A 72,089-nucleotide genomic window follows, 5' to 3' on the forward strand; every position below is an offset into this window, starting at 1 on the left:
CTAAGACAAATTAACAAAATATACAATAGGTAGACCATAGGTACTGAAAATTAAAAGTGACAGATTATTAAGGATGAAGGTCAGAAATATTTAATTTGTTTTTGTTCTACCAAAGCTCAGCTCCTTCTTGCTGAGATATACTTGTTTCCTTAGACTTATTACAGAATCTTTTCACTCTCAAATTGTACTCTTTCAGCATGCTCACGGGTCATTTATTGTCTATTCTAACTAGTCATCACAGACATGAAAGCCATATACATCAAATTTTTATGCCATAATTCTATTAAAAATATTTGACACCACAGAACAAAATTGATTTTTGCATGACCAAATTGACATCAATACCACAATAGTTCACATTTTCAATGTTATTGCAATTCCTCAAAACAAAATTGTTGCAGATTTCTAAATACATGAAATAGCTTTCAGGTCTCTTCTGACCCGACATGGCAGCCTATTTTCAAATCCTGCACAGCCAAATAAACAACCACTAAAGATCAGATCATATACATTGTGTATAATGGTTCAAATTAGACGTTTTATCAGCTTTTTTTAATTTTTTTTTTTTTTTACAAATTTGCCATATAGATTTGACAAGAGAGGATCTGGATAATAATATGAATTCTGTACCATATGACTCTACAGTATTTGTATTTTTATAAGTATATATATACATGAATATATATAAGCAAGTTAATGTTTACGTACCATTGCAAACTCATACCATGTCAACTTGTACCACTAAACATGCTAAAAGTAAGCTTGTACCACTGTAAACTCGAGCCATTAATAATATATTCAAAATATGTATGTTTTATGATTTTTTTCTACAAGATAGACCCTTGGACATCAATCAGCATAATAAGTTCCCCAGAATGGGTGTCACAGACCATATGCTGACACAGGCCATATAGGTATTTATGCAAATCAAGAAGTTTTTTAAATGTACCATACTGCTTTGGATTTGTTTCTGACATCAAAAGAAGTGTGTCGTTGATCCATCTATCAATATACCAACATTGTAAATAGCGGGTAAAGACATAATGAAAGAGGAGCTGACTAAGACGTGACTGATGATGAATGTTCAGCACAAAAAACGTTGCTCACAGCATAAAATTGTATATAAATAAAATTCTTACTTTTTTCCATAAATGTTGGTCATAAACAATTTTAAACCTTTTTTACAATATAAATAAATTTTCTCACTAAAAAAAAATCCTTTTATTAACAATTATAAATACCAAAATCTATTCAATGTTTAGTTACTAATTTGTAATGGTTTAAAATTAAATCAAATAGTTGTCAGTAAAAGTTTAATAAAGGAACTGTCCAAGGGAGACAACAAAGATAATCTGCCACGGTTTCCTTTATCCAATACACCTCATCGCTATTTAGTCCACAGCATAAAATTGCAATCCGGGAAAAACAGTAGTTTATACAACTTCCTGTTTGGGTCAGGCCGCCGAATATATATAGAGGTCATCAGTAGTGAGCTGAGGGAGGAAAAACTTTAGAAAGCGATCATCAAGAAACTTTGATAGAGTATGATCCACTTTTCGAAATTAAAATTAAAGTAAAAAAATATTTTGTTTGAAGTATTTAGTATAATTTACGGTAGTTTAAACAGGTCTCATTAAAAAGTATCATGCATGGTGAGTTGTTTAAGCAGGTTCCCAGCTAGCTTCAACTGGATGAAAAAGTTGTGTAATTTTAGAACTTATCCTGAATGGAATAAATAGCGATTAGGTGTATTTACTAAGGGAAAATAAGAAGTTAGCAGTGGTACCAGTTTGCATTGGTACCAGTTTGCTTTTAGTAGTACAAACAGACATTGGTACGAGTTTGCAATGGTATGATCATGAGATAACTATAAATTCTATCTTAAAGATGTTTCATTTTTTGAAGTTTGAACAGAAGGAAATTTATATAGTCTTTCTTTTGGTAGAGGAAGCCAGAGTACCCATTGAGAACCACAACCTTTTACAGGAAAACTGCCAACTTAAGAATTAAAAGAAATCTGGTTTGTTATTGTTTAAAACAGACAAATAATGTGAATAAAGTTCAGAAATTATAGTTGAAAAGGTACTGGCATGGTGAAGCAAATTATTTTGTCATGATCACTCATCAGAAATACTTTCATTTTGTTCTAGACTATGCTCTTCAACAAAATTACCTTAAGAACTTTGACTGAATTTGTCTTAGTTGGTTCCGTATTCATAAGTATAGCGTCGATCAGCCAAGGTTTGAGATGCGCTGGTTTTTTTCTTGGCATTTTGGATTTCGTGGAGTGTTTTGGAGAAAGGAGATTATAAGATTCGGACAATGTCGGAAATAGCATGAAATATCCGGCTTTAGAAATAACTCCGTCTCTCTCTTTTTTTACAACTCAAGTCTCTTGGTTAAAAATACGCTCAAAATACACAAAGAAGACGCTCCCGACGATGACTAGGAATTAGAGACGGCTGTGTAATGGTAGTCTCATGTTTTGCTAACTGTGAATGATCTCTTTAAAAATAAAGTCTTTGTTTACAGCTTTTTGACTACCTGTTGAAGATCTCTGAAGATACGAACATGGTTTACTTTTCACAAATTTGACTTGGTGGAGACAGAGACATATTACGTAACGGTACCCAAATTGCACAGAGTACCCAAATTGCAATTATTTAGCAAAAGTAGCAGCGGACATCTTACAAGATTTCCTAGAGACTAAACACTTTGTATTTTTATGATTTGACACTATGCACATCTTTCAATATAGGTGAAAATATTTAGATTTTTACAAAACGTTCACAGTATTTATCAATAAATGAAGTGTTTACTGAAAAAGCAAAATGTACTGAAACGTTGCCATGCAACGTCATCAAAACGTCATCTTTTTAAAATGACCAAATACAATATGTTACAAGTATCCATTTAAATTTTTTTGTTTAGAGTAAGCATGGACTAATATCCAATTGTTCAAAATATTTGAAGAATTTAATCAAAAGCTCTGTTATTAGACTTTTGACAATGCAAATTTAAGCATGGATGCAATTTGGGTACTACTTATTTCAGAATCATTGATGATTTGGAGGTCAGTTTAGACCAATTTTTCTAAGATTCCATATGGATTAAAAATCAAATTGGTGTACCTCCATAATAAAGAAGGATACAGCTACAAAATAAACACAAAATGGACATTTTTTTCTTTATAATAAAAAAACGTAGATGAAAAAACTGTCAAAATAGGTGCAATTTGGGTACTGTCATGTTATACACATAGTGTACATATGTCTCTGGTGGAGAGTTGTCTCATTGGCACTCATACCACATCTTCAGGCTTATATCTATATAAAATTATTCATTTAGATTACTGAGAGTTGCCTAAAATAATTGCATAGCTGTGTATAATTTTGCTAGCTTATAAATGCTTAATTTGTTTACACACCTCAGTGGGGATATGGAGATGAATATTTTATATAATCAACATTGTAAATGGAGACTATTTTAAGTCTCAAGAATTGTAAAGAAACGGCAGATATTGAACTTAGACTGGAGTACATTCTGTCTTTTTAACTAACTGAAATAAATGAATGAACACTATCAAACGGTAATTTGCAAACCATTAGAAGATCAGCTATCTTGTCTTGATTGACGTACTTAAAGTCTTTGTCTTCTGTAATCTGTACATGTGCCCCTATCTGTTCTGTGTTTTTTCAGTATTGTTATTTTTATAACCGTGACGTATTCTGCGTTACTATAACAGTTTATCCCATTGCTGTTAAGTTTCTGTCGCTATCTTCTCCTCTCACATATAGAAAAATAGTATTGAACTTTTATTTTTCAAATAATCATGGCATTATCAAAATTGTTTTTTGCTGTTGTGAAATTTCTCGCGATATGGTTTACGCGTACGTCAATGAGATGGCAACCAAACGAAACGGAAAAAAAGCAAAGACATCTAGAGGTCAATAGACATGTTTTTGAATTTGGGTTTTGATGCTCCCAAGCGTTTTTGTTTTTTTATTATTTATTGTGTATAGCCTAATTTGGGCTTTCTAACCTTTTGATCTAGAGCATTCGACCGTATATCCGTTGTAGGTCATTCTCGAAAAAAAATTGTACAATGGATTCATTGTTATATTTCTCCATTATTCCAACTATTAGGAACTTTCACTGAATATTTAGAATCTAATAGTTTGTGCATCTTCTGTTTTACTGTGAAGTCTTTGTAATTTAGTGCATGCATTTATTTGTTGTCAGTTGTATAAGAAGTTCTCTGCCAAAACTTTTACAAATGAGGAATTTCCATTTCTATCTCTAGAATCTCTGGTATCATTTTGTATTGTGCCATGATCTTCTGTCTTCTTAGCACGGAATCGTCTTGTCTGATTTTCCTGTAACGATTCGTCCATTACTTTTACAACTTAAATAAAGGTCATTTATCAAATTTATTGAAATATGAACATCACGTAAAAGTCATTAAAAGTGCGAGTTTATAAGGATAATTATTACTGAATGCCTAGACTGATCTCCTGGGTAACCACTGTATGTCTCTACTTTACATTTGTATTTTAAATTCATACTATGTATGTTAATTTATTTGTATATGTCTCTATACCATTGTACTTTGGTTTACGAGAATAAAGATTTACGCATATTAAACGATTTTCTTTCAGTTAAAATTACTATGCTATTGAAATTATTGAACCAATGCATGAGTATACGTTTTTTTTTACATTTATTACTGACGAATCTATATCTCAACAAATGATTATGTTAAACAGTAATTGTTGATAGCAAGCTTAATAACTTTCGAGTTTGATACCAAAACGTGACATTGATAAACAATCAACACGGCAGAGCACGCGGAACACATGTAAAACGGCTGTAAGATAATTTGGTGTATTCAAGTTGTTCTTTAAATAAAAATCCTTTTTTTTTTTTTTTACTAATTACCTTCCAGTACAAAAGCCAAACAATGAATCTTGATGACTTTGACAGGTTTTATACTAACTTAATATATATATTAAAAGTAATTTACAATCAAAGTCTAGACCATGTTAGTATTCCTCCAATAGCATAATTTAAACATTTACATTTTTAAAAAGAAACTATTTAATACATTATTTAAAATCTAAGGAAGTTCTGTTTTCATATCTATAATAATTCATTATTTAAAATTACTAAATATAACTTACTTTTTACATACTGGGCATGCGGTATCAAAATGTCATAGAACTAAAACCGCTATATAGTGTATAATATTTTACTAGAGTTTAATTTTTGATCGATTTCGACTATGCCTCGGCCTACAAAGGAACTTTTTAAAAGTGTTGTGTTCACTTTTTGTAAGATATTATTGAGTCATGACCAATGTTTCCTTATTATTTTACACAATTACAGTGCATGCATGAGCTGGAATTGTCTTGGATGGTAATTGCAGCGGCCTACTTTGACTGAACATTGCCACGTGAAAAATCCCAACTTTTGCAAATTTTCGGTTTGAACAGAACAAAGTATCTACCCAATTTTGTCCAAATGTGGGGATATTTTTTTAACGATTATATTAAAACGACATAAACATTACTTTCTAACTTTTCTAGTCATATCTGTATCTGTATCTGTCGTGGATATGTCGTATAGTTACCAAATCTGGCTTTTAAAATACAACGGGAGGGAAGGCGCCGTCCAATTTTATTAAGATCATATTGATCTCTGATTTCGTTATATATGCAGTATAACGAAATCAGAGATCAATATTTTAATTAGATTGGGTATATGTACATGATGTAGTCATGATACCGAAATCAGAGATCAATATTTTAATTAGTTTGGGCGCCGTCGATTTACTGACGTTTCGCGAAGGCAGCTTTAAAGCTCTCTACACTTGTTGCGCGCACAATAGTGTCTTCTAGGTGGTTCCAATTTATTGTTGTGGACACACTGAAGGATGAATTTGAATGTTGCGGTGTTTTACTGGTAGGAATGTCAAAACACCTAGTATTGTTTCTCACTTGTTTTTCAACTAAGTTATTTGCTTGATAATTGTTAAACTTTTTAGCTGCATGTGATGGTTCTTCTTGGTCTTCCTAATTTGAGGAAGTCGTCTGGATCAATAGCAGGAACCAGCACCTCAACCACCTTGTACAAAAATATAAGTGTTTGGCTTGTGCGTTTCAGTTGTAATTCCTGTAGCTCTAATTTTGTAAGCATGTTTGTTATCCAGCCATCTTCTCTAGTTCTGTAATCGTCTGCCATAAATATAGAATGTCAGATCAACTGTATCAAAATATTTTTGTGATCTTGTATTATCATAGCTTCATCGATGACTTTGTTTTATTATTTTAATATGGAAAGTCAATGAATAAATTTCATTTAGAATCGGCACATATGTACAGTCAGAGACATATATACACATGTGTATATATGTCTCTGGTACAGTCAACAATAAATATGAGCTTGAAATAGCTCTTACTACCGACCTAAAAATGAACAGATGATCAAGCATTGTAAATAAGCCTGACAAAACTTCACAAGAGACAAAATGAAAAACTGAAAATAACAACTATGTCAACTATATATGTCATCTTACGACTTTCAACAATAAATAAAGCCCATACCCACAGGCACTTGTTTTCTATCCATGGCAAGATCTACGATGCCTATATACTTGCTCTCTATCCATGGCAAGATCTACTATCCCTTTTCTATCCATGGCAAGATTTACTATCCCTTTTCTATCCATGGCAAGATTTACTATCCCTTTTCTATCCATGGCAAGATCTACTATCCCTATATATCGATAGTAGTCTAGATCTTGCCATGGATAGAAAACAAGTGCCTGTGTCCGATTGTCAGTTTTCTCTACATTTTAAAACAGAGATATTATAAAATTGTATTTATACTAGTAATATGTCTCATTTTTATATCATTTTATCATTCTTATATATACTGCATGACAGGTCTGTCTCTAATTATTTCAACGGCCGATTCAAGTTGTACATAGTTAATTAACTCATCATAGATACCAGGACTAAATTTTGTAAATACATGCGCAAGACGCGCGTTTCGTCTACAAAAGACTCATAACTTATTATATGAATCTTTTATTATTTCAAAGGTTCCCGCCTTGGTGTACTTCAGAAATGCTTGTACATGTTGTATTGTGATTAAACATACTTGAATATTTCTATAAATAAGTCAAACAAACAATGAAAAATACATAGACTTTGCAGTTTGCAGAAAAAAACCCACTGCATATTGTTAATGTAAAAGCTACTGTCTAAAACACGCACCTGTCGTTTTGTTTCGAGATTATACTACACAATTTGTGACGTCAGAGGTAAATGTTCATTCATAAACAACATAACACCAACGGTGTGGAAATAGAAAATAAAAAGTATTAAAAAGCCCTTTGGGCTGTATTTTCATCATGTCACGTTCATCGAAGACTTTTTTGCATCAAGGATACAGTTTGTTAGAAGTCAAATCCAAGGTAACTTTTAGTTTTGGGTATTTCGTTATGACCTGGGTCACACCTGTTCAACAGCTTCATCCAGGTAACAATTTTATTACTTCGACCAAAAAAGCGTTATGACGATTTCGGGTTATTTCTTGCCGAACATTTGCAGTTCTATTTTACATTTATAGGGAATGGAGAATAGGAAAATTTTAACACTAAAATTTTCTAAAAATACACCCTTTTATGACAGGTCATTTGCGAAATTTGCATGCTTGAATACACATGTCACACAATGAGTCATTATTTACATATTTTCTTATCCTGACAAATTTTATGTATTAACAACTATTTCATCAAAATAAAAGATAATGGTAGGGGTGGGGGGATTGCACATAGCATAGAAAAAATGGGACTTAGTGTTGAAAGATCTCATTGATACTGTTTATAATAGTAAAGAAGCATTATATTAATTTTCAGTATTTTTTTTTTTTTAGAGTAAATAAAATTTAGCAAAGTGCTAATTTTTGCATTTTTTTTATGACTATTTTGAGCAAGTTGCAGGGCGCTGCACAAGTATCTGTATAGAAGCATTATATTTATTTTTAGTATTTTTTTTTTTAGAGTAAATAAAATTTAGCAAACAAGTGCTAATTTTTGCATTTTTTTATGACTATTTTGAGCAAGTTGTAGGGCGCTGCATATGTATCTGTATGGTATTTTCAGTCTAGAAACTTTTTAATAGTTTTAAAACAATGCTTCAAGATCTTGTTTTGATTTAATTATCTTCTTTAAAAAAAAAAAGAGGGCCATAATGGGGGTAAGTTCAAGATGAAAGATGGTAGAAAATCTTGCAAAATGATGTTAACATGGTTATGGGTAATTTTTGGTGCATGTATTTGACTATACATAAAATTTACACTGATTATGCGGTATGGGCTTGGCTCATTGTTGAAGGATGTATGGTGATCTATAGCTGTTAATTGTGTCATTTGGTCTCTTGTGAATAGTGAATCATCGGCAATCATACCACATCTTCTTTTTTATACTTTCTTCAAGATTATAAACAAATTTTAGCTGATTTTGACAAATCACCTTATTTTTTTGTTTTCTTTCCAAATTAAAGGTAACAATAATTAGTTGACACCTGGAACAAATCACAATGAAAATATTTTAATGAAACAAGCTAAAAATTACTGTTTGATGCCTGAAGGGACAGGACATTCCTACCCTCTTTAAACTTTTCTTATTGGAGCATCATTGATAAGTCTTCTTTAAACTCAATATGATAATGTTGCACTGTATACTTACTACCTAAACTTTACAGATTTTTTGGGTTCCTCTAGATCTGTGCATATGACGTGTATGATGTACATGAATATTTTCTTTGTTGGGATGAATATGTAAACAAACAACACTGATATTTTGTAAACAAATTTCATATTACATATACACATACCAATATACCATAGATTTCCTATGTATTTTACTATAATTTTATCAATTGTAAAATATTGTCATAGACTGGAACGTTTGACAGAAGGATTATTATTTGATGCAATTATATGTTGTAAACAGTTACATAGTTCTAATGTAAATACATGGTATTCTAGTATACATGTAGATTATATTCAGAGAGAGATTGAAATACCAAATTTTGACCAATCAATTGGTTCTTTATGTCAGTATGTTAAAAATAAACTATGTAAAAGTTTAAATCATTTTGGAATAAACTGAAGTATCAAACAATTAACTCTGAAAAAGGGAAGCTTGGTACTTGTTTTTCTATAAAAAATTGTTTTAAAAAAGAAAAATATTTAGAATTAAAAACCAATTGTTCAAAGAACAATTGAAGGTCTTTCCACAAGTTAAGATCTATTTTATTATCAAAATATTAAAAATCAATCTAAAATGTCAGTTCCTATGGCTTTATAATGTATAAATATGAATTTAAAGCAAAGGCCAAATCTAGAATGTGCAAATTACCTATGACCTTGATCTCAATTTCAAGGTCATAAACCAAGGATCTCAAATCAAAAGACCCTAGGTCTTTATTATATATGGTTAATGAGTTATATCACTTTACTCATAATTCTAAATATAAGATGGGCGAAAACTCCTATTTATTGTTTACGCACTCTGTCAACCAAAATTTATAAGTAACGGCATGTCGTAACTAACAATTTAGTGAAAATAAGATGTTGATATGTTGTAAGGTTTTGAAAATAAGTAAAAATAAGCCAAAATAAAAATTTAGAATATGACCTTGACCTTTGACCTTGACCTTATTTTATTTTTTTGGACCAAGGATCTCAAATCAAAAGACCCTAGGTCTCTATTACTTATGGTTTACCAGTTAGAAATGCATTTCACTTATATCAAATACATGAGGGGGAATAACTGTCATATGGAGTCTCCGGATAGCTTCGGTCGAAACTAAACTACTAATCCTGAAGATGTAACGAGCAATTTGGTAAAATAAATTTGTCGTAATCTTTTACGGTTGCGAAGGAGTAGTGGCCACAAGAAAAACAGTGTTTGGGGAGATAACTCTTACAACGTAAAGTATTTTGTTACGCGGTTGAAAATTTTTAAAGCGTATAAACTATACGATATCATATTCCAAATATCTAAGCGACATCTTTTGAAACATCAACAATACGCAAGAAAAAATTTAGGCGGAAGAAAAAAAAAAAAATAATAATCTGACAGAACAAAATCAATAGGCTAGGTCTTTCCACGGAAAGGTGGAAAGACCTAATTAAAAACTAAGAATTTATCCATGTTTATGTCTTGTAAGATGTTTTATTTCTTTCCTGTTTTTCAACATTTACATTTGGAAAGTTGAAATGTTTTAACTGAATGGGTAAATTTAAATTAATTATGAAAATTGTTAAAATTAGACCAATAACGGAAATTACTGCCCAGTTACAAACAGTACCAGGGGATAATTCATGATGATTTCTTTTTGAGTTATATGTTTCAGCACATGGATATTTGACTGGAACTTTAGCCTGGTAAACGTGTTGTAAATTGTGAAATATAAAACATATTAAAAATGACTCTCTTCTAAAGTCTTTTATTGATATAAAACCTTCTTACTTCTCACTAGACAACACTCCTGTCAGGTTTAATTATTATATATACAACTGTATGTGGATGAAAAATAAAAGTTCCCAAAACATTAACATGGCAGCAATTGCTTTTACAACCTTTAAGGCTTTGATTCAGTTGCAGCTGCTTGTTAACATTAATGTCTAATCTAACACTTTTTGTAATGGAAATGTAAATGTTTTGGATAATATATAGTTTGTTGGACTGTTGAGTTGTTTTTGAAAGAGGCTGTCCAAGTAAATATCAGGCAAATCTTATGATGTGGGTGGCACAACATAATTTTTTTCCCACTGAATTTTTGGTTCCAATGCAATGTTTATGTCATACAAAGGATATATATGTCAAAGATATTTTTGAATCAACAGTGGATGGCTCAGAAAATGATTTTAAAGTTCACTAACAATGCAACAAAATTTGGTACAAAATGAAGAGTTATCTCCCCTTTTCAATGAATTTTCAGTACTTTCTATGTATTTTTTCTTTCTTCCAGTAAATAAAAAACAAAATTTAACTTGGAGAAAAAATTAATTTGTGATATGAAATAGATGAAAACATTTTGAAAACAAAATATGTCATGTGCCATCCACTGCCTGGTTTTTCCATGGACACCCTCTTAAAGTTAATCAGAGATATCCTAGTTAACAAAATGACATAACTTATAAGCTGTATGTCAGTTGCTGATCAGGAATATGTTTATAAAACTATCTGCTGCTACACATTTAAATTCAACATGCTACATTTTGTACATGGTGTTTGGGTTGGGTTTTTTTTCTTCATCAAAAGCTCCTTAGAGCTATACTATTTCATGTATAAAAGGAATATGTAGTGTTTATCAATGAGACAGCAACTAAATTACACAGAGCAAAAATGACATCTAGAGGTTAACATGTGGTTTAGTGTCTATATAATATATGATAACCTCTATATTTACATGCATAAGTTCAGAAATTTGTGGAGAAATTTAGCAGAGACATTCAAACATGGCCAATTTTTTTAAAACAAATAACAATGAAAAGTGAAAACAATAACATTTTCTTACTTCTGAGTCCTGACATCAGACACATATATATATTTAATATGTTTAGTGACAAAAGTCCAAATTTAAATGACATGATTTGGGCTTTAATTTTATGTACACCTCTTGCAGTCTTGTCTAACAAAACATTACCAGATGCAAATCCACAATTTTGAACAAGGGTTTTATAAGGGGGTGGGGCACCCTGATCCCTTAAATCCACCCCTGATCACCATTGTTGTTTGAACCATTTTCTGTCAGACTAATCTTTAATGCTGAAATGTATACATTTACTACTTTTATTTTCAGCTTGATGCAGAATTCAGAAGATTTTCAGTTGACAAGTCAAAACAGCGCAAATTTGAAGATTTATATACAAAAGTAGAAAAGCTGCACCGTTTGAAGAATGACCCATTTGTAATAACATATTCGGACAAAGATGGTGATCTGCTTCCCATTAACAATGATGACAATTATAACCTTGCCCTTCAAACAGCCAAACACCTTCTACGTATTATGGTGCAACGTAAAGGTTAGTATGCTACAAAAAAAATCTCAAATATTAACCTCAAACTACTTTTCTGAAGTTATGTATTGTGTAAATATTTTGATTAGAGATCAATTGATTTTATTCAGTGGGAAGGATGTGTTTTTAAGGCATCAGAACTTTATTCAAGAAAATTAGCTTGTTTTGAGAGATAAAAACTACACATGGATTTAACAAGTTAATCATCGCTCAGACTAATATAGATATCACACATGTACATGTACAAACCTAACTAACATAGATTTAAATAGGTATTTTCTGTCCCATGTTATATAATTATACATACATGATGTACAACATACACTTCCTTAGGTTTTTTTTAATGTTTTTTTTTTCTATTTTCTTAAATTTACATTTGTAACGGTTATATTTAGCAATGATTTAAGAAAGTGACATTTTGAACCTTTGTCTAGTATTATCCAGGAAGTACAGAATTCCTTGTTACTGATAAAATATTTGCCTTAATTTTTTTAACTTATTTTTAGCTAGATTTATAGTTCATACAACTTTTTTCATTGGAGTGGATTTAAATATATATATCTTCCTGTATATTGTTAATAATAATGTGTTATCAGTAAGATATCAAGATTTCAAGGTTAAACAAAATTATTTACAAAAAAAAAAATATAACAAAAACAAATTATAATAAAGACTAACTCATCAGGGTTCTAAAGATGCAGGGGCCTCAGTGGCCAAGTGGTCAAATTAGTTACTATTGTAATCAGTAGCCAGTCAACCCGCTCATTCAGGTACACTTGACTCCAATCTTAATTAACTAGATTTGTCAGTTTTTCTATAATAATCGAAGGTCAGCGGTTTTCTCTGGACACTCTGGCTTCTTCCACCAATAAAAACTGGCCGCCACGAAACAGCCCAAAAGGGGGGCTTAAAAGTGGCATAAAACACCAAAAATAAAAAAAATGAATTTCAAGGTGCATGATGTGAAATATTGTATCAGCTGAACAAATATACCATTTTAGAGCAAAAACTTTAAAATAATCCAAATTTGATTTTGATGTCACATTCTTGCTCTATTTTGTCATGTTATTCAGGGAGACTAAAATGATGAATTATAAAGCAATAACATTAGTTTTTAACTAGCTGTTAGGTTTGCCATGGCAACAAATGGCAAGTCTCTGGACTCACCTTAAAAAATTCTTAATGAAAAACCTGACTTCTTGGTAAACAGGTTATGCTAGTGGAAGTATAGTCATTGTTCTTGAAAGAAAATGGCAGTCCTAGACAATTTAGATCATCACAGTTGAACCAATTTAAAGAGTTGAAGTAGAAAGCTAATTGTTGACTGGCTAGTGATTGATGTGGATGAAAGACAATTTGCTACTACAGGTCCTTTGATATACATGTGTTAAGATTTTGAACTATTGACATTGATGTTAATACCAGATACATTGTAGCTTATAAGTTCATTGTTATGTTGTTTTTAACTCATTGTTGAAGACTGCACAATAGCATATCAAAGTGTGCATATCTTTCATACCACTTCTTTTATGCATTGCACCTCTAAAAATAAACAGAAAATGTCACTTTGTTAAAATTTATGAGCATTTGAGATTTTTGCTTATCAGTTCGTGTGACAACATTCATAAATAGTATTACCATTTTTCACACCAATTTTACTTATATATTTGTAGAAGAATGTGCGTTTGAAGTGAATGGATATGGCACGCTACAAAAGAAGAAAAGTGCAATAAGCAAAATGTTGAGCAATGAAACACCACCCAAGCCTCGTATCAAAATAAGTATGCCTGAAGATTTTAGACGTGTATCGGCCATAATAGATGTGGACATAGTACCAGAAACACATCGTCGTGTCAAACTGATGAAAAATGGTTCTGATAAACCATTAGGATTTTATATTCGTGATGGAACAAGTGTTCGAGTAACTCCACAAGGTTTAGAGAAAGTGCCAGCTATATTTATTTCACGTTTAGTCCCAGGAGGTTTAGCTGAGAGCACTGGATTGTTAGCGGTTAATGATGAAGTCTTAGAAGTAAACGGCATAGATGTAGCCGGAAAAACTTTGGACCAAGTTACGGACATGATGGTGGCAAATAGTTCTAACCTAATAATAACTGTGAAACCGGTAAATCAGAGACTGACTCTTGCCCCAAATCAACGAGGTGGTGTTGGGCGACATTCCCAAATGTCCAATATATCCCAGAGTTCCGCACATTCTTCCCAGAAATCTTATGATAGTGACATTATAAATGAACATGAAGAAGATGACGATGAGGTTCAAGATCTGCTGCCAAAGAGTGACGATAAGTCAGAGAAGGATAAAGATAGTGCTGTAGTAACGTTATAGTTTGGCATCCATTTTGATGTATTGTCATGAAAAAGTGCATTTACTGTATATTTGTTATTCTAATATTTCACATTGAATATTTTCCTAACAATTTGTTTATGTAGATTATGAAAATGTACATTTTAATACTTGTTCACTAACACCTATATGCTATATATCACTTGCTTAATCATGATTAGTCATTTCCTTTATTTTGGTTAAGAAGAAAAAAACCTTTATTTTAATAACTTCCTGTGTCAGAAAATAAACTGCCCATGGTATCAATCTTTTAGACATGATGGGGGGTCTCATTGGGGGGTTCCAATCCCGGATCCCGCTTACCGTTTTGTCAGATTCCCGTATCCCGCTTACACTATGTACGTAAGCAATTCTGATTTTTTTGTCATTTCCCGGGTCCCGCTAGACCTCATTTCCCGTTTTCACGACACAATAATTTGACTTTCCCGTGTCACGCTTACCAAAAATCGGCAATCCCGCGTCATGCTTAGACCCCAATGAGACCCACATGATGTATCTCCAGTTTCCTCCTGCAAAACATTCAATTACATGCATTTGTAATAAAAGAAATAGAAATAAAACATGCAATGATAGAATGTAGGATATTTTTAATTATAATAATGCGTAATAAAAGTGATACTCAGCTAGATCCCTCCACATCTTTTCTTTATTTACCTCCCTTTACAGAATTATCTGTAATTTATTATAACTTTCATCCGCCAATTATCATGTTTGCAAAACTCATTATAGATTCTAAAATGGTTCCATTTAGACATGTAAGAAGGAAATAAGGTTTGTAAGTTTGTAGAATTAAAAAAAAATAATCAAAAACTGTAGGAGCCTTCTGTGTTAATACATGTAAATTTCATTATCAACCCTATTTAATTTACACAAAAAATTGATTTTCAGTACTTACAGTAATCTTGTTTACAGTGGCCATTGTGGTGTTTCAGAAAATCAAGTGCGACTGTAACTGAGTTGTTCACAGGTTAACTTTTTATGTAACATTTTAAGTGCCTAGGAAGTAAGGCCAAATATGATAGTTTTAGATTGAATATGTATTCACATCTGCTGTTGAAAATGAATGTGTTTGTGTAACCACTGAAAGTGCAATGGTTTTTTCTAATTGGATCTGTAACACATTGTGTTACACATGTACAAGTTCATTGAGATTGATGGGTATGCAATAAAAGGGACTTCCAGAGTTATAGACTCTTATAGTTGAATAAATTTTGTTACATAATTTGAAGTTATAATTAACATTGTAGAATGTTTAGGTACAAGTTTTGGTAATCTTTTACACATGGTTACAGTGCATACATGCAGGGCTACTTATTCACACTTTCACATTAGAAATTTTCTACAAAAATAAGATTGTATCAACTTTAGCCTTCCATTTTTTGGCACTTAAAACATAATGGTAGGGAAAGTATTTTTAGATCTTGGGAAACCGATTTGTAGGAATATGTTGGGGGGATGTGTTTTGGAGAAAAATAATATGAAGCTCTGTGCAAGATATGCTTTAAGGTCAGTGATTTTGCTATATATATACAACTTGTTCAAGTTATACTTGAATGGACATTTTTGCCCTGTACAATAAATTATGTACACTTTTAATTGTGTAAATATATTTATAGAATTAGAACTATAGCTCAGACAACTTTTATCATAGATTACACATTTTAAACAACTAATGTAATAATACAGGCAAACAGTGTGTGAAGATTTATATATATTTTTTTTACATTTCTGTATTCTGTAGTTTTCAAGAGGTGAGAAAATTATTTTAACTGCTGAAAGGTTGTGATTTTTTACTATACAATGTATATGGACCATTTTGTTATTATAATTTTTTTTAAAAGAAAAGCACTTGCCTTAATAATTGATTTTAATGTATTACAATGAGTTGTGAATAATTTACATATTTTTTTGTTGTCTTTTTTGCTTTTTCTCATCTTTGTGGAGATTTTTCTCCAAGATGAACAGTCCTTTTTGTTGTCGTTTATTTACACAAAGTTACAATATATGTGTTTCTGTTCGTTTTGTTGTGCAATGGAATGTGAGTTTCACTTCAACTATTTATGCAAATTAAATAGACTTATAGATTACATGTATAAAATTTCGAAATTTGAAGGTAAATTGAGTGTGAACTCTCTGAATTATGACCTGGACAAATATACATATATGTTCATGGTCACATATTTGATTAAAAACATATTATTTAGCAGTCAGGACTCTACTTCATCAAAATTATCTCCCCATTACGCCAGTTCATTTTCACAATCGTATAAATGGAAGCCATTGTAGGGATGACGCGCTGCCAATTTTGCTCTCGGCAACCGATAAATTTATCCACATTGCACCATTACGATCCTTATATGTCAGTTGTATTTTAAAAGACAAATGTATCAACTAGCTAATTTGCATTAGTTAATGATCTTGTCTGCATTGATTTAACTTAAAACTATTGTCTGATCGGTTGTCAGGTGGAATTTTCGAAAATTCATAAACATTTAAAAAAATTCTAATTAAATATTTCCTGGAAGGGCAGACTAGATTTTTTTAGTGGTTGAAGACTATAAACCCTAGTTTTCACACACAAAAAATTATAATTTTTCGAAGATATGCATTTTCATCATCCAACTTGAAAGACTGTCGTCAAGTAATTTCAGTAAAAAAATAGCTATTCGAACACACCTACTCTGTTTTTGTGATTCATTAGATAGGTATTTCACTTGACCCATATATTTCATCTTTTAGTACTGTGATTTTTTTATGTTATAAAGTCAACCTGTAGCTTTGATATATAAAAATGATAGAATCTGAAGCGAGACGATGTATGAAATATTCTTGCTTTGTAAGATATCAAGACAAAATATTCAACTCAAACACACCCGAACATAAAAAGGTGCACTCGATTTTCTCTTTTCGATACAATTGTTACCCAATTTTTGGAATTTTTTCTTGAGTCACATAATGGAAGGGCAGACACGAAAATTACTGAACTAATAGATTTATATGTTTTCCGTCCGTGGTAAAAAAAAAATTTAAAATCGGAGGTTATGCATTTTCTACATCCAACTTGAAAGATACCCATGTCGTCGACTTGATATCTAATTGTTCTGCTTAACTATGTACTAAATAAATTGAAAACTTATGCAAATGGTGTTTTCAAAATAAAACACTTCATAATTGAGAAGAAAATTGTAATTTTGTTTGTTTCTATTAACTTTTAAAATTTTTGTCACTATAGTAAACATTACAGTAAGCATTTATCGCCTTCTCTAACAAAGAGCTTCGATTCTTTTGTTCTATTTCAACCTGGTTTCCGACTGTAAGGATATGTTTCAGGATGACATAATTTTAAATTGAGTTATTTCCCTTTCCTCTCATACTGTGATAAGAGATCAATACAAGAATAGGTGGTAGTGATGAATCAAGCAAGGCTGAAAGAAGTTAAAATTGGTCAACTTTTATTCAAATCCAGAAATCAGTATAGCAAGTTGAATTTGGCTGATTTATGATGGAACAGTACATATACAATAGTCCTCCAACATGGCACCAAAAGGGAAGTAACTCAAATTGTGTAAGATGAAACCTACATGTATAATGTATCTATGAAGTGATACATTGCTCTGTTTGTATGAATCAGAAACATTGCTACAATATTTGGTTGGATTTAATTAAAAATATCTTTGGCATTCCAGTGATTGCAATTTTTATTTCAATATATATAAATGTACATGCATGTTTATGTTTTGTTTTTCTCTCCATTTAAATACGGACATTTTGGTGCATGATCAAGAAAAAAATGTTTGGGCTTGGAATGATTTTCTGTAAAAGTTGCCATAATTCCGTTTTGCTTAAGATTTTGCTTGTGTGTGTGTGTGTGTTTCTGCTACTCCTGTTTACCTCTTCACATAAATCCATGAATGAAATAATTCTCAGAGTTGTCTTTCTTAATTTATGTTGCATATAAAATGTACCTAGGGCAGAAAAGATGAACTCCTCTGAAATTCTTAAGGACCAATTGAAACAACTGACGTACTTCAAGGAAGAGGCTTCAATGCAATATAAAGGATATTTAACAAATATTTTATTCACCTTGTGTACAAATTGAAATTTCATCAAATTTTAGCCCCTTTGTGAATCTAATAATTAAAGTTGTATCTAAAAATCATTCCAGGTTAAAATGATTTTGTTTTTATTTTGTGTACAATACATTGTTTATGTGTGAAAACAAATGTAACATATATTCAACATATATTCTTATGCATGTTTTACCATTTTAAGTCTTTTTATACTTGTATTTAAATCATTTTATATGAACAACTAGCCATATATGTTATTATTTATTGTCTAAAATTAATATGCTCTAAAAATTATCCCTATTTTGAGTGGACAGCTATAAAGCTAATGATATATTCTAATCAATAGCAACATTTTGTATCACTTTGTCAATTTAAGATATATTTACACAACCTTGTAAAGTCATGATTTGTTGTTATTTGTGAAAAAGAAAAAAAGCCTCAATTTCTCTCTAACTGATTAATTGATTTATTTGTTTAAAAACTAAAGTCTTTTATAAAAATTGCATACATTATTCTCACACAAAATTTAAAACTTTCTATAAGGATTTTCTTTCAATTTTTTTCACCATTTTTCTACAATAAGTTTATAAATAAATATATACATGTATATGGTTTATGATACTGTTTAATTGGAAAAATAAGAAAACCTCAAGGTAAAAAAATTGTTTATGGTCGAAATCGAATAATATGCTAAAAAATGTAAGCTCAAATTACCTCAATTATTTAAATCTGGCATTTCTTTGAGGTCCAAACTGTATACATTGATCAACCTATACTACATCACTGGTTTCGTTTATTTTGATCTTTTTGAAAAGTCATAATGTTTATAGATAAAACAGCAATACAAAAAGAACTTTATCTAGTCATTGTAAAAATTAGTTTAGATTTATTTTTTAGACAGCTAGATTTAGAAAGGCTTTTTTAGAAATTATTTCTCTTTCATTCTTTTCGTTTGAATGATTTTGCAAACATATTATTGATGCTTTCTAGGTGCTGTATATACTTAAAATTTATCAGTAAGTTTTTATGCCCCACCTACGATAGTAGAGGGGCATTATGTTTTCTGGTCTGTGCGTCCGTTCGTCTGTTCGTTCGTCCGTTCGTCCGTCTGTCCCGCTTCAGGTTAAAGTTTTTGGTCAAGGTAGTTTTTGATGAAGTTGAAGTCCAATCAACTTGAAACTTAGTACACATGTTCCTTATGATATGATCTTTCTAATTTTATAGCCAAATTAAACTTTTGACCCCAATTTCATGGTTCACTGAACATAGAAAATGAAAGTGCGAGTTTCAGGTTAAAGTTTTTGGTCAAGGTAGTTTTTGATGAAGTTGAAGCCCAATCAACTTGAAACTTAGTACACATGTTCCCTATGATATTATCTTTCTACTTTTGATGCCTAATTATATTTTTTACCCAATTTCACGGTCCATTGAACATGGAAAATGATAGTGCGAGTGGGGCATCCGTGTACTTTGGACACATTCTTGTTATCATTATTTCTTACATTCCATATTTTTTTGCCAAATTTTCCAGTTCAAACATTCTTTCTCCCTGAAAACAAGCGATATCTTATCAAATTGTACATGTAGTACTCATCGATGTTATGGAAAACTTTATACTACTGGTTAGAACCAGTTTTAATACATGAAGAATAAGGGAAAACTTAGATTATTTTCCTATTTCTTTGATTCAATGTATTGTGTTTCTGAAGAACCTTTTAAGGACACATTTCAATATAATTCTGTCTTCTATATTCTCTGCAATATCTGTTGGGCTTTTTTCAACCGAGAAAAAAATCTGTTAATTAATTTTATTAACCAAATAAAACATAAAATCTATTACCTAGTTGAAATAAACCATATTTTGTGTAAGGCATTTATACATATTTTTAAAGCACAAATCTACAGCAATAGATGTTATAATATTATTATATGAATTTTAAATACAAAAATATATATACATACATATATATAAATAAATAAATGTAAAATTGTTGTCTTTTGATAAGGCTAAAACGTACCTGGGTTTACGTTTTTACAAAAAAAGAAGGTAGTTTTTTTTGTTATGCTATTTTTCTTTATCTTAAGTATAAGGAGGGGGGCTGCAATTTTGTCATAATACTTGTTGAAAATTGACAGTTAAACTGTATGGTAAGCATTTGAGACAACAAAGGGTAATAGGGAAACCCTTGGCCTAATAAACAAGAACATATTTCACATAATCTGATCATATTTCTTTACCACAAGTGTTTAGAAAATATTAAGAAATACATTGGAGTATTTCAACAATAAATTATGATCTTCGAATATGATTCGACTGTAACATAAAAGTATTTCATTTAAGAGTCCCAGGAGTTTTCACTTGTAACCATCCACCTAAAACTAATGACAATTGCTCAACAGAGGGTAATTTTACAATTGTTAAATGTATGTGTGTATCTAAAATTGTAATTGTTTTCTTGGTAGACCCAGTAAAAAGTATTGAACATATCAAAAATTAAAGTACAAAAAGGTTTGATAATATGCTATGGCACAAATTCCTGCATGCATTTAATTACTTTTCATTCAAATGCTCTAAACATTAATAATTGACAGAGAAACAATTCATACAAAATGCAATTATAGTTAGAATTGTAGATCAATATTGTTTAACTTTCATTCATTCCTGCCAATTTATAAAGTACTGTCAACTAATATTTCACTGATTTTCACTGTATTAAGCATTTTAATGTATTTGACTTAAGTTGTTTTACATGTAAGCAGCCAGCCTGTTGGTTTTAATCCATTGTTTTACTATATACTGTTGTTACTTGGATCAGAATTTGTAAAGTATATTTTAATAATAATATTCTTGTAATATTAAACCATAAATCATGAAATTCTGTGTATTTTTTGTGGCAATATATGAACATTTCGAGAAGAGAACTATGTTATTGGACTGACAGTCTTGGAATAGAATTAGTATCCAGATATAAGTATTTTTGTCCCAACTTAAAACTTGTTACACCCTTATCATTTATAATACCTCGGTCAGCTTTCTGATGTTGGCAATATGAGATGATGGGCAACTCTATTCATTTGTATGACACTGCCTGAGCAGAGTGAGCATTGAGTTTTTACCCTTGTCAGTCTGTACATATGTTTGTACATCACAAATTGTTTTTCTGTTCTTTAACTTTAGTTTAATTCAACCAAATGTTATGAAACTTATACAATGCTTATTACCACAAAACAAAGATCAAGTTTGAATTTTGGTGGTGTCACTTATACTGTTTAAAAGGTATGTCCCTTTATATATGGAAAAATTGCTGAACTATCTGTTTCGGTTCTCTAACTTTAGTTTGCATTAACCAATTGTTATGAAATTTATACACAATGCTTATTACCACAAAACACAGATCAAGTTGAATTTTGGTGGTGTTTTACCTTCTAGAGTTGTGCCCCTTTACAAATAAAAATATTGCAGAAATATTTGCAACGTTATATATATACAAGTGGGGGCATCTTCTGTGTCCCATGGACACATTGCAAATTTATATGTCCTTCTTTCCAACTTTTGTATCTGCAACTGCTCCTGAATATTGTACCTACATTTTATAAAACTTTCTCAGAATCCTTTTCACATGGTGTTAGTTTGTAAATTTCATTTCATTCCTTGATCCTAATAATTTCTTAGGTTATTTTTGTTATCACATGTACTTAGTTATATCAACACAGTAAAGTATATGTCCACTTTTCCTCCTAACCCCAAATAAAAAAATATAATGAATATTAAGGTATACTCCAGACCATATCACACTCACAGGTGTATTTGGGTATTTTCAAGGCCTGATCTATATCTCACTCACAGCTATATTTAGGTATTTTCAATGCCTGATCTCTATCTTACTCACAGTTATATTTAGATATTTCCAGTCCTCATTTCCATCTCACTCACAGCTATATTTAGGTATATTCCAGGCCTCATCTCTATCTCACTCGCAGCTATATTTAGGTATATTCCAGGCCACACCTCTATCTCACTCACAGCTATATTTAGGTATATTCCAGGCCTCATTTCTATCTCACTCACAGCTATATTAAGGTTTATTCCAGGCCGAACCTCTATCTCACTCACAGCTATATATTAAGGTATATTCCAGGCCACACCTCTATATCACTCAAATAGCACAGTGAGGTGAACATTATTTAGATCTATCCCTGCCCATGTCAAGCAAATATTTAGTCATTCAATCTACAAAATGATGTGGGCATGCATTTTTCCATACTTGACTAAACTATTTTCTTTAAGTTAGCTTGAGTAGTAGAAAAAAATACATCGTGTATAAATATATAATGTTCTAGTTAAAAATATGAGCAAATAATATATTGCCTAAAACTTGTTTCATTTCTCAATACAATATAATTTGGTATTTTTCTAATCATTTTTCTTTTGTTCATATTACTAATAATCTAATGACAACACTTGCACAATAAGTATGAATCTTGGAGGTTGATAGCTATGATTTATGTAAATGTAAAAAGTAAAATAATACAAATATCCAACTCTTGGGGAAATTCAAAATGGAAAGTCCCATATCAAATTTTAAGACCAGAAGCTCAAACACATCAATGGAAAACAACTGTCATATTCATAACTTGGTACAGACATTTTCTTGTGTAGAAAATGGTGCATTAAACCTGGTTTTTACAGCTAGCTAAACCACTCATTTGTATGACAAACGCATAAAATGAATGCATGTCAATGAAAATATTCTTTGGAATAAGCCCAATATTAGGACGTTGCTATAGCTTGCTATAGCAATATAATTTCCTATGGCATCGGCTTCAAACCGGAAGAGGAATGTCACAGAATGAGAAATAAGAAGATGCTGACAGCAGCAATGAATGCCTATGTACAGTATTTGTATGAAGCTTTTATTATTGAAAGAGCTTTATAGGCCATATTGGGCCGTATACTGAGACCTTGATTTGAAGATATCACTATTATTTAACATTACAGTAGGCAACATTAAGTGTTACCTTTGACCGTCCGTCCTTCTGTTCGTCCTATTTTCCCTGCAAAGCTTGAGCATGGACATTCTGTTCTCAGACAGTATTCTCTTACTTCAGTTAATATGAGTAATATTTGGTTAATAGAATCTTTGCAAGGTAAACATGTCTGCCTTCCATGATTCTCCTGACCTTTTTGTTCTTTTTCTGGTATACAGTTGAAACTTCATGACATTGAAGCTCATATATTTAATGCATGCTGTTTAAAATACAGGTTATGGCTATATGCTTGATCGAGAAAATACCTGACTAAAGACTAATTACAATGATAATCATACAGTTAGATTGTGTCAAAGTTCTCTGACAGAAACAGTTGGACTTTTGTGGTTGTTTGTTCCATTACACTATTGTATGTGGGAAGAAAAACATTTGTAACTTTCTTTTATAGTAGAGATCAATTGAAATCTAGATTAACTGTATACCGCCATCTTCGATTGTAGAATAGCTGTGTGCATACTCAGTCTTTTACTTTATTTAAATTTGCAAGAAATGCTACTTCATTCATTATATAAAAACAAATCATTAAAAACTTAGCATCAAATCTAGATAGACCAAATTCGAAATACACAACCCTAAAACATTCAAGAAAAATGACCCAATTACTTATATTGAACAACATCTGTACCTATAAAACAGTTGCTTTTCAAGCATGTTTGTGATGTTCAACTATCATATATCGTCTTTAAATTTGGGGGGACGGTTACATGTATTACGTCATTCATTTAATTAAAAATGATACGGTTTTAGTGTAAAACTGACAATAATCGACATGTAAGAATAATTGAAAATCAAGGTAAACTTTTATAGAAAATAAACCTAAGGGAATCCAATGAAATCTAAGAGAGCGCGATTGGGTTTGTCACAGTGGATGAAAACGGGATTTCGTACTGAGTGTGTGAAGCTGGGATCGTATGAAATTAACATATAGTTAAAACCGGTGACGCGTAGTTGTTTACCTTCTATGTCATGTTGGGATTTGTCTCGTTTGCAATCATACCAGATCTTCTTATTTTTGTATACATCCTCATTGTGACATTTTGTAAGTGTGAAGTCAATATTTGAAGCGCCTTATTAAATATCGGTTGAAAGTAATAGCAACTCCTTGTTGCAATGCATTACTTCCTTAGGATTAAGAAAACTAGATGCTACAACAGTTGATAACTTTTTGCATATTTTATTATCTATTTGTGATAAACTCAGGCAGCCCTATATTTTGTCTGCTTCACTGTTGCACACGACAATAAATTCTAATGTGTGTCTTCTTCGACGAGTTTCACTTGTCCGTATGTTGAGGGTAGTATGCCATGTACCTCCTGGTTACTATTCAATTGCTTCATTGATTTTTGGAAGGGGATACTCATCTTTTAAAGTGATGTCGTTAAGTCTCCTATAGTCTATACATAAACGCTGAATAAAACACAGCTACAAACAAACAACACTAAACACTCTCGTATCGAAAAATGCTCGTAGTTCATGGAATATAAGCTTCTGATATACACGAAGATATGGTCTTTTACACATAACAAAAAACAAATCGGTATGGAATTTTCATAGATACTTTTTTTGCTTTTTTGTTAAATATTTGTTTGTGACATAATGATGACTACTATACCCATCTTGTGACTATTTTACCTATTTTGTCTGTTTTGTTCACACATCGTTGTAAATATAATGTAATGTGATGCGACTTTTATACAAGTGAGAGGTTTAGCGCTATGAAACCAGGTTCAATCCACCATTTTCTACATTTGAAAATGCCTGTACCAAGGAATATGACTGTTGTTGTCCATTCGTTTGATGTGTTTTATCATTTGATTTTGCCATTTGATAAGAACCATTCCGTTTAGAATTTTCCTCGGAGTTCAGTATTTTTGTGATTTTGTTTTTCAGCTGAGAAGAGAAACAAAAAAGATGAAAGAACAGTTCATAAGCTTGTTAATTTTTCAAATGGTATTGTCGTAAAATGTTGGATGTGAAATGCCACTTTTTATCAATTTCCTTACTACAATTATGGCTGACCCGGAGGTTCGATTTAGGCTAAGTGGGCTAAATAAAGGCAGAAAATACAGGTTACAAACATCAACTATAAGAGGAAAACAACAGAAACACAGACCTACAGCAAAATCAACCATACATAGACTAGACGGAACTTTAAAAACTGCAATATTCCTGGCTTAGTACTGGACATTTAAAGAAAAAAAATGTTGCTTAAACCTGGTTTAACGTTTAATCAAATCTCCAGCTTGGCAATCTTAAAAATATCACTACAATAATAACACTACGCGTGCCGAAGGCATATAGTACAAACAAACGCAAGGACACTTAACAGTGAAATACATTAAAATATTAATTCAGTGCTTAACAACATGTAAACCGTAAACAAGTGACACCTCCAATGAATTTAGAACAGCACACCAGGACATCACAAACGAATGATATAATGAGCGTCACGTGAAGGGATCAGCGTCACTAAACTAAGAGTAATCTGTGTTTACCAATAATATTGTATAATTTATTTTACGTACCTACAGCTATACCTTAATATCAAACTAAAAGACGGTACCGAGCCTCTCAGAATAAGCCACGGCAAAGGAAACCATGTCTTGTGATTTTGAAATAATACATTTACTGATCTTTACTGTTGCTTTTATATAACAGAAACTCGTATTTCAAAATGCACCAAACTTATTTTAACGTGTCAACAAGGTGATAACTCGGTAAACAATGATAAATCTAATCTTCATATTACTAAGTTGTTAACCCACATGAAATTGAATAATATAGTGACACACATACTACAGTATCACATGACAATATTTCTTAATTAACAAAACAATCACATGCTTTATTAGCGGAAATCATTTATATAAAAGTGAACAAAAGTAAGGAGAAAATAAACTTTTCTATGATGCCTGAAAAAATTAAGTCCGTCACTGTTTGTCTCGAGGGACAAAAACAGGTCTACCGCCCCGGGGATGAGGTGAGAGGGTATTGGACCCTGACATCAGAAAAAGAGTTCACTACTAAAGGAGTACTTTCAACTTTTCAAGGAGTAGCTTTCGTTAAATGGACGGAATATAACTGGAATAAAAGATTTGAAGACGACGAATATATTTCCTACGAGGTTTATTGTAAAAATACCGTTCAATTACATGGAAGAGGTGGTGAGTTGTCTTACATATAAGGAAGTGTTATTATCTTTAATTGACAAGATGGAAATGGGGTTTTGATATTTTGATATCATTGATATGATACTATAAATAACTCTATTTTAAAATTTAAAATGTTTTTTATGAAATTAGGTAATATGCTACAATATAGTTTACAACTAGAAGCTAGACTTTAGTAACAGTATATCTACTATAAGAGTATTGTATTTATTAATTGCTTATAAAGATAGTCTTTTTATAGTATCTATAAGAAAGATAGTACTGTATGTTGTTTATGATTGAATTATAAAAGAGTGCATTTTATATTAAAACCTAATTGATAAACATGACTGCCAATTAGAGAAGTCTGAGTAAAAATACATTTATAGAAGACAAATGCACCATAAAAGGTAAAAACTTTAGAAATGTTAAAATATTTAAAGCGTAAACCTATTTATTATATTATTATACTTTATGCAGATACGAACGAAAACATACAACCAGGAGTCTACAAGTATCCTTTTAAATATAGAATACCGTTAAGACTACCATCATCATTTGAGGGATCCAAAGGGGCCATTCGATACATAATACAAATCCGTATTCGAAGGCCGATACCCTTCCCAGATGTAACTCGATATAAATGCATCACTGTATTGGAGGATATTGATATCAACGAAGCTTGCTATAAGGTAATCCGACTCATTAACATTTTTTTGTTATACGAGACGACAGACTTGCGAATAAACCAACTACATCCGCGGTCTTTAGTAACGGTAGATATATATGAAAGGCCGATCATGTCAAAAACCCGATAAAGTAACGCGTTAACATTTAACGCGATAAAATCACGTTTAACGCGATAAATACAGTTTTAACGCGTTAAAACAAGATTTTAACGCGTAAAGAAATCAATATATTTAACGCGTTAAACGTTGCAATTATCAAGTTTGGGATTTAACCCGTAGGTGAAAAAGACGTTTATCGCGATAAAATACCCGTCGCACTGGCCACAGATGTCATAATCAATCACACTAACGCGTTAAATTCAACACAATTACGTTGATAAGATACATTACTTTAACGCGTTAAAACATCATTTAACGCGTTAAAACATCATTTAACGCGTTAAAATATCATTTAACGCGTTATATCATTTAACGCGTTAAAATATCGTTTAACGCGTTAAAACACCGTTTAACGCGATAAAACATCGTTTAACGCGATAAAACATCGTTTAACGCGATAAAACATCCTTTAACGCGTTAAAACATCATTTAACGCGTTAAAATATTATTTAATGCGTTAAAACATCATTTAACGCGATAGAACATCGTTTAACGCGATAAAACATCGTTTAACGCTATAAAACATCCTTTAACGCGTTAAAACATCATTTAACGCGTTAAAACATCATTTAACGCGTTAAAACATCATTTAACGCGTTAAAACATCATTTAACGCGATAAAACATCGTTTAACGCGTTAAAACATCGTTTAACGCGTTAAAACATCGTTGGATGTAGTTAAGAAATAATGTTGCTAACGAATACTATGATCTGTTCGCATCTTTTGGATTATCGTGGTGTCCTGGACATTACAGACGAGGAGGATATTCACGGTGTATATTCGGAACACTTCCTCACCGATTCAGTCGACGGTAACGCTTGCTTTCCGATACACATAACGCTTGCTTTCAGATTTATATTGACGAAGTAGCAGGTGACATGACTTTGGGATTGACAATACTTAAATCAGATGGTAAATGGCGTTCCCTCTTGTATCTCACGGCACACTAGAAATATTTTTCTTGATAACGATGTAACGCATGTCATCATAAAAATTACAAATCATGTCATAAACGGTCCCACAAATGCAACACTTTGTAGGATTGAACAAAAGAATATATTTCTTTCGTCTGAAACTGTTTAATGCATTGAAACTAAACCCGGGTTTCAAATCCTATATTTATTTTTCTTTCATTGATATTCTTCTGTTTTTTGAAATTTATTAAATCTAACCACAAATGCTCTTTTTAAAAAAATCACAGAAAACACTTTCTTTCAGATTGTTTACTTTTCGCGTCATTCTAGGAAAGGATTACTTTCCGATTTTCAGGAAACGACTTCTTTCAGATTGAACGATTCGCAAATAATTGGTTCCCATGCAGACTATATTTTTTTGTTTTTGAAATTAATTTATTAACACCTAATGACACAGCGGCGGTAACAAGTCAAATTATGGTCTGGCTTGATCAGCAAGGGATATTTCACTTCAATAAAATATTATAAAATAAAGATCGAAATTCGACACCCATTACATTGAGCTTATTCATTTTCATTACACTTGATGGAATAAAATAAAAGAAACAATAACACGAAATCCTGAAAATAACCACATACAAAAAGAAGTTATAATCAAAGTACTGAAGTACTGAACATCGGATGACCGCAAGTTTCAAGCACTTGTCTAAAAAGAAAATCGCATTTCTGTACCTGAAAGTGAGGTGAATGTACATAAATATGTTATTTTTTCTGAGACAAGTTTGTGCGTGGATTGTGAATAAATGACACCAAAATAACTACCAAGTATTTGTAGTGCTAAAAATCAGTTTACTATATTTGTTGTTATATGTTATATTAATATTTGTATATAACAGTTTCATGTATAAAAATGACTGAATAAATAGTCAACGATTATTCTTAGAGGGCGATGGATCATGTAATATGATTGTGTACAGTACAAAATATAATATATAACAAGTCAAAAAGGGTACAACATCACCATTAAATAACTATAAAATGAACAAATATTAGATATTTCGGTAATACAGTTTCATGTATATAATATAATAATAATAATTTGCATCCATTTGTATATCATTCTATTTTACTATTCTAATATTAGTGCAGTGCAAGTGCATGGTGGAAACTCTGCTGTACTTTTAATAATTCGAGTAGGCATTCATATTTTTACGCAAATTTTCTTGAGATATTCTGAAGAATGCGTTAATACAGTTTTTCTGTACGTGTATTGCTTCTTATCCTTACATATACAGTCCGCTGAGAGTAAAGCACCTCCTAAATATACCTTGTAGTATTTTTTTTAACTATTCGAAAATATTTATTAATGTTCGGTGTTTCTTCATTTCTTTAGGAATATTTATCAAAAAGTAATATTCATATAATAAAGACATAATCTTTCAATCAGGTTAATTCAGGTCTGGAGCTGGCATTAAGTTAACTGCTTGCTAGTAGTCTGTTTTTATTTATGTATTATTGTCATTTTGTTTATTTTCTTTGGTTAGATCTTCTGACATTAGACTCGGACTTCTCTTGAACTGAATTTTAATGTGCGTATTGTTATGCGTTTACTTTTCTACATTGGCTAGAGGTATAGGGGGAGGGTTGAGATCTCACAAACATGTTTAACCCCGCCGCATTTTTGCGCCTGTCCCAAGTCAGGAGCCTCTGGCCTTTGTTAGTCTTGTATTATTTTAATTTTAGTTTCTTGTGTACAATTTGGAAATTAGTATGGCTTTCATTATCACTGAACTAGTATAAATTTGTTTAGGGGCCAGTTGAAGGACGCCTCCGGGTGCGGGAATTTCTCGCTACATTGAAGACCTGTTGGTGACCTTCTGCTGTTGTTTTTTTCTATGGTCGGGTTGTTATCTCTTTGGCACATTCCCCATTTCCATTCTCAATTTTATTTAAAGATTCATTTAACGCGTTAATGTTGCATTTAACGCGTTAAAGTTGCATTTAACGCGTTAAAGTTGCATTTAACGCGTTAAAGTTGCATTTAACGCGTTAAAGTTGTTTTTAACGCGTTAAAGTTGTTTTTAACGCGTTAAAGTTGTTTTTAACGCGTTAAAGTTGTTTTTAACGTGCTAAAGTTGCATTTAACGCGTAAAAGTTGCATTTAACGCGTTAAAGTTACATTTAACGCGTTAAAGTTGCATTTAACGCGTTAAAGTTGCATTTAACGCGTTAAAGTTGCATTTAACGCGTTAAAGTTGCATTTAACGCGTTAAAGTTGCATTTAACGCGTTAAAGTTGTTTTTAACGTGCTTAAGTTGCATTTAACGCGTAAAAGTTGCATTTAACGCGTTAAAGTTGCATTTAACGCGTTAAAGTTGCATTTAACGCGTTAAAGTTGCATTTAACACGTTAAAGTTGTTTTTAACGCGATAAAGTTTCAGTTAACGCGTTTAAGTTGCATTTAACGCGTAAAAGTTGCATTTAACGCGTAAAAGTTGTATTTAACGCGTAAAAGTTGCATTTAACGCGTAAAAGTTGCATTTAACGCGTTAAAGTTGCATTTAACGCGTTAAAGTTGCATTTAACGCGTTAAAGTTGAATTTAACGCGTTAAAGTTGCATTTAACACGTTAAAGTTGTTTTTAACGCGATAAAGTTTCATTTAACGCGATACAGTTTCATTTAACGCGTTTAAGTTGCATTTAACGCGTAAAAGTTGCATTTAACGCTTAAAAGTTGCATTTAACGCGTAAAAGTTGCATTTAACGCGTTAAAGTTGCATTTAATTCGTTAAAGTTGCATTTTAGGCGTCAAAGTTGCTTTTAACGCGTTAAAGTTGCTTTTAACGCGTTAAAGTTGCATTTAACGCGTTTAAGTTGCATTTAACAATTTAAAGTTGCATTTAAAGCGTTAAAGTTGCATTTAACGCGTTAAACACTCTTTTAACACGTTAAATCTTCATTTAACGTGTTATACCTTCATTTTAACGCGTTAATTCTTATTTTTACGCGATAAGTAATTTATGACGATGATATTAAAAATGTGCTGAAAATCAATAAACTTTATCGCGTTAATTGACAAAGTTATGACACATGTGGCCATTTCATTTAGTAAGTTTCGAGTAAAATCTGACGTCTTAAATCGTTGTTATGGCGAAAGATGAAAGTATTTTCGGTAATTTTTTGTAGTTTTGTGCTTAACGCGTTAAATAATTAAATAACGCGTTAAAAAATATTTAAATGCGTTAAAACTGTATTTATCGTGTTAAATGTGATTTTATCGCGTTAAATGTTAACGCGTTACTTTATCGGGTTTTTGACATGAACGGCCTTTCATAGATATATAGACGTCTATATGGCAATAATACGACAACTTTTACAGAGTTGCAGAAACAATCTATTAACAAATTGAATATATTACAAATATCTGAATGAACATATATACATATCTTAGTCATAAAACACGCTAGAAACCAGCCAACTAAGTAACTATAAAGATAAACTATTTTGTATTCTAATGGTAAATAATGATCACACTGAAAAAAATCATATTAAACTTTTAATGTTCTTTCACAGTATTCTCTCAATTTCAGAATCCACAATGTTATAAAAAAGATTGCCAGGTACCAAAAGCTTTAGGTTTTGGAAATGCTGGAAAAGTTGAACTATGGGGAAAGATAGATCGTTCAGCATACTGTCCAGGAGAACAAATTGCACTATCTAGTAAGTCTTAAAGTAGTCATACTGTACTACATTTATGTTCCATGTCATTTTTTTAACGAATTCAGTTTGTGTCATTCTTGTTGATGAGTATTGCAGAATGCATCATAAAGCCGTCTTCATGTTGTGTACTCTTTCTTGACCATGATTTATCTTTTAAACACTATATGTATATAATTTATATATATAAGAAGACGTGGTATGAGTGCCAATGAGACAACTCCTCATCCAAATCACAATTTGTAAAAATAAACCATTTAAGGCCAAAGTACAACCTTCAACACGGAGCCTTGGCTCACATCGAGCAGCAAGCTAAAGGGGCCCAAAAAATCTATTGTAAAACCATTCAAACAGGAAAACCAACGGTCTAATCTATATAAAAAAGCAAAAACACTTATGAACCACATCAACAAACGACAACAATTGAACATCTGTACTCTCCTGGAAACTTTACCAAGATATATAAAAAAGAAGATGTGGTATGATTGCCAAAGAGACAACTATCCACAAAAGACCAAAATGACACAGACATTAACAACTATAGGCCACCGTATATATGTTAACAGTTTATAAATAGTATTGATAAGTTAATAAAGCCTTATGATAACTTGTCGTTATTTTTATTTCATTTTTTTGGTTCTATTTGCAGTCGTTGTAAAGAATGATTCTACACAGAATCTTGGAAAGATCAAAGCACAGTTAATGCAGTATGTCACATTCATTGGGAACGCCAAAGAGGAGTACGCAAACAGTACTATTAAAGTCATAACTTCCAACTCAGAACTGGTAGCGGTAAGGCTTCAATATGGTTTAATGTTTAGTCATCAATTTGTGTAGATATTACCTCACTTGTTCGCACTCATGATTAGGACAAGTTATCAGAAGCAAGAGATCTCGACAATTGAAAAACGATCAAATGAAATACCAAGTGAACAATAAAGTTACCAGTAAAAAGATTTGAAAAGACAAAGTTTTAAAGAATAAGGAGATGATGCGAGACTGTCAATACGAATATATGAATTAAGGATATGTAGTACGGTTGCCAATGAGATAACTCTCCACCAAATTCAAATAATTGAGATAAAGCAATGTATAGGTCACCATATATATGGCTTTAGCAATTATAGGTTACCAAATGGCCTTCAACAATGAGAAAAAAAATACCGTTTACCAGTAGTTGATCACGAAATTTTTCTTGAGTTCGTTTGAATAATAAGTCACAATATACAGGAAAGGCAAACAATCTAAAGTTCTGATTTTTTTTTTAAATTTTAGGGTAAAGTTATAAACTGGGACAATCAATTGATACTCATAGATGGAATACCTGCAACTATTGAAAGACCAACATGTCAATGTATCAGTGTCAGATATGTACTCGAAGTATGTACTTTTTATATCAGGAAAATAGTTTTTTTTTTCACGTGAGGTGAATACTTGTGGTTTGTAAAAGTGTATCAACAAACAGTATGAATTCAAAAGATATTTGGCACACCAGCAGACTGTGCTAATTAAATTCTTTTAAACTGAGTTTTTCTGTGCGTACTGCTGTGCACTCTCTTCTAAATCGGTTAGAGGTATAAGGTTGAGATCTCACAAAACCTTATTAACTTCGCCGCATTTTTTGCGCCTTTCCCTAGTTAGAAGCCTTTGGCCTTTGTTAGTCATGTATGTTTTTTTTTTTAATTTTACTTCATTTACATGTTTTAGAGTTCAGCATAACGTCCATTGTAATTGAACTAGTGGACATTTTTGTTTTAAAGAGTCAGCTGAATCCCGACTTCTCCCGCTGTGTTGAAGACCCATTGGTGACCTTCTGTTTTTTGTTCTTTGGTCGGCTGGTGTCTCTTAAATTGACACGTTCCCCATTTCCATTCTGAATTTTATTGTTCATGAAAATTTATCTATTTCTAGAAAATACAATCCAACGACAAAAATATCTAGAAGTCAACATACGGTCTACAGTAATAAACAATTACCGAAATATGATCTTAAGCTTCAATTTTCCCAGGGTCAAGAATAGTTTTAATTTGAAATTTGATCATTTCATCTGCCATCAACACCATTCAACACCATTCAATTAAAAACAGAGTAAAAACACATTAAGATATAACTAAAGGCGACTTAAGTTTCTGCTTTGGCTATCTGGACCGTATGATGTTCTTTGTTGTTTCGATTGGGTATTTTTTTCCTATTTTAGGTTATTGTATCAGTGCCCCTTTTCACTGGAAGTGATATGAAATTAATCTTCCCAGTTACCATAGGAACGGTTCCATTCGGAAAGTCTCTCAAGGCAACTAGTCAAAGTCAAGCTGCTGGCATTCAAGGTATTTTATTTTGAAAATGTATAAACTATAGTAAGCACTGTGTATGAAAATATGAAGGAAATAATAAAAAGCTTATTGGCCAAGTAAAATCAAATATTTGTCATTTAATGATTCAAGTCTTGTTTTTGTTATACTTGGTGTTAAAACAGAGACATGCAATACCAAGAGGACAAAAAGGGGAGACATAACTAGGAGTCGGTTGACAATTTCAGCCATATTGGCTTATCTTAAAATCTTTTTGTGCTAAACAATTTTGCAATTTATACTCTCTTCATAATCTGCAAAATACTCAAACATGGCAAAAAAAAAAACATCTTTCAATGGTAGTATTTCATCTAAGGTTAATTAATGATTTTAATCATGTTGACTTATTTGATTTTGTTGAATAGAAAAGAGGACAGCGAAAAAGATTAAATCACCGCTTTATTGTATTCATTGTTTCCGACAGAACTTTGAATGTTCATTGTTTGAGATAACATTTTTGTTTTGAAATTTGCCCAATTTAATTATTTATGTTTATTCTGTTAAAGTTACTGATGTATCAAAAGCCATTACATACACTAGCTGCAACAAAGGATGGAGGCCATTCAATCAGTCTTCGACCTCTAGGAATTTTCCAAATATGACTTACACTCCAATGTGTGCTTATGCGGTCAATTACAAATATAAGAATGTAACTACCGCACCAAAACCGAAGCAGAATGTAACACCATCTGCAAAGTCTAATGCAGCGACAAATACGCCGTCCAATGTTGCTTCTGCAACTCGTTTATCTACTAACCCAACTACACGAGTTACCAAAACTTCAACTCCGCCCCCGACTAAAACTGTTTCAACTTCAAACACAAGTATAAGAGTAACTAACTCTACAACTCCAACGGCATTGCAACCTTCAGCTCCACAACTAGAAGCGCTCTCAAAACAAACTGGCGCAACTGGAACAGGACAACACCAGCCAGCAACGAACAATTTGCCAAATAGTGGTTCTGTCAGTGCAGCCGCTAACAGTCAGGTAGAAGGCAGTATATCACCACCGTCATATGAGGAGGCTATGGGCTTACCAGATTCCAGTGTAGTATGTATATAGTGTACAAAATAGTATTTTAGTACTAACCTCGCTATTCTGTAGACTAATGTTTATCTTTAGGCGTTTTCAATTTGTCAAATTAATTGTATTGTTTAAGTTAAAATGCTTCGTTGAAGTATATACAACACATCTTTTCCCATTTTTTTCTTTTTTATATTACAAAATGTCAAGATATCGAGCTTAGCTTGCCATATATGCAAATTACTTCTCGTCAATGGTGTTAAAAATAACTATTGGCAAGTTTAAAGTGTCAAATTAAAAAACAATACCCTCTAACCACTTTAAAACGAATATAGTACAATAAAAATTCATGTTTGACGCTACCAATTGGCAATTAATTAAAGTTAGTTTCTTGATTCTGAAAGCCTCGGTACCATTTGAATGCATGTTAGAATTTTGGATTAATGGTATGTATAAGGCGAAGAATCATTTCTCGTTGAAGCATCATAGACTTCTAGTTAACAACTTTTGATTGAGTTAGAGATCTATATATATTTTAACCTCTGCTTTCAGAATGATAATTCAGATGATGAAGAAGAAGATGCAGGAGTATATTATATGATAATAAGGTTTTCAAAAGACATAATGGAAGATTTTCTATTTTTTGTGAAAAATAACAAGAAACTTCTGGAAATTCAAAACGGTCGCCTTATTTTTAAAAGTATTAAAGTGAGTTTCTCTCTATACGCTTCTTTGTAAATATACAATGAATCAAAATTGTATAACAGGTATGAATGAGGTAAGACAGTGGCTCTCACTTGCAGCACGCTTTTCTTTCAATACTGTAAATGAGCGGTAAACTAACATACATGATTCAATGTCACAAACGTTGCCCTGTCAGTTCTCATTTACTAGTACAATCCAACATTTCAGATAAAATATTTTGCATAAATATACAGCACAGCTGTAGATTTAATTCATTTATCTTAGCAGGGGTTTTGGATGGCCAAGCCACACGAATCTTTTGATGTTTTGCAATTTAAAGCTTAACAATACAGATACATTCACAACGTCAACAGCCAAATCAACCGCACTAGTAAAGTCTTAAAATTAGTATTTAGAAATAATTGTTTGCAATTAATTTGAAAATATAGTTTATATTTTACAAAACCAAAAACACTTCGCCTCAAAGCTACATTGTAGCAAGCCATAAAAAGCTACACGACACCAAAATGGAAAAACAATTCAAATATATATGTAATTTGTTTTCTTCATTTAGCCATATAAATCTATTGGTAATTGGCCGAAAGGAAAACACGTTGTACTTTTAAGTTTCCCATCTAAAAAGGAAGCATCTGATTGGATAACGACTTCTCCTGGTATCCAAGAAACAAAATGGTTGAAAAATTCCGATATAGTTGTAACTGGTGTTAAAGAACAATTCCAATCAGGTAATATGACCGCGACAAAATATAGTTTATATACAATCAAATTTCGAAGAATTGATATATTGATTGTTGATTGCTTAACGTCCAATGGCAAATATTTCATGCATGTTCAGGACGATATTTCAAAGAATGAAGCTTCACTAATTTAGAATGATGTTTTACAACTGTTAAGCATTGACCATAAGTAGATCCATTACATCAGCGGAAAATTTGTTTTAGATGAATCATTTGATTCTAAACTTCTAGTAAACAATAATTTGTTCTGATGCGTAGGGAAAAATATAAGCAAAAGTTTTTTTTATTAAAAAAGCTGAAAAGAAGTTTTTTCCTTCTGAGTAAAAAACAAACCCTTGGTCACACCCTTTCTACAAAAGATGAATGGTCGGCGCTTATGGTGAAGACTCAATAGTTAACCGTAAATAGGACTGTTGATAGTAGGTTAGGAAATAACAAGCATACTAAACTTCAAGATTTATTCTAAAAATCAATAGATATAAGATGTGGTCTATATATCTTGAGAACTCTCTATAATGGAAAATTATACAAAAAGAAAATGTTTCAGACGATCTTCATAGTTATAAATGTTCGGTGGTAAAGATAGTTACTTTTTAAGGAATATGAATTGTATTTATAGGAAAGACAATGGTTACTATATCCGAGATTTCAATGATTGAAGAAAATGTAGAGGCTGTCACTCGATATAGAAACTTAATCGAAAATATACTGAGACCTTTAAGGTAAGCTTGTTCATGTGAATCATTCGATAAAGAAACTTAATCGAAAATATACTGATAAAATTGAGAATGGAAATAGGAAATGTGTCAAAGAGACAACAACCCGACTAAAGAGCAGACAACAGCCGAAGACCACCCTTTAAGGTGAGTTTAGTCATGTCAATCATTCGACATAGAAAGAGGACAGTGTTATTTACTAAAAATTAATGTTGGAAGAATCAGTTACCATAGACACTATTTTAACCCGGAAGATTAAGAAGAAAAACCACAGGTCAAATCATAGATACATTTCTACTATAATTCACCTTGGAAAAAAAATCATTTTTCAATAAAACATCAAAATGCGAAAATTTACTTGGCCATTATCATAAAAACCATTCAATTTGTAATGGTAAAAGAAGGTTTATTTGTGGTTACACGTATATCTAATTGTATTTTTAGAATTGCTCATGGCGGAATTCTAAGTGTTAATACACCAAAATATGCGGTACTACAGGGAACATGGAGAACAGGAGCTAAGTCCAAACTTAGTATCATGGCATGGCCTGATATAACAGCAGTGAAAAATTACAAATCAAGTATTGCAGGTACCAAATAATTCGAATAAGATAGATATATATATGAAGATGGTGTAAGAGTGCCAATGAGACAACTCTCCATCCAAATCACAATTTGTAAACGTAAACCATTAAAGGTTTAAGTAAGGTCTTCAAGACCATGAATTAAGTTAGTTGCTTCAAAAACATTTAACTATTTCTGTCTGAAGTAATAGCTAATTCAGTCTTGTCTAATTGGGATATTATTTTTTCCAAAGAAGCAATGTTACTTTGGCCAAGAATCCTCTTGCTTACCGCCATAGTCGCCAAGTGGTATAATCAATTGCCCTTATTTCAAGTGTGGAGTATGTTGGGACAAAGACTATAAAATCAGTACGGCTGCTTCTTTACCAAACGCACATTATTTTGGAGTAGGAACAAAGACTGATTGGCTCGGAATGGTTTTCGAAGGAGATAAACTTAGTATTGTACAATCATGACTTTTTGTATGCATGTAGTTAAGCAGTCTGGTGTTGTTCATATAGAATTTAAACAACCACTAGAAATTTTAAGCTACATTATTTTCTTTTCAATGTGTATTTCGATGCAATTGTAAATTCTTTTTTTTCTCGATACAGAACTACAAGCAGTTATAGATGAACTAAAACCAAAGTGTATGATCATTCACAATTCAGCCACATTTGACATTGCCAATATATCTATGGAGGACTCGCAGGGAGAAGATTCAACGTCCACTTCATAGTCGTTAATTTCACAATGCTTTACGTTAATAAAAATGTGTTTTTTGTTTATAATGTTGTGGCTTGTTTGTGTTGTACAGTCGTTAGACCAGTGGTTGATCCAGAACTTTTCATAAGGGGGTGGGGGGGGGGGGGGGCTGGCTGACCTAAGGGACCCGCTCCAGTCATGCTTCACTAAATCCCTATGTAATCAATCAATATACTTTTGGGTTCATTCAACCTACATTTATGCCAACATTTTGAATTTTAGGTATGAAATTGTATGAAAATTTTTTGGCATAGGTTGAAGAATTTGTAACGAATTAAACATTATAACAACATAAATTGATCAGGAGCTAATCAATTTACAACAAGTTTAAACTTAGCTTTAAATACCATTTTTGTTAATACATGTAATAGTCAGAGTAATAGTGTAATAGTAAAAATGTAGGTATAATTGTATTTGTTGAAGATCTATTTCATTAGGAATTCAGTTAATATAAAATTATTATATCAAAACAATGAAAAATAAGTGTTAATTTCTATAATTTTATTAAATGACCATCTATTCATATAAAATATACTAGAACACACCCGCGAAATCGCGGGCATTCATAGCGTAGTTTAAAGTATGTAAAGTGTTGTTGGAAGAATTTTTTAACATATTGAATGACTGGAGAATTTCTGCAAAAGTAACATAAGTCATAGGTTATTGGGGATAGGAAAATGTTTTTTTTTTATCCCTCCTCCTTCATTTCCAAAATTCCCAATTTTTGGTTTTCTATCAATTTCAATATGAACATTCATTTAGTATGTTATGAACATTTAAGTAAGGAGCCTGTAATTCAGTGATTGTCGTTTGTGTATGTGTTGCATATTTGTTTTCGTTCATTATTTGTACATAAATAAGGCCGCTAGTTTTCTCGTTCGAATTGATTTACATCGTCATTTCGGGGCCTTTTAAAGCTGAGTATGGGCTTTGCTCGTTGTTAAAGGGCGTACGGTGACCTATAGTTGTTAATTTCTGTGTCATTTTGGTCTCTTGTGGAGAGTTGTCTCAACATGGTAATCATACCACATCTTTTTTTTTTTTGTAATCAATGGATTTTGTAAAAGATTTAATGACTGGAGAATTTCAGAAAAGGTATCAAAAGTTCACATGAATAATTTTAGCGCTTATCTGTATATTATGAACATTCATTACTATATAATTACATTAGATGTATGTTTCATTATGATACTTTATTCTGATTGGATAACTGCACATCACGTGCTCTTCCGTAAGCAATTGCATTGCTCAATAAAACTTTTCATTCATGATAACACGTGGTCCCACAATAAAGTGCACAGGTGAATTAAATAAAACAATAATAAAATTTGTGTTTTCAATATCATTGCTAAAAAATGTATTTTATAAGTATCGAATACTTCTTTTTGTAACTTCATAGGGTTGTAAAAGCGTTGACCGTGCGCACATTTTTAATATGAAGCGCTTCCGATGTACTTCGGTCAACGCTTTTACACCCCAATGAAGTAACAAAAAGAAGCATTCAATTCTTAAATAAATAAAGTGTATTTACTTTCAAGTCTAAGTTTACTATTCGATCCATGGTGGTCAATTGATATAGTATACAGACCCTCTCCATTTCATAAACTCTGTGACCGTCGTGGGTAGTAAACTTAAAATGATACCAGATAGAATTAAAATACACTTTATTCGTTGTATATGTACAGTCCGATATGCGGTTTGAAAAGAACAAAAGAATTCGACCTCTTGTGTTTAGAAGGTAGAAAAGTGAAATGAACTTTGTATACGGTTGTCAAGATGTCACAAAAGTTACTTTCCGTAAAGTCATTATAAATATTTGCATTCACGTTGTTTAATTTTCATATTGTACAATTGTTGACAATGCAACTTGCAATCAATCGTTTTTGAAACGACCATAAGTCAAGCTGTTACGTCATTTAGGGGGGTCTCCTTATAAACTGCTACTTATTTTTGCTCGACATAGAAAAAATCTGGGAAAAATTACAAAAATTGAGAAATGAATTGCCAATCGTTTAAGACCATTCCCAAAGTGGCACACCTAAATTTGACATTTGGACGCTATTTCAAAGTTGGATGTTATATGACGGGGTTTTGTTAATTAATTTACTAATCGAACACACCCGTCCTATATATGTAACATCACATGACTTTTAAGTGATTAAAACTAATTTTTTTAAATAATATTTGCATGTTTGACATGTTTTTTTCTTCAACAATTACAATTACACCGACAGTCATAATTTCTGTATTATTTTAAAAAGTTTTGTTACACATTTTGTTACACCTTAGTTTAAGGTTCATCATAACCTTTTGGCTAAAATGGCCGTATTTACACCCCAAATTTTACTCTGAGTACAGACTAACCTATACACCTGCAACAGTTTTAAGGGATGACAGGAACTAGATATATAAATTTTAAATGCATTTTAAGTTTCAGAAAATTATAAACTTTTCTAGATTTTGCTATCCATTTTTTTTCGTTCCTGCAGAAGGTGCAAAAAATTAACTAAGTAGTGAAAACGATTGAGAAGCTCCCCTCATATAATCAATGTTGTGAGTAGTATTGATTTATAATTACATTAGATGTATGTTTCATTACAATACGTTATTCTGATTGGCTAATTAAGCAGTTGTATCACTCAATAAAACTTCTCATTCATGATGACACGAGGTCCCACAATAAAGTGCACAGGTAAATGAAATAAAAACTTGATAAAAGGCGTGTTTTTATGTTCATATAGGTAAAAATGTAATTATAAGTATTGAATGCTTTTTTTTGTAATTTTATAGGGTTGTAAAAGCGTTGACCGTGCGCACATTTTAAGTATGAAGCGCTTCCGCGCTTCATACAAAATGTACTTCGGTCAACGCTTTTACACCCCAATAAATTTACAAAAAAGAGCATTCAATTCTTAAAAATCGACAATAGACACCTGTAAACATAGGTTATTTAACAGGTTTAAACTGTGTAACTGAGTGGACCGTATCAAATGAAACTCGGGTGTTTGTTTATTTTGCTATCTTCTGCAGACTGGAAAAAAATGAACATCAAAATCCAGGTAAGTTTTTAATTTTCTGAAACGTAGACTTCATATAACTTTTATATATCTAGTTCCTGCCATGCCTTAAAACTTTCCTGGATGTATCAGTTTGTCTGTATACTCATAGTAATTTCGGAGGTGTAAACACGGCCATATTTTTCAATTCCTTATGATGAACCTTAACAGTAACCCGGATTGGTTGACCATTGTGAAGTTGAGTGGGGTAGCATAAATTTATATCGTTGTATTCCTTTTGTTTGTGTTAACCAATTGTCGTTCGGAATTATTTTTTATACGTCATTTATTTATCTTGCAATTTCTTGTAATTTAGTTTGCGTCTTATTTCTTTGGTGTCATATTCACCGTACGGCCTTCAACAATGAGCAAAGCCTACACCGCATAGTCAGCTATAAAAGGCCCAGATATAACAAAGTAAAACAATTCAAACGAGAAAACTAAAGGCCTTATTTATATAAAAAAGAAAAATGAACGAAAAACACATATGTAACACATAAACAAACAACAACCACTGAATTACAGGCTCCTGACTTGGGACAGGCGCATACATAAATAATGTGGCGGGGTTAAACAGGTTAGCGGGATCTATGTTTGTGTTCGATCATACAGTATAATAAGTCGGTAGTTGCCCGCGAATGGATTTTTTTTTATTCTTTGAGTCTTATTTGTTGATTGCAGTTGGTTTTTGTTTTGTGTCATGTGGAGATATGATGTGATTTTGTTTTTCTTTTGATGTGTTTGCATCTTAAATTGGGATTGCACCGAGTTATTTCATGATTTCTTTTGTGCTATATTTTCGATACATTTTTAGTCTATCTTATAGCATCTTACAATTGTCCGGCGACATAATGTGATACTTTTTTTGTTCGCCAATATTATTCATACGATTTGAATTTACTATTTATATCTTTTTCTCTTATTAGTTTACCTACAGTCGAAAATTTGCAAGACATTAAGAGTCTTAACTTATTTAACCGTTTTACATTAGACTCAATTTTATTATAGTTTATCACATAAAGACTCGATTGTATTATAGTACTTTACTTGAATAACAGTCCCACTGTTAGTTGTATGTTAGTTCTTCACAACTCAGAAACAGATTCAAGAATATCAAAGTTCCCTTATATTAATTTTTAACGTATACGGTGGCTCACTCTATTTTTCTCATACTTGCTCACTATTACAAGTCAAATACTATAGTAGTACACCGGTGTCTTCATATTTCATGTACTGCACATGCGTATATATATTACTCGAGTGTGAAACATGCAGACAATACCCTACCAAAGCAAGCCAGGAAACAATCCATCAACAAGGAATTAAGACTGAGCTTAGGGGAGCTCGCTCCAGTCATGCTCCAGTGATTCCCTATGTTTAATCATGGAAGTATTATATTGACATAATACTTCCATGGTTTAATCAAACATATTTTTCATTAAAAAAAAAATGATTCTAAAAGATAACAAATCAAGCATATGCTCTTTTAACTGTTCTTGAACAGGGCTCCAATTTAAAAAAAAAAAAAGAAGAGTTCAGATGATCAAGTTCTTTGAAGAAGGAGAAAGGGGAAACCAATAGCACTGCTATATCATCTCAGAAATTATATGAATTATTACCATTAGTATTACAAGACTATGACGGATGCATTCACATCTCTTCTGTTATGGAGACGTTTGACAAATTCTGTATATAAAAAAAAAAAATGTTCCTTTTGTGACATAACTTTATTCATATAGATTATTTCTCCTACATATCTTTATATATTGCTTTGTTTAGTTCAAATTGGAATCTCAGATAAGCATCTGGTACTTTAAAACCCTCTCCTCTCTGTTCCATGCCTCTGGTCGACATGTGTACTTCAGAATAATTACTGACTCTTGACTGACAAATGTATAGCAGAACGTAAATAACTTCTTGATAAAACTGCTGTCTATCTCCCTTTTCGACACTGCAAAAAAAAAATCGAACAGGCAATTAAAGAGGGGTTGTAACCACATGTTCCCCGTACAAACGGATCGGAATTCAATTCTCATTCTGTAAACAAATATTGTAGGATTGTTAAGGTATTTTGGTGTTTTTAAAAGCCCCTCCCCCTTTTTTGATATACACCACCAAAAAAAACAACAAACCTTTAGTTAGGATAAAGAACTAATAAACGATAGTCCTATTGTAAGGCTTCAGAGTTTCATATCTTTAAGATTCAACATGTTTATCGGATTGTTTTTTACTATCAATGTTGAACCGTTAATTTTTATCGGATTATTTTAACTACCAATGTTGAACCGTTCAACCGTTCAACATTGATAGTTAATAACAAAATTTCGATAAAAAATGTTGAATGTAAATGATATGAACCTCCGGTCTTATATTAAAGGACAATATATATCACTTCTGAGTTTCATATCATTTACATTCAACGGTTTTATCGGGATTTTTTTTTACTATGAACCGTTCAACATCAATAGTAAAAAATATCCGATATACAAACGTTTAATATAAGTGATATGAACCTCCGAAGTTTATATAATAGCATAACGGTAAATAGAATATAATGAAATTCAAAACAGTGTGGCTGTGGCCATTGATTGACACATTAAATTCATCCATTGACTTTAACAATTTACGTGAACGTTTGTCTGTAACGACCACTGTTCACGACGTACCTGCGATAGACATTTAAACTGTGGGTCACCAAAGGTTTCTTAACGCCTTTAATTATAAAATAATTCAAAAAATTAATTAGGAATAACCTTTATGTTTTGATTTATATAATTGATATAAATCAAAACATCGTGTTATTTCGGATTAGTTTTTTGAATTACTTTATTAAGGTGTTGAGAACCTTTGGTGACCCCATAGTTTAGGTGTCTTTAAAAAGTACATAGTGAGCAGTAGTTGTTACATACAAACGTTCACTAAATTGTCCCAGTCAATGGATGAATTTAATGTGTCAATCAATGGCCACAGCCACACTGTTTTGAATTTCATTCTAATTGAAATTCAGTTAATTTAGTGTGCGAGGCTATTTTAATCCACTTTCTGAGTGTGTATTATATAATGTTACAATGTAACAAACCTATCAAACACACCGTGAAAAATAACATTATCTCCCCTGGAAATGCTTAACAACAAGACACAAAAAACTGCTACCTTTTTTTGCTCTATATCACATAATTATGAAAACACATTACATAGATAGGGAATCTTGTGCTTGTGTACACGTTTGAATGTGTAGATGGCACACTCAGAACGATCGTCTCTAGATTTTTTTTTTAAATTCGTCCCGGCCTTTCCGGGTTCACGTAGCAACAAGTTTCTTTCCTTTCCAGCTATTCCTGATTATCAATTAATCCAAAACATGCATTTATCACAAAGCAACAACAGTTAAACAACTCGCCTATACCAATGGTGATCGTCTAATTCCTAGCTGATTCCTTTAATCGTACCTTTCTTGACGACACCCATCGTTGTAGCGTCTACCATTGGAGGTAGCGAAATTACATGATTTGACAGGAGAGCGAAATAAACAAGCGGAGCAATTTTATCGAACCGCATTCCGGACTGTGTATGGTCAGACTATACAGAAAAACGCAAACCGGAAGTCTTATCTGACTTAAAATTTCGTCCAATGACGGGACAATATCCGGATGACTTTTTTCTCGTTTTTCTCCCAAAATAACTCAATCTGAATAATCATATGAATGGATGACAAATGCAACTATGTACTGTACCTATATTGTGTTGATTAATTTATTGTGGAAAGAAGAGAAATGAGGTCTTCTCGTTTAATAGTATAGAAGATACCAGTGTGCATCTAATGAATTATATAAAATATTTGATAAAAAAAATATTTAATACTATTTCAAATAGATTACTTTAAGTACATATAAATACTGACTATCATGACTATTCTACATATAATAGTACTATAATAGAACTATTGAATCACATAGTTCTGTATTTTTGATTTATTCCATATTGATAAAACTTTAGTAGGTTTTTCTATATGAATAGGATTCTGAATAAATAAGCATATTCACCTGCGGAAAAAGGATATTCACCGCGCATAGCGTCGCGTGCTTTTACCTGCACTATTTTGGCAAAAAAAACAATTGGTTTTGGTTAATAATTGCCATTACATACATTTCTCTCGGAATATGGAATAAAACAATTACTGTCTTTTGTTTCGGTAAATATGTGGTTTAATTGACTTTTGAAAAACTGATATTCACTTCGGCCGTTGGCCTCAGTGAATATCAGTTTTTCAAAAGTCAATAAAACTACACATTTACCTCATCAAAAGACAGTAATTGTATAATATTTTTTTTTCTCATAAATACTAACTTGTGTAAAATATCTATTTTGGACGTTCATTTTTTAATCCTACAATATTGACACAGACAGAGAATTATATAAAGTTCATTATTCCATATTGGTATTATTTTAGTAGGTTTCTCTATATGAATTGGATTTTGAATAAAAAAGCATATTCACCTGAGAAAGTGTTATTCACCGCGCTAAACGTCACGCGCTTTTACATGCAACGTTATGGTTAGATTTTTCATGTTAAATTTATTTTGGTATATGTTATTCCTTAAATACATGTTCTTCTCTCGGAATATGGAATAAAACAATTACTGTCTTTTGTTTCGGTAAATATGGGGTTTAATTGACTTTTGAAAAACTGATATTCACTTCGGCCGTCGGCCTCAGTGAATATCAGTTTTTCAAAAGTCAATAAAACCGCATATTTACCTCATCAAAAGACAGTAATTGTACACTATCTCTAAAGTTATACACTTATTAAAACGAACAGATGAAATGCTATGGGTTATTTATCTTTGTATACGGTCGCTCTCAGTTTGACCAATTTCAGCCAGATGTAACATAACTCATGGGGGTAGGAATAGAGTTATATCGTATGAGAGTTGGCCAATACTCACCAGGCAAAAACATCAAACATAGACTAAATTATATTGATTTTATCTGTATCAACTTATTTCTCGCTTGTAAAAGTGTCTCGCAGGCACTGGTGTTATCAATTTTAATCTTCACGTTGACGCATCAACTAGGCGTGTGCCTTAAACCTTTAGAGATGAAACATGTAGACTCAAATGTACAAAAAATAACAAGTGTAAATGTTAATCTTAGATTATTTATTATTTTATTTTTACTATTTGTTATTCAAATTTTGCTAATCTTAGCAGGAATAGAGGTAAATCCAGGTCCCAGTGACGATATCGATTCTTCTCAAAGTTCAATTAACTCAACTGACATGTCGGATTTCGGTGAACTTTTTTCAAAATCAGTCTCAATTCTTCACTTAAACGTACAAAGTCTAGCCCCGAAAATAGATTTGATTCAAGCTGAATATTCTGATTTCGACATTTTAGCGTTTAGTGAAACCTGGTTAAACAATAATCATACAGACGAATCAATTGAAATCCTAAATTACCAGCACCCCTTCCGTCGCGACAGAGGTCCACACAAGGTTGGAGGGGGGATAATTGTTTATGTAAAAAATGATATACATGCTCAACGTCGAATTGACCTCGAAAGCGAAAGCTTGGAAGCAATATGGTTAGAAATTAAATTTAAAGATAAAAAGACTTTGCTCGGAACCTTTTATATACCTCCCAATAGTGGACCAGATATCTGGGAAAAAATTGAATATTCTCTTGATATGGCGTCTAATGATAATACTATTAATTACATAATGGCCACAGGCGATTTTAACGATAACCAACTAGCCCCTGTTAATTCAAAAATTACACCTTTGTTAAGCCAATTTAGTCTTACTCAATTGATAGATGAACCTACTCATTTTACTGAATCGTCGTCATCATTGTTAGACCTTTTTATAACAAACGATGCTCACATAATAACTTACTGTGGAGTCGGGTCACCTTTATTAGACCAAATACGCTTTCACTGCCCTATAATTAGTCTTTTGAACTTTCCAAAATGTCGTCAAAAAACTTTTAAGCGGAAAATTTGGCTATATGATCGAGGAGATTATGACAGATATCGTAACATTTTATCAGAAAAAAATTGGGATTCCGTAATAAACTTAAATAACGTTGAACAAATTACAACCGAAATAACAAAAACTATCATAGAAGCTGCTGAAAAATGTATTCCAAATAAAATAATAACTGTTCGAAAAAATGAACCTCCATGGCTAACAAATGATGTTAAAAAAAAGATAAGGAAAAAAAATAGAATCCACAGAAAGGCTAAAAAATATAATAAACCATCGGATTGGTCAAAATTTAAGAAAATACGAAATGAAGTTACCAGTTTAATAAGAAAATCAAAGGATGATTATAACAACAATTTAATTAAAAAAATCATGAACAGTAGCCCGTCCACTACTAACTGGTGGAAAACGGTTAAACAAATATCCGGATTAAAAGCAAACGACGCAAGTGTACCTCCATTAATGGTTAATAACAACTTAATATTTGATGAAATCCAAAAGGCAAATGAATTTAATCGATTTTTTTCTTCCCAGTCAAATATTGATGATTCAAGTGCTATGTTACCTGAAGAACTTAAAACTATTAGTGATGACATTGGTTATATAGAACTTACTGTTACTGAAGTTGAAGATATATTGAAAATTGTTAATCCCACAAAAGCTTCTGGCCCAGACCTAATAAGTCCCAAATTGTTAAAAGAAGCATCTTCTGTTTTGAAGTATCCACTATGTAAGCTATTTAACCTATCGTTAAGTACGTCTACTTTTCCAGATCAATGGAAAAGAGCAAATGTTACCCCAGTTTATAAAAATAGTAAACCGAATGACGTTAAAAACTATAGACCTATTTCCTTGTTGAGTGTAATTTCAAAGTGTATGGAACGATGTGTATATAAACATGTTTACAATCACCTTATGCGTAATAATATTTTAACGAAAAATCAATCAGGCTTTACACGGGGGGATTCAGCGGTTAATCAATTAATTAACATTTCAAATGATTTTGGGAAGGCTTTAGATAGCGGTAAAGAAATAAGGGTAGTATTCTGTGATATAAGTAAAGCGTTTGATCGAGTCTGGCATAAGGGACTGCTATTTAAACTTCAACAAGCGGGCATATCAGGTTCTTTACTAAGGTGGTTTGAAAATTATCTTACAAACAGAGTCCAGCGGGTGGTTATAAACGGTTCATGTTCCGAATGGTTACCTGTTAATGCAGGCGTCCCACAAGGGTCCATTCTAGGCCCTCTCCTTTTTTTGATATTTATAAATGATATTGTAGAAGACATTCAAGCTCAAATTAAGCTATTCGCAGATGACACTTCATTATATATTATGGTTGACAATCCAACAGAAACAGCTACAATTTTAAATGACGATCTAGATAAGATTTATAATTGGTCAAAAAAATGGCTTGTGAATTTTAATGCCCAAAAAACTAAAAGTATGATAATTTCAAAAAAAGTAAATAGACCCTTTCATCCTCAATTAAATATGAATACCAAGAGCTACAAACAGTTAGCAAACACAAACATCTAGGTGTCTTTTTTTTTAACAACGGATCCTGGAACGACCATATTGAATATATAGTTTCTAAAGCTTACAAAAGAATAAATATAATGAGAAAAATGAAAAATGTTCTTGATAGATTTTCACTTGAAAAAGTTTACATATCATTTGTTCGCCCAATTCTCGAATATGCCGATGTCGTTTGGGACTCCCAAAATCAGAATTTGATTGCTAAACTTGAAAATATCCAGCTTGACGCAGCGCGTATCGTCACGGGGGGTACTAAACTTACCAGTATAAACAATTTATATATTGAAACTCGATGGGAAAAATTATCTGAAAGACGACGCAATCATAGACTAATTCATTATCACAAAATTTTGAATAATAAAACTCCAGAGTATTTAAGAGACTTATTGCCTGATTCAGTAGGAAGTAGGCATGATCATAATACAAGACAAAGAAATAATATTACCCAAGTCAACACACGGACCCGTTTATATTCTGAATATTTCATCCCTGCAACAACAAAACTATGGAACACTCTTAACTTAAACATAAGAAAATGTGAATCTCTATCATTATTCAAAAAACAAATTAGTACCCAAAATAGTAAGGTCCCAACGTATTATTATATAGGACATCGTTTTGGTCAAATTCTTCATGCTCGCTTAAGAATGGATTCAAGTTCTTTGAATTCTCACCTTTTCGTTCGTAATTTAGTAGACTCTCCAAATTGTCGTTGTGGTGATGTAGAAACAAATACTCACTTTCTGTTATCTTGTCCTATATACATTAATTTAAGATATGAACTATTAGATTCTATTTCAGTTCTCCCTGTCCAAGTAAACACAAAAACTTTGCTTTTTGGATCAACGGTACTCTCAGATGAGCAAAATAGTATTTTATTCAGTTTGGTGCAAAAATATATTATTAAAAGTAAACGTTTTAACCCTTGATGTTAATGCCTCATCGCTCAATAGGAACCCAAGCATTTCACACTGTATAAATTACAATTATTCACGTTTATTTATTATTATTTTTATTTTATTTTTCTCATGAATTTTTTTTTCTTCCTTTTTCACCTTTTTCATATTCATATATTTATTACAGAGCATGCCAGTATTTATATTTATGTATTGTTCAATAAGTGTTTTATGTCTGTAAAGGGAGACAGATTTGTAAAAGCAAATTGCTTGTTTCTGAATCCCTAATATTATTTCATTGTATAGTATGTTTAATGTTGATTTATCTGAATAAATATTGTTTAAACTAACGAACAAAATATGATACATAACTGCTGAGTTCACAGTCTGGATTATTGTAACCCCAATAACTGCTTGAGGTAAAAGCCAACAGTTTTCTTTGCCTACTTTAAGACTTATAAGTACCTCTAAACTTAGACTACTATAACACATATTATCGTAGTCTCGGACGGTGATAGTAAAAATAACTTTGAACTGATTAGCGTAATTGTTATATTCAAACAATATTTCCAATAGTAATAAATAATTTACTTTTTAATTACGAGATAAACAAACAATATAATCAAAAGGTATTGTCTGGAACGTTTTTTACCTTTCATTTGGAAATCCTCGGCAGTGAACCTTGTAATCGCATTGTGACGTAACCTTTTGTCGATAGTTGCTCATAGCGACGTTAGTAGAGTTGAACTATCGGTACTGTGTAAAGAGGTATGTTTTGAAGACTGGGATTTAATTTTTATTACAAAAAAAAAACTAATCAACTTTTTTCTTAATTACGGTAATTGGAATAATCAGCGAAAATGACAACTGTAGGAGTAAAACCAACAACTACCGACAAAATTAACCCGGTTAATATTCCAAGTTATTCTTACCAATATCCGTCTCATCGGAGGGTACAATTAGCGGCAGTTAAAACGGGTATATTTCATCCAAAAATACCCAGCTTCAGAAGAATGGATATGGATACTGCAGGACACAAATTACCAGATGAACACTGCCGTACAACAACTTCTGTGGGACCAGGTAATATTTTCATTTGTTTTATAATCTTTTTTCATTTTCGTTTGATGTTTATATGAAACGCGGGAGTTATAACATTAAGTTAGAATCCTCTCCGTATATGTCATGTAAATGCAAAATGATATGTATTTCAATAAAAAATGAAATTAACAAAAATACTGAACTCCTAGGTCAAAAATTCCTAAAGGAAAGCTCCTAATCAAATGGCAAAACCAAAAGCTCAAACACATCAAACGAAGGGATAACAACTGTCATATTCCTGACTTGCAGGAAAACTGAAAACATTTTATTAGCCTTTTGTAATAAGATAATTCTGTTTAGCTTAACTATCCTTGCCTCCCCTAAAATGTCTAATATTACTTAAATATATATGTATATGTAAATCAATATTGACATGCAGAGTAGATATACACGATTTATGACAGGGTAACGGTTTTATTGATATTCCATACCATGTTCTTTAAACATATCGAATTAAATATTTAAATAGTTTATTGTATTACTTTATGCCAATCAATACATATACCTACTAGACCGGTGTTCATTATCTAAAATGTATATGTCAAAAGATAAAATAAATTTGGTCAGTTATAGAGTTCAATTAAACCGATTAATTCATTTAGGGGACCAGATGTAGGGAGACTCGTACAAGTTTGACTTTCATAATTTGTAGGCTTTGATGCGTCTAAAAATGTTGGAATTTAAACACATCGAATGTTACTTTGCCAAAAATTGCAGAAAACATGAATACCAAAACCACTTGTTCTCTTTGTTAAACTTGAGACAGTTTTATGATACCTCCCCGTCGATTTATAATTTCAGATAATTTAAATACTTTGTCAATACTATTAAAAGGCCATTTAATATTTTATTGTCGTGTCTCAAATTTATATTTATTCAATTCAAGTAGGTAGCTATGCGAATTCCGTCGAATTTAAAGGCTTTTATTTTCTTTTGAGCTTTTGAAATTCGAATTAAATAAATTGAGTTTTTACATATTACATTTATTGCGTCATTGTGATATACTGTGTTTGTACATACACATAAAACCAAAAAAGGCAATTAAAGTAAACTGTCAAAATAGAATAGAGTTCAAACCTTCCTTTTCAAATATTCAATTTAAAACGAGTTGTACTTAAGATCTGGGACTTCTGAAGGTAGATTATGCAACAATCCCAGGTTAAATTAAGCAATTAATCCTATTTATTCACATGCCTGTTTCAAGAATCGGAATTCTTAAAGGTCCTATAAATCTGCATTTACATTTCATGATTTTAAAAACAAATTGATTAAAAAATAAGCTACTTAATATTATCTTAAAAACACGTTTGAATTACCTAAATCCATGGACAGTCTACATGTATACTATAGTTAATGTATAGACTGTCGCTTCTAAATCTTAAGAACATTTTAATGTGAACCAAACATAAATTGCGACATTCACTTGAATGACTTTAGTTGAAACGTAGACAATTTTCCTGGAACTAAAATTGTATAAATTTGTAAAAATAAATCTAAAGTCGATATTCTTTTGCAATCAAGGCACAATCATTCTTGAAGACGTGCATAAAATATTTGCGATAGACCAAAAATTGGATTCCATGTGCTTATTTTCCTTTTGGTATCAATGAAAACAAAAATCTTTTTTTAATTAACTGCTGGCAATACAATCCCTATTATTGGCGGCGCCAATGCAACATCGCCGTGGAGGTATTCCCGCCATACACCACAACGCCACATAAACTAATCACTTTATCTATTTTTGTTACCAGACTCACTGAAACATAATGCTTGCGGTATTATATTCAATTTGCTTTCATACATAGAATGTCAATTTTCCTTTGCAATTACTTTTAATATACGAAAATGATTTGATGATTCAGCGTATTTTCCGCGAATTTTAAATGCCTGTTCTTGACAACGTCGCAAAAACAACGCGTCAAGTATTGATGCCTTGATGCGTTATTATCTGCCCTTGCTACTGTTTCGTTTGCCCTATCGGACTGAAATGTGTAAATTATAAGATGTTTACAGAAAAGGCATAGCTTCCGGTCAATCCCAATATATGTTTGTAGAGTTTCTGCAAGCAAAAAACTTTTGATTTAAGCATCTCGTGTTGAGATCTGTAGTAAGGTAGAGATATATTTGATCAAAACATTTTATGTTATCTAATTGGTTTTTTTTTTTGCAAAACATTTCCCCATTGATCCGGCACATCACTATCATTTTGAGAATTTTGCTCCTTTTTTTTTGCCGCTAGAGACATATAAATACATTTAGTATATATGTCTCTGTTACCGATCAGGAACTAAGATTATCTTTCAGTCGATTTATTAACACATAAATTATTTTTTTTCAGAGGATTTTAGAAGGTCATCATCAACATTGTTTGACCCACCCACCAACGCCATGTCTAGTCTAGTGAGTACATTATCATGAAGATTTGTCTATCATATGCTTTTTAAAGTAAAAAGTAATGCAATTTTTAAACTGAGATTTTCAAAACCGCGTCGTATTAGGAATAAGGATTAAGAAGAGAGATAGAGTTGGATTACAAACCAATAATACAACAAACGCATGGTTTGGACAAAACAAGCACCCTTTGATTTCCGCCAATGGATAGAACCGTGTCGTGAAGCTTCCAAAGTAACTGAAATTTTTGAAATGTTAAAATGCAATCACGGATGACATACTTACATGTAGCAATACTATGGTCTTTTCTGTCAATTCAAATTGCTCTTTTTTGTTAACTATCTCTAGGATTGCCAATTAGACGACTCTCCACAAGAGACCAACATGACAGAGAAATTAACAACTATAGGTCACCGTAAGCCCTTCAACAATGAGCAAAGCCATTACCGCATAGTCAGCTATAAAAGGCTCCGAAATGACAATGTAAAACAATTCAAACGAGAAAACTAACGGCCTAACTTATGTACAAAAAAATAAACGAAAAACAAACATATAACCGACAACCAGTAAATTATAGGCTCCTGACTTGGGACAGACACATACATACAGAATGTGGCGGGTTTAAACATGATAGCGGGATCCCAACTCTCCCCCTAACCTGGGGACAGTGGTCCATTTTGTTGAGCCTGCAACAATTATTTTACTCGAAAGCGAGACACAGTGATCCTATATTCTGTCGGCGGCTTCAACAGTTAAGTTCAGTCTGTGATTGAAGTTTTTTTGGACTTCAAAAGCTTTATCAAACTTATATGGAAATACTAATATATTAAAACGTTCTATAAAATTCTTATTTCAGGAAATAACAGAAACAGGTCGACAGTTACACAGACACTACACAACTCCAGATGAACTAAAGTAAGTAATATTGTATATGTTGTTGCAGTGATTTGTTGCACGATGGCTTTTGTAAATCCAGCCTGTCGTAGGTTTATTTTGTAAATCCAGCCTGTAGTAGGTTTATTTTGTTAATCCAGCCTGTCGTAGGTTTATTTTGTAAATCCAGCCTGTCGTAGGTTTATTTCCTTGATCGACTTTAAAAATGGTGTTTGCTGCTTCACTATAAATTCGCAGCTGGGGACACATAGTTTTGCCCCCCCCCCCCCCCCCCCCCCGACTGGATCAACAAAAGACTTTTAAATTCGTATTTGCTGCTTCCTTGTAGTTTTTAAATGTTAAAACAAAGACTCATCGCCCGGAGTAAGAATGATATGTATGGGTATGAATCCATCTCTTCCTGCAGACAGTTGTCTTGCGAACTAGCAATGTTAAAAATTCGTCTCATTATGTCAGTTTTGTTCAAATCAAAGCCGACTTTAACTCACTGAAATCTAATTATGGCGTAAAAATGATATCAATTGTAGTTTGTTTTTCAATTCTGGTGATTGATTGATTGTTGGTTGCTTAACGTCCAGTGGCAAATATTTCATGCATTTTTAGAAACTTTAGAATGACCAATTCTTATAACAATTACTGTTTATTGAATTAGTTTAACTGTAATGTATTTTTTTTTTAAAGGAAAACACGTGATGAATGGTCAAATTTCCTGAATAGATCTCCAGAAAGATACAGTATCAAATTACCGGAATTACCCGAAGCTAAAGGTAAATGTAATTATAAAGGAGACCTTATGTCAAGGGTCAAGGGTATTGATATGTCAAGGTCATCATTATCAAAATTATATGAAAAACTTTTGATATCTAAATAACTACATGCATACTTCTTGTCCCACTTTGAAATTAGTTTTTTAATATTCGCTTTTGTTCCAGTCATCTGCAGTGAGGAATTATTAGTACGGAAAATATACATAAATTATGTTTGGTTTCCACGTGTCGTGGATAGTTGTTTATATTTTCATTCGACATTATATTTGCACTCTTCCTTTGTCTTATGGTTGTCAATATGTCTAAGGTCAAGGTTATTGTAACTAAGTTGGACAATAGTTCTGTCTAAATTCATAACAGAAAATTTGTCGTGCCCCTCTAAATAAGCAGTAATATCTATACCATTCGGTCACTATGAGCATTTTCCCTCTATATTTATGCGCTAGCTGACTAATATTTTCTGATTCTTTTTTTCAGATCAAAGATTTGTAGGATACGCTGTCCGATATCTAAGACCAGATATCACTAAATCATGGAAAGTAAGTCAAACTTTTTTTTAATTCTTTTGCGTAAATTTTATATTATGATAGTCGATATAGATTATGTTGATTATTTTTAAAAGAACCATCTACCCTAGATATGGTTATAACTAGAATATACGTGCTTCTTTTTCTCATAGATCTGTATTGCTTTTTTTTTTTAATGTAACATATATTTAAAGATTTGGCAACATAATTAAAAAAAAAAAGTACTTTGTATACACAAATTATGGAGAAAAGATCTTTTTTTTTTGCATTCATTAAGTTTTAGAGCGACTCTGGCAACAAATTTCGCTGTTTCATCACGCTGTTTTGCTATGTCAAGTCTATGCTCTATACGGACAGTTTATCCCTAACCCTTCAATTAACCTTTAACCTTTATAAACAGGTGCTTTAAAGGAAAAGAAAACATGATAACAACACTACAAAATATGAAATGCTAAATCAGTATTGAATTTCAAGGATATAGGGAATGATTGACAAAAAACTTTCCACCAAACACAAATGGACAAGGATATATACAAATGTGGTCTTGCAGGTGCATGCTTATTTTATCTTTAAAGTATACTTTAACAATTTAAATCAATTTCTGTTTTACAGTATACACTTCAACAGGAACCAACATTAGATCAATTTGGTCAGAAACCAATTCCTGCTAATATTTAGTAAGTATGATTAAATCAAAGTTCTAAAATTTAATATACAAACGAATGAAGCGACACATTAATTTAAATCGTAGTATGATCATAGCATCGTTGAGATATAAGCAATAGTTTTCATTTGGAATGATGGAATAATATCAAAGATTTTACATCAAACTGAAAAAAGATCATAAGAGAATTTTTTGGCGACAGATGTTAAATTGTTCATGATCCAAATTAAAAGGAATCATCACAATAAAAATCTATTTGGACTTTCTTGTCATCCCTCCTATAATCAATTTACGTATATGTTATTCTTGCAGTGCTAGATACAGAGACACCTACCCACAGTTCAGTAGGAGTATTTCATCAGAAGCATGGAGATAAACCACCGGAAGTGAAATCTAGGATTTAAATTAATTCTTACAAAACATTCCTCGAAGTAAATGACAATTTGAAATGTGCCCATACCCCATAATAAAATTATGAATATATCTAAAATATAGAAGAAAAAAGTTCCTTCTATTTGTTATCATACGAATAAAAGTATGAAAAAGTATGAAATTCGCTCAGAAAGTATGAAAAAAAGTATTATATGTTCGCTCACATTTCAAGTGCTTTGTAGATTATTGACTATCAGTATTCATTGTTACATGTTTAGTATTTTTGTATAACGTTTAGAAGAATATATGTTTTGCTCAAATTGTTCAGTATTATCATAGTTTATCGTTGTTGTAAATATGAGAAAATTTTACATCAGTATTAATATCTGTATACTCTATTTTTATTTGCTGTGATACTTTTTAATTTGTAAATAAACAAATTTCATACGTTCAAACTTTTTCATATTGTATGGTTGGTGTAAACTAGTTTCATATCCTTCAATCTCATTTTCCCAAAAGGAAGGTGAACTCAGTGAATAAGCTAGTCACTTATCGCAGGGTACCAAACCCTCTCTAAATATTGTATTTGAAAATTTAAGTTATCTTGCTCACGAATGTTCTAAAGATTTTTTTGTGAAAATCAAAGCAACCCGAAGCTCTTGAAGACTTGCTGACTCACTGAATGAATTTCCTCTTCTCTATACCGAAAGGTAAACTTTCTTTTTCCATTTAATACTCTTTTGTGTTCAGTTTGGTGTAAAAAAAAACTGTACAGAAAACACCATGTGCAGGAAAAGGAAAACTAACAAACAGCAGTTTAAAAGTATTACATAGAAAATAATTTGAGCATCCATCACAAACCTAAACAAAAAATGGGACCAGGGATCTGAAGGGATTTGTAATGAAATCAGTATCATTCTCAGCAAAGGGTTATCCTTTTTATTCAATCTGTCCACGGAGAGCTGGCAGTGCTAGCCGGAGACCATGCGAAATAACTACCGATTATTGTTATCATCAGGAGTCAATCATTCTCGACTGTTTGGCCTTTGATGATAACGAATGATGGTATCTTGGTGTCGTATATTGAGAGGTTTTTAGTGTAGGGGCTAACTGTTATTTATGGTTAGATCTACTTTTACCATTTTCACAAATGACTCTGCTTTATGGTGTGAATTCCAATATATTCCTTTTCATTCAGTACTTTATCGGAATATTTGAGAAAAAACTATTCAATGAAAAAAGTCGTATAAGACACAGAGGAAAGATTAAACCAACTGACTGCTTTTTTTCACCACGTTTCGTCATTGTTGAGGGATGCACGGTGACTTTAGATTTTCACATCCTTGTTATTGTACTCTGGTCTGATTGGATTGTTGTCTCATAGTCGATCATGGTCATTTTTATAATATTTGGTTAAATTAAAAAACTACATAAATAGCATTCTTTTAATACAAATTTAAGAAGAGAAACAAAATTAAGTAAAATGCCTAATTAAAGAATGAATAAAATACATATAAATTAAAACAAATTTGAGAGCAAGAGGAAGTCGTAAGTACTATAACAAACAGGAATGTCTCTACAATGTGAACTTAGGAACACGTGTCTATACTCAGTGAAAGTCATTGGATACTTTTTATAATTCTTCATGTCTGTGTATTTTATCATGATGGTGATTATGTGGACGTGGTTCTTTGGCTTTGACTATAGGTGACTGTTTAGAATTCCTCTTCAGCAACTTATCTCCCATTATATCAAAGAATTGCCGAACAACATTTTGTTTCTTTAACAATAACTCACGCTGTCTTGGTCCTTTTGCTGAAGAAAAAAAATAACGTTATTTATAAATTGACACAACTGACGGACCATATACACTTTTTATAGTCACAAACTCATGCATTTTCGACTTTAATTACCCATAACCCGAATGCCAATGTCATAGAAACAAAAATGAAGCATTGCTTTCAACTTGACGACAAGAAAAAGTTTTTGACAATGTAATACTTTATGACACTGAACTTCTTGATGACAATGTTTAAATAACTGAAATGAAAATATAATGACTGTGATACTTTATGACAATGTAATGCTTTATGACAATGTAATGCTTTATGACAATGTAATGCTTTATGACAATGTTGGTATTGGTTCTATGACATTGTCATGATTATATGACTAAACAGCAATGATTTAAAACTTGTACTACCAATGTAACGGCATATAATGTGCACGCATTTAGACTTTCAGTGTCTTCAATAACGCTGGATGCCGAAATAGTTGGCTAGTACAAACTTGGAAGAGCTTAGATGACCAAAAAAATAGCTAAACCAAGACAAGAAATCGACGCTGCTCACAAGAAAGATGCATTTCTAATTTAAAAAAGATCGCTACAAGGAATAACGGCACATTGCAACAAAGCATGCACTGATTGAATATGCCAGTACCGAAAACCATTTATGTGTTTTCCAGACAGTACCGAAGTAATGAACAACTGGACTTGTGATACAATCGGGAACAATTCGCCTGTATATAGGTATCGAAACATTTCTATCGTAATAGTAATAACATCAACAGGCACTAATTTTAAACTATATTTTGAGGAGTTGACATTTATATGTGTCATGAACTTCCACTTACGATCGACTAATTCTCGGATAAGATAGTATCGCTCATCATCTATTACTGATGTTTCCTCGTGGTATTCCACCTCTTCCAGCAAGTAAACATAGTATTCTGCTATTCTGAAATAATGCCAGAAAATAATATGAATAAATCATAAATGTGCAGATTTTAAGTTCAGTACTGAAAAAAGCCATCTGATTTCCTAGAAATTATATAAATGAAATGTCAATCTTATACATGATATAACAATAATTTCACTGTGAGTGCTGTGACACTAGTACAAAAGACCATTTTGATTGGATACGAAATTTTGATCAAGTACTGATGTTGTTTCCACATAATATTCGAAAATAAAAACAAACAATTCACAAAATCAATCAATCAATTTAAACAATGACTTGCTAACTATGAAATCTGCTTAGATACTTTAATAATTTCAATACATACTCTTGCATATCTTTATCGTCGTAATATTCCATAAATTCTTTAGCTTTCTGTACAATCCTTTTCTATAGAAAACAAAACATAAGTTAATCATACATTTTAGCCTCCTACTACTTTTCGAATGAATACCTTTTCATATGTCTACGTAATCTTTTGCAATCTGTTTTTTCTTTTGCAACTTTTCAGGCAAAGCAATTTCATAGGGCTACTTGAATTGTATCTTGGGGTTAATTTTTGGTCGTTTTATTTCGGTTGAAAAGTGTCGGTGAGAAACCTTTTGCTTCCAATGCTTAAAGATGACCCAGAAGCCACGGTTTGTTTGATATAGAATACACATATAATTTTGCATTCTCATATATTAATGTTTAAAATGCTTTCCACAGAAGAAATGTTTATGATATCTACGATGACTTTATATAACTTTAACCAAATATCTGAAATAACACATTTAAAAGGAGCATTATTTTTTTCCTTTGGATATCATTAAGCTTGCTAAGTTACACATAAAAAAACTTTGATAAGGATTTTTTGCTTACCATTTTCTTCCCACTAGCGATAGTATTCTTGTTAGCTTTGATCAACTCGTCCATTTCTTTTAAAAGTCCAGCCTAAAATAACATTTGTATTTTACAAAACAAAATCTACAATTTATCTGTTATTGCAATCAAATATTCGACAGACAAGTAGTTGTAAAGTATTTTACTTAAAGTGATTTTGATTCAGCAAAATGTCTTATTATAGAACTGTTGTTAGTACATGTATCATAGTAACAATACAATAAATTTAAATAAGCATAGAACTTTTGTAATACAAATAGGAAGCTCTGGTACGAATGCTATAACTATCCTATATAGAATGAAATTCAAAACAGTGTGGCTGTGGCCATTGATTAACACATTAAATTCATCCATTGACTGAGACAATTTAGGTGAACGTTTGTATGTAACGACCACTGCTCACTATGTACTTTTTAAAGACACTTAAACTATGGGGTCACCAAAGGTTCTCAACACCTTAATAAAGTAATTCGAAAAAATAATCAGAAATAACACGATGTTTTGATTTATATCAATTATATAAATCAAAACATAAAGGTTATTCCTGATTAATTTTTCGAATTATTTTATAATTAAAGGCGTTAAGAAACCTTTGGTGACTCCACAGTTTAAATGTCTATCGTAGGTACGTCGTGAACAGTGGTCGTTACAGACAAACGTTCACGTAAATTGTCCCAGTCAATGGATGAATTTAATGTGTCAATCAATGGCCACAACCACACTGTTTTGAATTTCATTCTAGATATCAAGGGACGAGTATAATGTTACGCTGGTTTTAGTTCAATGTGAGAATAATAAGATTCAGCCCCCATCAGAGAGATATCAACAAGGATTTAATGTGCAAAGAGCGTGGCACTCTCCCTTCACCAATCATAGTGTTTTACGTTATCATTCCTACTGGACGCGGCTGCGTATTTATACATCCCTCATAGCCATATGTGAATAGTTCCTCTGGTTAATTAGAAACTACTTAAAAGTGAAGCATTTTAATAATATGAACGTGGTTTACTGAAACGTGATTTTCAATTTCAGACTCTAAATACCTATTGAATTAATCATCGATCTTACAGACACCCATAAAATATTCATTCAATTTTGATTTCATCTTAACCTTAAATAAACGGATTATAAATCAAACATTTTTAAGCAGCAGCAGATTTAAAAAAAACATTCAGAAACGTAATAGTCTTTCGTACCAAACTGCAGGATTAATCTTTAAAGGAAGCTATTTATGTGATATCATTGAAAGTAGGAACGAAAGTCTGTCAACCACTTGTGTTTGTAATTCCACAGAGTATTACTTCGACAGGTTGCCTTCGTTCTGACTAGTCGTTTCGAATCATAAACTATCCATTCAAATTTCACTTACCCCTTCTGGTAAAGCCCCGTTATGTTGTCTTGTGATCCCAGTTTTATCAGCAATAAACGCCATTATTTCTATTTTATCAAATCTTCCCCCGTACATACTCTTTCTAGGAATTTCATCATCGCTGTACCAGTATAAAGCTGGGAACGCCCTCGCTTTAAACCTGATGCAAATATATACAATGCACATAATAGTATATCGTTTAAATTCAATATACGAGAAAACTGTTTCCAACAATATGTAAGTATCTATACAAATATGTCACTTTCTTTATAGTCATGAATGCAGAATCGATGTAAATTAATTGATTAGGAACTGTCAAATCTTTCATAAACAAATTACTTACAGTTCCTGTTAAACGAACATGTGACTATTTGATACATTATGGTTTAAAGGAAGACATGTATATGTTACAGCACTGTCACAAGTAAGGAGGCGGACTAAGCCAGCTCACACAGACATGTTTAACTCCGTCACATAATATAGGTATCTGTCACAAGTAAGGAGTCGGACTAAGCCAGCTCACACAGATATGTTTAACTCCGTCACATAATATAGGTATCTGTCCCAAGTAACTTCGTCACATAATATAGGTATCTGTCACAAGTAAGGAGGCGGACTGAGCCAGCTCACACAGATATGTTTAACTCCGTCACATAATATATGTATCTGTCCCAAGTAACTCCGTCACATAATATAGGTATCTGTCACAAGTAACTCCGTCACATAATATAGGTATCTGTCACAAGTAAGGAGTCGGACTAAGCCAGCTCACACAGATATGTTTAACTCCGTCACATAATATAGGTATCTGTCCCAAGTAACTCCGTCACTTAATTTAGGTATCTGTCACAAGTAAGGAGGCGGACTGAGCCAGCTCACACAGATATGTTTAACTCCGTCACATAATATAGGTATCTGTCCCAAGTAACTCCGTCACATAATATAGGTATCTGTCAAAAGTAAGGAGTCGGACTAAGCCAGCTCACTCCGTCACATAATATAGGTATCTGTCCCAAGTAACTCCGTCACATAATATAGGTATCTGTCACAAGTAAGGAGTCGGACTGAGCCAGCTCACACAGATATGTTTAACTCCGTCACATAATATAGGTATCTGTCACAAGTAAGGAGTCGAACTGAGCCAGCTCACACAGATATGTTTAACTCCGTCACATAATATAGGTATCTGTCCCAAGTAAGGAGGCGAACTGAGCCAACTCACACAGATATGTTTAACTCCGTCACATAATATAGGTATCTGTCACAAGTAAGGAGTCGGACTGAGCCAGCTCACACAGATATGTGTAACTCCGTCACATAATATAGGTATCTGTCACAAGTAAGGAGTCGGACTGAGCCAGCTCACACAGATATGTTGAACTCCGTCACATAATATAGGTATCTGTCACAAGTAAGGAGGCGGACTGAGCCAGCTCACACAGATATGTTTAACTCCGTCACATAATATAGGTATCTATCCCAAGTAAGGAGGCGGACTGAGCCAGCTCACACAGATATGTTTAACTACGTCACATAATATAGGTATCTGTCACAAGTAAGGAGGCGGACTGAGCCAGCTCACACAGATATGTTTAACTCCGTCACATAATATAGGTATCTGTCACAAGTAAGGAGGCGGACTGAGCCAGCTCACACAGATATGTTATACTCCGTCACATAACATAGGTATCTGTCCCAAGCAATACTACTGTTATATATCCTGTGGTTGTCAGAGATTTCTGTCGGACATAATTGTTTTCCGTTTTTTGTTGTAGTATAAATCTGACTGTTTTTTTTTCTTTAAAGTTTTTTTACATTTTTTTCTACTTTAATTCCGAAGCTCTCTACTAGAATATGGCATTGGGTTTGCTCATTATTAAAGGCTATACGGTGAACTGAACTCGTTAGCGTTTTTGTCCTATGGTCTATAATACGGATAGTTGTCAATCTTATTGGCAATGATGGTACCAAGTCTGATCATTTTCATACTAAGAGAAGGTTTTCACTCTGTCGTTATGGTTTATTTATCTACTGTCATACCTGTCTTTGAGTTCGCCGTCTCTGTGTACATCCAAACGAGCAAACATTATCTGAAATAGCATTTTTAAATTTAGTAAACTCCATTTAAATTAAGTTAATAAATCTTTATCCATTTTGGTGATATGTGAGATTTATTAAAAAAAAATCAAACTTAAATTAAAGATAACGGTAACATGTAGGAGCTTTTAACATTCTCAATTGAACTTGATAACCGAAGACTTTTATTTAATTTTATAATAAAACTATACCAAAGAAATTGATATTCGTTTTTAAAACCTTATAACTCAAAAGAATACAAATATTGTTTTAATAATTATATTTAATATGTTTGGGCCTTACCTTATCGTCATTTTTGAACAACTCCGCTAGGTCATCAAACCACTCTACCTTGTCTTTGTTCTCTAAAACATACAAGTTTAACTTTGACATGATGTATGACATATTTTAAAAGCATTAACTTTGATTGACTGTTGGTGATTAACGCCACATTTAGCAGACTCTCTATGTTATATTTTAGCTGCCATTTTTTTTTAATGGATGAAACGTAGTACTCTGAGAAAATTTCTGTGCGGTTTTACATTGATAAAAGTGCATACATTTTCTGTCATTCCATATACGGCTTTGATGAAGAGGACAAAGCTTCATACACAAATTATTTGGTATATTTCAATTCAAGATGGTTGAATACACCTGCTATACCTTGTGACGACGTTTTAAAATTCGTACAAGCTTTTCTTTTGTGCTACTGAGTCACTAATTTGTTTCAGCTCTATGTAAAGGTTTTTGTATATCTTTGTATTTTTGCACAATCTTTTATTTCCTCAGCTTTTAAAAACACCTTTCTAAAATGTTCGGACTCTTTATACTTTTATTTTCATTTTAATCAAAATATGGGAGCGGGTATACCAATGGGGTCTTCATAATCGGAAAACTGTTATTTCAATAGTATAAAGAAAATAACAAGTGAAACTGCGAGCTACTGCTCACTGATGATACCCCCGCCGCAAGTGGATAATATTAATAGTGTAAAAATATGCAAGTGTTCGGTAAACAGGAAGTTGTCGAGTGATGAATCTGAAAACGCATCACACGGTATAGCTGACTTATATAAATCCTGAAACCAAATTTCAGAAATCCTTGTATTGTAGTTCGTGAGAAAAATGTGACGAAAATTTTCAACTTGGCTATCATGTGTAAAATCATACAAGTGTTCGGTAAACAGGAAGTTGTCGAGTGATGAATCTGAAAACGCATCACACGGTATAGCTGACTTATATAAATCCTGAAACCAAATTTCAGAAATCCTTGTATTGTAGTTCCTGAGAAAAATGTGACGAAAATTTTCAACTTGGCTATCATGTGTAAAATCATACAAGTGTTCGGTAAACAGGAAGTTGTCGAGTGATGAATCTGAAAACGCATCACACGGTATAGCTGACTTATATAAATCCTGAAACCAAATTTCAGAAATCCTTGTATTGTAGTTCCTGAGAAAAATGTGACGAAAATTTTCAACTTGGCTATCATGTGTAAAATCAGACAAGTGTTCGGTAAACAGGAAGTTGTCAAGTGATGAATCTGAAAACGCATCACACGGTATGGCTGACATATATAAATGTTGATACCAAATTACAGAAAGGGTGGATGTGTAGTTCCTGAGAAAAATGTGACGAAAGTTCCATGGGACGGACTGACTGACGGACTGATGGACGGACTGACGGACTGATGGACGGACTGACGGACGGACTGACGGACTGATGGACGGACAGACAGAGGTAAAACAGTATACCCCCCCTTTTTTAAAGCGGGGGTATAAAAATAACTATAGCATACCATTTGTATACAATAGCAATAATTTGCATTGTCGAGGTGTATTTAATGTATCATCGAAATTGGCTTTATTTACTTCTACAGTATAGTGTTTGTCCATATAAATAAAGTCTCTCTTTGTAACATCACTGATTAGTTGTATAATACTATCAACTGTTATATCTATTTTTGCCCTGAAAAATAAAATATAGGCAACAAATGATTACATATGTTGGGACTGAATTTGTCTTTACGTTGATTCGTCTATCATGCCTAGTTTGTTGGTGGAATTTTATTATTTCATCGTGGTTTATCCGGCGATTACCACTTAAAATGCTAATGTTCCAAATGAGACATGGTGAAGAGTTTTATTGTCATGATTGTGTCAACTTGTAACTCAATAGACTTGCCCAATACTTATAATGTTTATAAGTGTTGAGCTTCGTATATTTTTTTCTTGTTTATTTGTAAATAATTCTTACTTTGTATTGACTATTATTTCTGTTTCTATGTTTTTATATTCCTTCGTTGGATAGACCATATTGTGGCTAAATATGTTCATTTAAGCATGTGAATATGTACCTTTTTGTCTGTATGATATTTGCTTAAAAGACTTTAATGATGATGTAAATAGGTGGCTGCAATTTTTCGGTCATACATCTTTGTAGCAAAGTAATGTTTGAGAACGCATAATACAGATAAAGTGTTACATTTATAATTAGAGTTATCCTTCTTTTAATCATACGCACTGCTATAAATGACGTACTAACCTATTGACTTGGTATGAATTAGCTTTGAAGTAGATAAGAGATGGGAATGTATCAATCTCTAATGTAGCTGCAAGTCCAGTATGCTGAATTCTCCCAAACCTTATTTCCTCTCTGTCAAATGGCTGAGAAGCAGCGACAAACTTTGAATAGGCAAGATTGCATTCATGACAACCTGAGAAAAAAATGAGGAAAAATACATGTTCCAAGGCTCCGTGTTGAAGACCCGACTATGACATATATAATGGTTTACTTTTACAAATTGTTACTTTAATGGAGAGTTGTCTCATTGGCACTCATACTAGTACCTCGACTTCTTATATCTAACGTTACGTATAGTTTATGCGTCCGAAGATATTTTCTGGATTTACCTTCACCATGAAAGGAAAAGCCGAATATTTGAAATCAGTTGAAGAACTATATAATTAAAGAGGACACAAAGATAGCCAAAGCATTTAAGATAAACTTTTCTATTGTTAAAGATGCAAATAATCTGCTTATGATATTTCTTTTTTTTTGTCTTCATTAACATTAAATCAATTGAATATCGATAAGCATAAAATAATATATTTCTGACTTTTTGTTTTTAGGCACCCAGTGTTGTTTTTTTTTTTTTTTTTTTTTTGTATTTACCCTCCGATGTTAGTTAAAATCTTAACCAATTTGACTATTCGGAATATATTTCCTGCAAAACCCATAAGAAAGAGACGTTTCTGTTTGAACCATAATCATAGAACGAGATCAAATTACTCGAACTTACCATTTGTTACATATATAATTAAGAATTTTCCATCATTCTGAAGCTGTAAAATAAAATTGTTCGAATAATCAGGAGAATATCAATTTTACTTGCAAATTGTTTTTTTTCTTAAGTTGTGTCGTTTATTAGTATGCAATATCACAACTTTCAGTCGATTGAAAATGTTTAAATACCCGACAAAACAAGTTATGATACTTACTAACAATGTTTAATCGTATATTCTAAAGAATTAAGAATAGATGTAATGTCTTTATTTCAAAAAATATAAAACAAACCATAAAACTTGCCAAAGACGAAAACAGGTATTTTTAGTAAGATTTATACGTATCCGAATACTTCTGAGAAGATGAACAACTGAATGCATGTATTTCTCATTTCTTCATTTTTTAAATTCAATGTATTGTTTTAATAAAATAAGATCTGGAGTAAACGTAAATGGGACGGCAACCCAACAACATATAAACCATTTAGACATCTAAGGTGACTGTCAACAGACGGACTTTAACAATAGAAAAGTATCTTTATATATTTACAATATGTCAAGCTCTTATGACCCAGATATAGAAAAAAATAATCTGTGAATCGATTCAACAGAGACTATATCAAAGATGAGCATTTGAGAATTGTCCCTTCTAAATTATAAACCAAATAAAGATGTCAACAAAGGCAATCACCGACGAGTTTCCTGGTTTAGTTTGATCGATCGATTGTTGTTTGTTTTACGTCCAGTGGCAAATATTTAATGTATTGTTGTGTGGAAATCAACGTCACTGATGAATTTAAAGACTTAGTTTGTTTGATCTGTTTGTGCGTGTTTTACGTCCAGTAATTATTTTTTTTAATAGAGGCTGAAAACTATAGGTCATCATACGACATTCAACAATTTGCAATACGAATACAGCATGGTAAGCTTTAAAAGGCTCCATATGATAACAAATGTAAATTTTGGTTAAATAATCATTGTTTTAAACATAAGAAGGACACAAAAATGATAGGTAGAAAAAGGGGAAAATGACAAGAAGGTGGCGACAAAAATTATTAGTCGAAAAAATACATAATACTATGACCACATGAGCTTACAAACACTTAAGAAACTGAATGACTAAACAACACAAACCCAACCAAAGGATGTATAGCATACTATTCGTGCTCGACATGTAACACCCGTCGTGCTACCGTTATATATACACAATTTTTATTTTACAGTCAAAGAAATCAAGATTTATCCCAATTATTGAGTGACCATTCATTCAACATAGATTCTTTGCTAACGGCTACTTTAGATCTATATTAAATGAGAAAATTGAAGTGCACTTCTAGGTTTAACATAAACAAGGGAAACTATGACGTGATACATTTGTAGTATATCTATCGACAAGTATCCATAAATATACCATGACCAATTTTACAGCATACGGATCGGATGATACCCTCTTTGACAAACAGTATCACCCAAAGTGGTAACGACTCAGCGATATAGTTAATGTTAACATACAAAATTATATAAAAAAAAACTACTTACCTTTCTAAGAAGGTTTGACCCAGATATCTCAATTATTTTCAAATCTACTACCTGTAACAAATATACTAAAATAATTTTGAAATAAATATGAAAATTCATTTTGATTAACTGAAATGACCAAAACTATTATAAACAGATATCCATCCACGTGGTTATTGATTATGTAAACATTGGGGACAGCTGCTGCAGCCTTTGTGTATACCATCTCCACGTGTATACCTACGAAGATTTACACACGTGATCAATACAAATAAATACGATTTATAGATTTTTATTTTCTTGCTATAAACGAGATGTATTATTGAATTTTTAAAACGTTGAATTTGATTTTTGTATAATGTTTTAAAGGGATTAAAAAAATAACTTGTGTACCTTCTTGGAAGTTTGAACAACATATCTGTTTTATGTACTAGTATTTATAGAATTTAAGAAATAGTTTGTGATCATCAACACTGTTATTTGTTTATTAAACTTTCTTCGTTAAATTGTAAATAAATCAAGGCAATATAATTATGTCCGTAGACTATTGACATATGCCCTACTTGGTAATAAAATTCAACACAACTTTGGGTCTGAATTTCTCTCTTTTACGTTTAATTTCTTCTTCAAGTCCACAGTCGTACAATAGTTAAAGTTAACAACGATTAAAAAAATAGTCCTATAATATTTCAAATGTATCTCACAGACAAAATACAGAAAAAGTCTCTCTCGTTATAATTTGCCTTCAAAACAAATTTGAAATTTTGAGAAAGCTTAGAATGACCACACAAACTCTATAAAGTAATTGAAGAAAGAAACACGCACTTGGATGACATGAGAGTCAAGAGAAAGATCAGCTGGTATTTGAACAATGAATTACAATTCAAAAAGCAGTCTATGTTTTATCTAGAAATCTGAATAACAAGCACAAATCACGAAATTCAAGCGAAGACATCTATTTTCTTATTAATAAGTCATGTTAAACGATCTTTACTTGATGAAACAAAAACTAAAATACGAGAAGATATCCATCTCAGTTTTAGCATGAATTAATCTACTGATGACATACATACCAATTTAATGATAACTGGTACCTACAGCAAGCATGGTGATCGAGTACGACGCACATCTAGTGTTTGATAACTGGTCCCTACAGCAAGCATGGTGATCAAGTACGAGGCACATCTAGTGTATGATAACTGGTACCTACAGCAAGCATTGTGATCGGGTACGAGGCACATCTAGTGTATGATAACTGGTACCTACATCAAACATGATGATCAAGTACGAGGCACATATAGTGTATGATAACTGGTACCTACAGCAAGATTGTGATCGAGTACGACGCATATCTAGTGTATTATAAATGGTACCTACAGCAAACATGGCGATCAAGTACGACGCACATATAGTGTATGTTAACTGGTGCCTATGTAGCAAGCATGGGGATCAAGTTCGACGCACATCTAGTGTATGATAACTGGTACATACAGCAAGCATGGTGATCAAGTACGAGGCACATCTAGTGTATGGTAACTGGGTGCCTACAGCAATCACGGTGATCAAATATGACGCACATCTAGTGTATGATAACTGGTACCTACATATATATGCTCATATATTCTCAATTATTAACATTTAACACATGACACCGGTAAAATCTCTTTGTTCTTTCTGTGCTGTGCTGTAATCTGGATAATGCACAGCAAAGGTGTGCATTGACTACATCAGATATACAGTTCAACAGTACTAACTTTGACCTTTAGGGGCGCCGGGTTCCTGTATTTTGAAAGGGGTGTTATTCTTTGAAATTACAAAAATATCACTAAGTATAGCGAGACCTAAAACAATTTTTTTCCCAATCTAATGGAGGGATGTAAAATATTTTGTAATATTTTGTGTATAATGTAAATCTCAAATCAGTGTTTCACCGTCAAACTAGATAATATTTTTTTTTGTAATTTCTGACAAAAAAGAAATGTATTTTAGAATATCAAAACAAATAAAATTTGATTTGAATTAGTTATGTGCTCATTGGAATGTCTTACGACTATTTTGATATGCATGCCTTTTCAGTGACTATTTAAGGAAGATGGTTGTCTAAATTATAACCCACATAATTGTTTAATTATTTGCCAAAATGTAGTTTACATCATGCTTCTAAAAATATTAATAAAAAGATTGGGTCACGGACTTATTTTCATGCTACAGGTTGTTCAAGAGTGACAAATTTTGTATAGATTATGCATGGAAAACCCAATTTCTGCAATAAAACGAAAACTGCATCATAGAATTTTGAGATAAAATATAAGAAGATAGCTTTAATAGTATGCTTTCAGATAAGAGAAAGAAAAAATGAGGTCACCGAACCCGTGTTCTTGCTACATTATAAAATAGAGAAATTCCTAACACATTCTAATGTTAAAGTACCTTTATCTGCCCTTAGATTTGAGTTACCTCCGACTCTTATGTAGCAAAGTTTGAAAAAAAAATGAACAAAAACTAAATAAATATGATAAAACATCACATTTTCTATATTGAAATGAAAAATTCTTACACATGAATTACCTACTATTCTCTAAATTTGCACATTCTATCAAAGATCTGACCGATGTTTTCTGGTAATATAAAATCCAAGATGGAGGAAGACACCCTATCAATCTCAAGGGCATACGATACAGTTTTCATCCCGTATTTACAGTTTGATGAAAATTTCCATATAGGCTATTTTTTGCCTGATTAAATCAAATATGTTATATAAATATACCTTTTTGAGTTAAATGAGGTCGAAATTTTGTATATTTGCTCAAAATTCGGATTTGTGGCCGTATTTTCGCTTTCGAAAGAAAACCATAATTTTTTTGTTTTAAAAGATAAACACAAATTGTTTTTTGTTAAATAATTTGGAATTTCTGTATTTTATAAGTATCCTAAAAACTTATGCATTTTTTATTTAGAAATAACT

At 32.1% G+C, this 72,089-nt stretch overlaps 5 protein-coding genes across 6 annotated transcripts in view; 3 read left to right on the plus strand and 2 right to left on the minus strand.

Moving 5' to 3' along the window:
* LOC139525500 (uncharacterized) overlaps positions 1-2,325 on the minus strand; it is a gene marked incomplete in the record, with an annotated part of 36,665 nt that extends 34,340 nt beyond the window's left edge. Inside the window, 1 exon segment of the mRNA XM_071320885.1 lies at positions 2,174-2,325. Within this exon segment, the coding sequence (XP_071176986.1) occupies positions 2,174-2,272 (99 nt within the window).
* Positions 2,326-7,292: 4,967 nt separating this feature from the next.
* Positions 7,293-16,667, plus strand: LOC139525502 (partitioning defective 6 homolog beta-like). 2 transcript variants are annotated; one of them, XR_011664907.1, is made up of 4 exons: positions 7,304-7,477; positions 11,880-12,102; positions 13,770-14,717; positions 14,949-16,370. XR_011664907.1 is itself a non-coding variant. In XM_071320886.1 (3 exons), exons 1-3 carry the CDS (start codon positions 7,415-7,417, stop codon positions 14,441-14,443), a joined length of 960 nt encoding a protein of 319 aa, XP_071176987.1. In that variant the 5' UTR covers positions 7,293-7,414; the 3' UTR covers positions 14,444-16,667. The 2 variants fall into 2 exon arrangements, 1 of the variants encoding a protein (XP_071176987.1); XM_071320886.1 differs by having other exon boundaries at positions 7,293-7,477; positions 13,770-16,667.
* A 9,722-nt stretch (positions 16,668-26,389) lies between these two features.
* On the plus strand, positions 26,390-39,091 carry LOC139525503 (uncharacterized). Its single transcript, XM_071320887.1, has 12 exons — positions 26,390-26,744; positions 27,210-27,421; positions 32,084-32,213; positions 32,860-33,002; positions 33,486-33,590; positions 34,408-34,534; positions 35,065-35,609; positions 36,135-36,290; positions 36,841-37,012; positions 37,644-37,746; positions 38,185-38,330; positions 38,918-39,091. The coding sequence occupies exons 1-12, from the start codon at positions 26,486-26,488 to the stop codon at positions 39,040-39,042; spliced, it is 2,223 nt and encodes a 740-aa protein (XP_071176988.1). The 5' UTR covers positions 26,390-26,485; the 3' UTR covers positions 39,043-39,091.
* Positions 39,092-51,253: 12,162 nt separating this feature from the next.
* LOC139524542 (sperm microtubule inner protein 8-like) lies at positions 51,254-57,713 on the plus strand. Its single transcript, XM_071319387.1, has 7 exons — positions 51,254-51,625; positions 53,982-54,043; positions 54,891-54,949; positions 55,610-55,695; positions 56,173-56,234; positions 56,835-56,899; positions 57,199-57,713. Exons 1-7 carry the CDS (start codon positions 51,403-51,405, stop codon positions 57,260-57,262), a joined length of 621 nt encoding a protein of 206 aa, XP_071175488.1. The 5' UTR covers positions 51,254-51,402; the 3' UTR covers positions 57,263-57,713.
* A 976-nt stretch (positions 57,714-58,689) lies between these two features.
* Positions 58,690-69,366, minus strand: LOC139524543 (uncharacterized). The gene is made up of 11 exons (XM_071319388.1): positions 69,146-69,366; positions 67,624-67,666; positions 66,867-67,038; positions 66,121-66,290; positions 64,627-64,688; positions 64,288-64,337; positions 62,248-62,407; positions 60,858-60,929; positions 60,325-60,386; positions 59,893-59,996; positions 58,690-59,073 (listed from the first exon to the last, which is right to left on the minus strand). The coding sequence occupies exons 1-11, from the start codon at positions 69,242-69,244 to the stop codon at positions 58,892-58,894; spliced, it is 1,176 nt and encodes a 391-aa protein (XP_071175489.1). The 5' UTR covers positions 69,245-69,366; the 3' UTR covers positions 58,690-58,891.
* Positions 69,367-72,089: the final 2,723 nt, after the last annotated feature.

The sequence above is a fragment of the Mytilus edulis genome, chromosome 5, assembly GCF_963676685.1.
Source record: "Mytilus edulis chromosome 5, xbMytEdul2.2, whole genome shotgun sequence".
Classification (NCBI taxonomy): Eukaryota; Metazoa; Mollusca; class Bivalvia; order Mytilida; family Mytilidae; genus Mytilus; species Mytilus edulis.

Coding starts and splice junctions, on each gene's coding strand:
- LOC139525502 (XM_071320886.1), top strand. CDS start 7,415: ATGTCACGTTCATCGAAGACTTTTTTGCATCAAGGATACAGTTTGTTA. Junction 7,478..11,879: donor TGTTAGAAGTCAAATCCAAG/GTAACTTTTAGT, acceptor TTTTATTTTCAG/CTTGATGCAGAATTCAGAAG. Junction 12,103..13,769: donor TATTATGGTGCAACGTAAAG/GTTAGTATGCTA, acceptor ATATATTTGTAG/AAGAATGTGCGTTTGAAGTG.
- LOC139524542 (XM_071319387.1), top strand. CDS start 51,403: ATGACAACTGTAGGAGTAAAACCAACAACTACCGACAAAATTAACCCG. Junction 54,044..54,890: donor CCAACGCCATGTCTAGTCTA/GTGAGTACATTA, acceptor TTCTTATTTCAG/GAAATAACAGAAACAGGTCG. Junction 55,696..56,172: donor GGAATTACCCGAAGCTAAAG/GTAAATGTAATT, acceptor TCTTTTTTTCAG/ATCAAAGATTTGTAGGATAC.
- LOC139525503 (XM_071320887.1), top strand. CDS start 26,486: ATGATGCCTGAAAAAATTAAGTCCGTCACTGTTTGTCTCGAGGGACAA. Junction 33,591..34,407: donor GTGTCAGATATGTACTCGAA/GTATGTACTTTT, acceptor TTCCTATTTTAG/GTTATTGTATCAGTGCCCCT. Junction 38,331..38,917: donor TTACAAATCAAGTATTGCAG/GTACCAAATAAT, acceptor TTCTCGATACAG/AACTACAAGCAGTTATAGAT.
- LOC139524543 (XM_071319388.1), bottom strand. CDS start 69,244: ATGAATTTTCATATTTATTTCAAAATTATTTTAGTATATTTGTTACAG. Junction 67,667..69,145: donor GGTCAAACCTTCTTAGAAAG/GTAAGTAGTTTT, acceptor TTTATTTTACAG/CTTCAGAATGATGGAAAATT. Junction 64,689..66,120: donor ATTGCTATTGTATACAAATG/GTATGCTATAGT, acceptor TGTATGTTTTAG/AGAACAAAGACAAGGTAGAG.